This window comes from Xiphophorus couchianus, chromosome 8 (genome assembly GCF_001444195.1).
Source record: "Xiphophorus couchianus chromosome 8, X_couchianus-1.0, whole genome shotgun sequence".
NCBI lineage: Eukaryota > Metazoa > Chordata > Actinopteri > Cyprinodontiformes > Poeciliidae > Xiphophorus > Xiphophorus couchianus.
In genome coordinates this window covers 24,808,184-24,877,900 of record NC_040235.1, presented here as the reverse complement: position 1 = coordinate 24,877,900, position 69,717 = coordinate 24,808,184, and the positions used below count along the sequence as shown (strand labels likewise).

Below are 69,717 nucleotides of genomic sequence, written 5' to 3'. Positions count from 1 at the left end.
GAAGCGTCAAATGCCTTCCCTGCACCGTCTCAGCCATTGTTCCTGCTTCGCCCGAGACTGAAAGGGCTCCGTCTTCGGAAGCTGTAGGGTTTCCACTCTCCTTGGTAATTAAGTCCAAATAAACAGCCACTAAGCCCAGTCGGCTGGGAAATGCCGCCGTCTCCGTCTAATCCGCGGTGTCCGATTACAGAAAGAGAATGGTGGCCTGTTTTGGCTTAGCAGAACCGGTTGAGAATAGGGCTAGCTTCTGTGGGGGTTCTGGGATTACAGTAGTTCTAACCTGCAGAGCTCAGGGAAACACAAAGAGACAGAGAGAGATTCTGGGCTGGTCAGAATTCTACTTACATTCATTTATGACATGAATATGATATTATGTCAGAGATTTAATCATTTATTTGAACTTTGCCCTACTGCTGGACTCACAGAACACAAACTTTAAAGGGGAAGGATCATGAAAAGTTGACCTTTTAGAGCTTTAAATTATGTTACAATGTCATTTCCTCATCCAAAACGCACCTGGAGTGTTGCCTTGATTTGTTCATACATGTTTGAGAAATCCTTTAATCTCCCATGGCAACCATTCAGCTGAGCAAAACGCCTGGTTGGATCTAGCGCCGCCTTTGAGCTCCTCCTCAGAGCTCAAGTTTCCAAGCTTCCGACCTTGCGCCTCATTCAGCCCCTCAGACTAGCCAACAGCAATTAGCAAACATGTGTTGGAACTGCACATATGCTCATCATAGGAGCTACGTCTCAGTGAAATGCAGGTAAAACGTTGTTAAAGTGTTAATAGAGGAGCCATGTTGTGACTTCCTGAAGGCGGAGTTTCAGAAAGAGCAGGTGTGTTTAAAGAGACAGAGGCCCAATTTCAAGGCGTTAAATTACAAAGTCAAATTTCTTTTAATTTATATTTGACAGAGCATTTGTATAGCAACAGAAGTTAACACAGCTACTTGGTGGTGCACCATGTGCCTTGAAAATACATAATAATGCCCCTTTAAATAGTCGGGTGCAAGTCAAAGGGAGTCCCCCTTCAAATAGTTTGGAAATGGACCCACAAACCCTCCTCAGATTAATGGACAACAGTTTCTTTTCAGAGGAATTGCTGATGTCTTCCTTCTTGGCATTGCGTAAACACACACATCTGGACTCTTCGGACCAGCAAACCGCTAAAACCCGAGCCGGTCACACAGCTGCTAATGATCAACTGCATTCGATTAGCAGCCCCATGGTGTACTTAGCCTCCCGAACCCCACGGAATCAGCAAGAGTTGAAGTAGTTTTCCGACGAGTGTGCTGACAGTTTCGAAAACATTTTTTTTCCCCATTAGTCTCCTTGACTGGCACAAAATGTGTCTCCGACTGGACAAAGGTCACAGTGACTGCTGGCGCGTCTGCGTGTGGAGACGCAGCCTGTTTATGATCAGAGGTGCGCAGAGGACGGGGAACAGATTTCTCCTCCTCTCTGTGATCCTGCACTTCAAATGGAAACCTCTGAGATTAAGAGAAGCCACTGCATTTTGCCTAACAGCCATGAAATACCTCAGGAGCTGAACTACAAAGCGAAGCCAAGCAGATGCGGCGATAGCGCCAGGTCCGATTGGTCGAGCTGTGCTGAATCCATCAAAGAAAGTTCATGTGTCCTTTTAAAGCGCTTTAACCCACGGAGTTGTGGCGTTGCTCTCGGATTGGATCCTGAGTTTCTGTTGACCATAAAATTGCGCAAAATGAAATTACGAAAATAAATTAGCACATTGGGGGAAAAAAGGCCGATTAAAAAAAAAACTCCCATCCAAAGCACGAACACTAGCTGCTTTTTCATTACAAATGTGAACAAATCTGCTGCTTTTTCATTACAAATGTGAACAAATCTTTGTCTATATTCTGATAATGTCAAAAAAAAAAAGAAATGAAAATCACACCTGAATCAGCCTGTTCACATGTTCATAATGAGCGCGAGCGTCATGACCGAATGAATGACTTACCTCGTGAACAATATTTTTTCACTGTGTGAATTTCATTTCTCAACTCAGTGGAAACGCTGTAGTTGCAAAACTGGTGGGTTTTAGACGATTAGCATAACCTGGGGTGACACGAGGAGGTCCACACTCCGCGTGCTGAGTGACCGAGGCGGTACAAACACTCTCCCATCCGAACCTGGCGCTGCAGAACAAACAGTCCCAGATGGTGTGGCTGGAGATTCACAGACCCACGGGGGGATTGAAGAGGAAGGGGGTTGGGGGGAGGTGGGGGTATGACAGGCAGGAATGTTGGCCTGGGATGGGAAGGTCACGGCTCCAGCACCTGCTATCAACAGGCCTCTGTCGTGTTAATCCTCACTGCTCTTTCCCACAGCTGAGAGCTCAGAATGAGCTGTTTGCAATCAAGGTCTTGGGAAAAAAAAAAGAATAAAACCCCAAACCTCAACACTGTATGAACCAGGAGGATGTGCGAAGAAAAGCTTCAGCTGTGCCACAGACACACACACGCACGCACGCACACACACACACACACACACACACACACACACACACACAGCTGGAATAATCTGCGAAGCATCACCCAATCTGAAAACTGAACTTCTTTTTTCTTTCCAACATGCGATCCTGAACATCCACCCAAAGAAAATTAGAATTTTAATTTATAAAAGAAAATGTTATTTATAAAATTTAAGAATGGCCCAGTCAAAGTCCAAACCTAAAACCAATTGAAAATCTGTAGCAACCCCTAAAAATTAGTCTGGCCGTTGCCTCCCTACGCAGTTCCTCTTTATTCTCATCTCCCTTAACTGATACATCTAAGTTTTCTCCCTTTGACTTTGATTCCTTCAGTAGAGTTTCTACCAATCAGGGCCATTTCGGGCCAATCAGTAAACAGAAGAAGTTGTGAACGACGACATTGATTTTCTGTGGATTTTTTTTCTTCAGAATGGTAGCCTGCCTGTAGTTTTATCAATAGCAGCGGAGAAAGTGAACGAAGCCGCGCGCTCCATGTTGGCTACGACTCTACGACTTTGTGTTCCTTCGATACTTGTGTGTGTGTGTGTGTGTGCTACAAGCTTATTTAAGGTTTAAGTCCTCTGGATTTGCATGTATCATAATTTGGCTGGAGGGAAAGTCACCTTCAAGGAGTATTTCCTTCCTGCTCTGCTGTCCCCGTCCAGCGCTTCCTGTCAGCTCAGAGAGAGGACAGGTAAGTGGATTACGTGTATGAAGAATCAATAGCCAATCACTTAGGCCACTGGAGTAAAGTCCAGGGCATTTCTCTGTTGTGATGGGGTACGTGTCTGTGCTGCCTCGCTTGGGTAAATGGTACTTTATAACAGCAAGAACATTATTAAGTGCGTCACCAATGAATTATGTCAGGATTTATCCTCCACTGCCCTGTTCGCCTTCGGCTAATAAATGACAACAAGCTAAAGGGGATGGACGATGACAGGACAGTTGTGCTCTCTAGTTGTATTAAATTGCTCACATGTCCTTCCCAGAAGAAAGGAAAAAGGTGAATCTCTTCATAAAATCCGATCAAGCTGTGATCGTCCAGTTGAAATTGTTTTGGCAGCCACCGTGAGGCGAATGTTCTCTGAGATCTATCATTTTTAGTGACCTGTAACCGTCCGTAATCATAGGCTGAAGCGCCAAAAAAAATTACACCGAGTCATCTTTTTTTTTTTTTTTAATAGTAAGTTCTACTGAGTGTTATCGTTCCGCTTTCTCACTGCGGCAAAAAGGAGGCTGTAAAAGATGGAATGATCTGCCTCAGGGCAATTCATTTAATTAAAAGACAAAATCTTTCATTGGATCCAAGTCTTTCAAAGCCCCTGTTCATTTTGTCGATCCGACTTTCAGATGGCGCAGACAAAACTATACGAAGAAGCAGTCAGCGTAAAACTTTAAAGCCTGACTCATAAGGATGTAAGGATGTAAGGAGCATCCTATATGATAGAGAAATCAGCTGAATGGCACAAAAGTTTGCACTGTTTGCCCTACATGGAAAACATCATATGTGGGAGAAAACGCAACTTTGGCCACAGTTGCCATGGTTACCTTTTAAGTAAAAAAGGGCAGGAAACTAGCTGGTTTATCATGCTAACATTGATCCCAATAAGATGCATGGCGGTGTTGTGGAACTGGTGCATTATGTAGAAATGTTGAGGCAACATCTCAAGACACAAACCAGGAAGTTAAAGTTTGGGGACAAATGAGACTTCTGAGTGGCTTACATGGTAACTCTGGCATTCGGCAAATAGGGAATTGATACTCCTACCTGACCGAAAAGGTAAGTCTTTTTGATAAAGAATAATAATAATAATAACAAAAAATAAAGCTGCAAGCAGCGTTGATAACTTTTATTCCGTCATGCCTTATGAGCAAAATGACTAAGTATGAAACTGATCAATCAAAATCTCTGGGAGGAGTTCGACCAAATATGGAGGATGTAAACGGTAAAAATGTGGTAAAAATCAGATGCTTAATCCAAGATGGCTGACTTCCTGTTTGGTGTAGAGCATGGGTACCAGAGCCTTTTCTGTTGGTCCTGTAGAGTTGTACAAGTGTATCAAATGTCATGCCTCTACGATAAAGTAACCTCAATGTGGAGGGTATTTTGAAAGGTGTCGGGGGGGGGGGGCTGTTGAGAAGTTCATTGTGTCACATTTCTGAAACCCTTAGAACATGTACATTTCACGCACGACTGACACATGTGCAAAGTGCACAAAACTGGTGAAATTTTGATTATTTGTTTTTGTTAATACTAATAATAATAATACACATTTGGATTACAATAGACCTTTGCAGCACTTTCGCTGCTCAGCCCAAACAGAATATTTCTGGTTTTAATTATAAATCCAATTGAGAGTTTGAAGAAAAACATAGTCCTGGTCTGTCACTATATATAGCCCAATAAAATACTCTGAAGTTTGTGGCTGTAACGTCACCAGAGGTGTGCCATGTCTGGGAGTTTACTTTTATATTTGGTTTATTCTCTGAGCAACATCAAGACCACACTTCAACACTGCTTAGATCCGTTTTGCCTTTGTGATGGCGAATCTGCATAGTTTAAAGATAAGGAGTCGCAGAGTTGGCAGCAGCTTCTTTGGCTCAGTTCACCAACTCTTGGCTCCTAAATGACACTTTGTTAAGTGCTGCTTCAAGCTTTTATATTTCAGCCAAGTATGGATTAGAGTCTTCCACAAAAATATCTGCTCAACCCTAATTTCTTTATAGTTTGTAATATGTAATCAGATAAAGTGATTTCAATTAATAGTTTTTGGTTTTCCCAAAGTTGCTTTGGACTTTTAAGCTGCTTTTTCTCTGGCCGAATCTGCAGATTGTTCCTGTCCTGAAAAAGAAACAGAAACAATGCTGTAAAGTCATATCTTCACAAAGAGACTTCGCCACTTTAAACTATCCTGTAGCAACAAGCATTAGCACCACATTTGAGCTGGCAGAGAAAAGCTTGGAGTCTTTCCAGAGCCCCGTTCTCTGTTTGCCATCTGGGTTCACCATCTGGACAACCGGGCCCCTGACCCAGGATGGGGTGTTGGTACCTGGACCTGGGGGTATAGAGTGTGTTGGTGTATGGCGTCCAGTCTTGCATGTCCTTATGTTGTGTGTCCTTTCTGACCTTGCAAGACTCATTTTTCCAATAAATACTATGTTGTCAGGCTCCTTACAGGGAGAAACTTTACACAGTGTTTCAAATTATTATGCAAGTGATATTTTCTCAGATTTTCCTAAATGCTCAGTGCAAATGATGGTCAGTATAATTTTCAAGTCATGAACTATTACAGTATAAATCAAATTTTACTGAGCAAAGCTCCCCATGAGAACAGGATTTTTTTTTCAAAAATAAAAAACTCAAAATGAACTGTTCCAAATTATTATGCTCAGCAGATTTTCTAAACATTTTATGGATTATAAAGAACTGCAAACGGTCATTCTGTGAATGTGCAGCATTAAGTGTTCACATGTACTAAAACCAAAAGCTGTTTCAATCAAAAACATCTCAACAGACTGAGTTACATGTTAACATAGGACCTTCTTTGATATCATCTGCACAATTCCTGATCCATTGAACTTGTGAGTTTGTGGAAAGTTTCTGCTTGAATTTCTCTGCAGGATGTCAGAAAATCTTCTACCTTCCCAGAGATAATGTTATCTAATATCTAATGTTTTCATACCTTGTCATACGGCACCAAACTATCTGATGATTTTCGTCAGAAGAGAGACTCTTTCTCTTTCCCATATTGCTTGAAACTTGTGGCCTGCTTAATAATGTGGAACATCCTTCTTAAGTAGATTTCCTTTCATTGAGCTCACCAGACAAACTAATCAACCAGCTCTCTGAAATTAATTAGAGTGATTCAAAGAGCCCTGACACACAAAACCATCTAGAAATTTAATAGCACAACAAAAAATTCAATCTTTATGACACTTAAATCCAATTTGCATTGCCTCTTCTCCCTCTCTCCCTTTCAAGCTTTTACTCCATCTTTCCTCCTCTCTGTTTTCTATTTTTGCCTTTCTTTTCCATTTTATTTAGTGTTTGTTCTTTTTACCCATCATGCTGAAATATTAAAAAACATTTATTCTATGGGTCTAAACGTTGAATATGGTGCGCTTTGAATACTTGGTATACTGGATCATAGGTAAGGTTTTCATCCTACATCAGGATTGGGTATTTTGCTTTTGCCATCCTTTTGTGTTTAATTTCTTTTATATAGGATCAACTGATTGCCTAGGGGTAGATTTCTGGGCAGTCAAAATTAGGTGTAGTCCCTTGAGTTCCTCAATAAGCTCAGACAGATGAAGCCGCCACTGTCACATTCAGTCTCGTGCTTCCAGCATGCAGAGGTGAGTGGAGCTTCATTTTTGCAGACAACATATTAGCTTGAGATCAAGGAATGTTGTCAGTGGGTCTGTGATGCAATAGTTGAGTTGTAGCTGTGCTAAATCTAGATCAGTGGTGAAGATGAATAGACTACATAGTGTGTGAAAGCCACAGTGCTGTTTTTGTGGAAGCTACAGTGTTAAATGTTTCCTACACCACGGAAAGGCAGATACTGTACGGATTAGTGTCACAGGCGTTATAAATGCTGCCTCATTTATTAAAATAGGTGTTTTTTTATGTCCAAATGATTGATAGGTCAGAATTAAGTGGCTTTAATGAAAACTATACAATTCTTGATCTATAATAATAAAATTTGAAGCCATCGTCAATTTTGCTACGAAAACTTTGGCGCATTCGAGTAGAAAACAAAGTCATTGGTTGAAACTGTTTTGTTTTTTTTAAGAAAGGTCACAACAACATTTAAATCTTCAGGACGCATTACTGGGTGAACCACAAACATCTGTGCCACATTCTGCACTCCATCCAGCCGTGGTTTGTCCATTTTAGTTAGACTGGCCAACAAACTGACACCGACATCCCTCACACAGTCACGGTGGCTGGAAACCCAAAACTTACATGATCAAATTTAACCATCAACCGCTGCGTCTGACAAAAGCTAATATCTAAAATACTCCTGCAGCACATGTACTCTGACTGTTTGGCTTTCCAGCTTGCCAAACCATAATATTACAAGCTATGTGATTGTGGGTCTCTTTAAATATCTTTCATGCTTCATACTTACGGTGGATTCCTGGGCTGTGTCTCCTACAATCAGAATAAGATGTTTGCTAGGACTCGTGTAACTCAATGCTAAATAATCCAACCCCAATTCTGGGGTGAAATATTTGTGATGCTTTGGGGGGTTTTTCCTGTTGACGGAGGGGGAGGTGGCAACCTTGGTTTTAGCCACAGCGGTGTTCTTGAACTGCTTTTTGAAGACGAGGCATCGATTCTTGTTCTGTGGCAGACGGTGTTCGGGAACCCCATCCTGGAAGCTTTCGGAGGAACATGTTGCTGTCAACAAACACGCCGTCAACGAAGGGCGCCGCAGCTCGGCCGCTGATTCAACTCATCTCCCTGTAGTCAAACTAGACCGTGTCCTAATTTTAGCTCAGTGCAACACAAGAAACACTTTTTCAGTAGATTTTGAGCTGTGTGGAAGAAAGAAGAAAAAAAAGGTAGGTAGAGTTGGCTTGTATGAATAAAATAAATCTTATGAAGTGGCTGTGAAACTTAAGCAAAGACATGAGGACATTGATCCAAGTGAAGCACAAAAAAGGGGAAGGAGTCCTGGATCTGCTTGTTTGAGAGGACAAACCTGGACACAGCACCCTGCACTTGGAAAACCTTTCTGTTATCTTTCATTATATCTCATTATGAACTGTAATTGCGCAACGTATAAAACCATCTGACCCACACCTGTGGTCATGAGATGTGATCGAAAGAATGAGGTCCTTGAAACAAGTGGCTTCCCAAAGTTTCTCTGGTTCTGCTTTGGGGCCGAGGAATCTCGTCACCCGAGCTTCTCCTCAAAGTCTGGTTCTGCTGGAGGTTTCTTCCTGGTCTCTGTCCAGTTTCCACATGCCTTATCAAGAGGCTGTAAAATGAACAACTCAGTTTTGTCAGGTGGTCTTCTGTAGATAACTAGTTTTAATGTTTTGGAGTCAGCTCAACTTGACTGTAACGTGTTTTCATTTGGCCTGATTTGGACTTTATGTACCTAATGACTATATGGCCAGGATGAACTGGTTTAATTTGTACTAAATTTGGACCAAAACCGGTCTTATGACCTGCTTTTCTTTTCTAAACGCCTTGATTTGATTAAACCAAATTGAATTTGACCTTAAACCATTTACACATTTTAGCTGTTTGAATTAATTTCCATTCATTTTCTTTTTCCCTCAATTGACGACAAAGGAGCTGCTGGCCTTCTCCAGAGCCAGAACCAGCAGAAAGAACACTAACTCAGTGTTTTAGTGCAGTCACACGCATATGTCTGCTGTTACTGCGACCTAGGAAAATTCTGAAAGCTGTCCTTAGAACTGAGGCTCAGACAAAGAGCTGACAGCAGAGACAAATGCAGTGACTGCTCTGTCCTTGGACGTCTGAGACCGAGCAGCCATGATGCATAAAACGCTTCAGTATTAATTGACGGAATCTTTTCTTCGATTTCTCAATGTCGTCACTATTCCTTTGGTTGAACTCGAGTTACCTTATCAAGCAGTCTCAGGTGGACAGGTCAGGAACGGTTTGTCAAACGTACATATGTAGGAAATGGACGAGGCTAGCTAGCAGAAGGTGCTGCAGTCTCCGGGGAGTAATGCCCCGTCCATCTGTTCGCCTCGGAAAACAGAAATAACATCACACCTGAGTTGAGCGACTTGTGGTTGTAACTTGTGCTAATTGCTAGGTTGCTGGTTGTAGGTGCTAACTAGCAATAAAGCTAATATCAGCACACAAAGTGGAATACAGTATAGAGAACATATTTCTTTAGAGTTTAATGGCATACAACCAAGTGAAAGAAAAAGAAAAAGAAAGAAAATGTGTGTCAGGTTGGTTAGTTGTAATAATACTTCTTACCACAATGCAAAGCGAAAATGCATTTTGCTATCGGACAAAAACGTTAAATGTCAAAGGATTTAACTTTAAAGAAAAGGAAAAGAATTTTTTTTTTTTTTTCTGAACATACATTTATAATCTGGTTAAAGGCAACATAATCTCTTTAATACTTTTTATTAGAAATGTCTCAGTAGAATGACAGGCTGATCAATGAAGTAGATTTTTAGTCCTGACCCCAACAATTGGCGAGAAAAGGCAGCAGAGGCGAGTATGTCAGGCGTGCCCATGAAATACTAAAGGCTAATTCTGCTATTGCAGGGCATCCTTAAAAAGTCTTGTATTTATGTATCTAAAATTAAGGTCTTAAAATGGCTTAAATACATGACAGAAATGTAAGTTGGTCTTAAATGCGTTAATCACAGGTCTTAAATTTTGTCCTGGCAGGATTATTTAATCTCATATATTGGATGTAGTAGTTTTCTTTGTTTTTTCTGTCACTCAGATGTTTGAGTTGGTCACAGCCATCTTTATTGCTTTCTGTGACTTGAAGCGGTCACAGCCACCGGTGACTATCTGCCAAAATAGAAACTAGAAGAATAAATGGAAGTCAATGTAAAATCCCCACAAGACTAGAAAACCCAACTGCGTGTGTGTGTGTGATTTTCTTTTGTACTTTTAATACAGTCCTTAAATTTAATTCGTAATGGTCTCATAAAGGTCTTAAAAAGTCTTCAGCTTGAGCTGATGAAACCTGCAAAAACCCTGTGTTGACTTTTGTTTGGTGTCGTTTCTTGGATTGGATGATTTGAATGTCATTTTGACGCCACTTTCTCTTCACGTTGTTCACCGGCTCGTTGGCATAGCGGCGTAGCATCAGACGACCTCAACCTGTTAAAGGATTGAAGGGAGGCCGTTCCGTCCCGTCCACTCCCAGGTTCTGAAGGTAATCTCTGATAATCCCTGCTTTACGGGGTAAACACTCATATCTTGGACGGTAGAGTTCTTGCTCTGAGAATGAAGACACGGGACACCATCTCAATGTTTCTCTACATCGATGTCGCCTTCGACGCCGACGGCGTTTAGCGGAACGTTGTTTTCAGAGTTGGAGTTCATGAGGGGAATCTTATGACGCGTATTCCCAGAGTGAATTAGGCTGTAGGGAATTAGGCCTGACTTGTGCGACTCTGGCTGATAAAAAGGCCAAAGTTCACAGTCTGAGCTCACAGGAAGCAAACAAAAAGATAGAGGAACCCGTGACACTCAAGACCTCAAGACTTGCTGCCGGTAATAAGAGCTCATCTGCTGCGGTACAGTGTGAGATGGCTGGAGAATATTATAACGATCTCGCCTCCTTTAAAGTGACTCTACAAAGTAAAGATGCTCTGAGCTGGGAGCGCCGTCACCATGAAGACGGATTATACTGTCCCGTCCTTCGCTTCGACCATCAATTACCGATTTACGTGTCCTTGTAAAAAAAAAGCAGTCAAAGCTTTCCTGCGCATCTTCAATCAAATAAATACCTCACGGTGGAAATTATTTGACGTTTAAAAGAGTGAAGGACGTGACCACTTGTGCAACAAAACAACTTCTCTTCTTGGAAATAAAAAAACCCCCAAAAACGTAAGGTATCCCCAAAGACGTACCTGTAATGATTTTTTTTTTTTTTACATGCATTAAAATGATTAAAACAAATGAGGAGAATGTATTTTTATCCCTAAAGATGACATTGGCTAAATAAAAGCTCCAGTAAATGGGGAGCTCTTTAGGCTACACGCAGACAGGAAGAGGACTTATCCTGAAAATGCAGAACTCTTTGAACTCAGACTTAAACGCTTCAACTTATTCGTCATCTTTTTTTTTTTTTTTTAATGCTTCTCTAAGTCAACAGTAACACATCTGAACCTGACAAGGGCCCCAGAGGAGAACACGGTTAGAGGATCGGTGTCTCACCTGTTTCACATTTTCACCACCACCACGCCGGCACCGGGCGCTCCCATAATGCAACATTAACTCTGCCTATTATTCCAGACAAAAATGGAAACACAATCCCATTAGCGGAGTAAGAGAAATGGTGTGTTAAGAGCGCACACACACACACACACACCCAGACACACACGTGGCGGTGGCAAATCACTTATCCAAAAACAACTAGAGGTTAAAGCTGCTGCCAAAATATTCAGTCTGCAAACTTTTCCACGTCGTCATGATGCAACTGTGACCTGCGGCGCATTTTACTGTGATTTGATGAGATAAAGTAGAACATTTGTGTAAAGTCAGAATTCAGATTCATTCTGACTTTTGATCTCGGAAGATTAAAGTCAGGATTCTGAGAAAGTCTAAATTCAGTCAATTCCGAGTGAATTTTTTAAAAATTTTATTTCTTTTTCACTGGCCCTAATCTTCTTTTGTCTAAAGCGATAAAATGTGAAGCAGATTAAGAGTATGAATTGCTTTCTGACTCAAACACGAGGTAATTATTGCACAATAATCTGACATTTTTTTTACTCCATGTTTGGACTTTGTTTGTCCAGAAGTAACTAACAGGAAAAAAAAAGAACCATTGATCCAAAATTCACATAAATGTGGTTTATTTGATCTTTCTGGAAATCTTTACAGAGCCCCCCCCCCCCCCCCCCCCCCACACACACACACACACAACGCAAACCAAACAAGTCAGAAGTGAAAAGCATTTCATGTAATAATCATCTACAGTTTGTCCATAACAGCTGTTCAGTCACAGATTAGCTGAGCCCAGATGTTCAAACCTAACAGACTGTTTGGGGGGGAAAAGGCGTTTCCGAAGCGGCGGGAAAGTGGCCGGGCGAGACGGCGCGCGACCCCTGACCTCAGGACTTCACCTCTTGGCCTTCTTCTCCTTCATGATCTTCTTGCTCTCCTCTCTCCGGCGCTTGTTGACGGGGTTGCGCGGGTCGTAGATCTCGAACGTGTCCTCGTCCTGCATGTTGGCGTCCTTGACTTTCCTGCTCTGCTCGTCGAACTGCAGAACGTGGGCCATCCTAAACCAGACGGAGAGAGGCGGGCGGAGTTCAAAGCCTCCACTGAGTCAGTCCTCCAAAGCGCTTCTGCCTACAGGCCAGTCGGCTCAGCTGCCGGCCAACTGGAAAACTAAATTATCGTCATAGAATAAAAAAAAAACTAAATGGGAATAAAGAAAAATTTGAAATCCCGCCCAAGTCTAAAAAGTGGTTGAATCAGCAACAACGACTGTTACAGTTTTGAGGAATTTTGGCCCACTGTTCTTTTTAAAAATATATATATATATATATATATATATATATATATACAGATTTATCTTGCATCAAAGTACAAGATACGTGGTGCGGTACATTACATTAGTGAAAAAAACACAAAACACACCAAGCAAAAGAAACAGAAAATATTGTTTTAATGAATGAATATTATTAACTGTGTGTGTGAGAGAGTATCAGTTCTTCTTTGCAGAATTATTCTAGTTAGGGATGAACAGATGTGAAAATTTGAGCCAATATCGACAGCCGATTTTGAGCCAAATATTCCTGTTATGTCCAATCACCAATACTTACCGACATTGTTTATATATTTCACTGTCCTTTCGATGCTTTGGGGGAAAAACAACCACAAAAAAAAACAACCAAACCGCTGACTTCTCCGCTTCAGTTAAACTTCCCACAATCCTTTGCTGCATCGCTCTCATTAGCTTCGTTTCCATTTATGAATGTGCGTAAATCTTTGTCGATATTCTGCTGTAGTTGGCGAAAAAACACAACTTTGTGATTATTTCCATGAAATAAGAAATTAAAACTAAAATCACATGTGAATGAATTTGTTGATGCGATAAGTCATTTAAAAAATCATGCCAGCGACACATGTGAACAGCTATATATTCATAACTCAGTCATGGCGTTAGCGCTCATCATCTATCAGCTATCAGAGGAGACGATGGCGTCTCATTTAGACGTTGGAGCCACAAGCCCCGCCTACTTGGGAGGGGCTACGTCTGCGGCGCTTTGGGGAAAATTGTAGTCGGCCATTTTGCAGAATAGCTATAAATCAACATGTTAGAATGAGACACAACTTTTTATGGGCTGTGTGATGCTGTGGGCTGCTCATCGCCCCCTCTCCTCCCTCCCACGCCCCCAAAAAAGCAAACAACAAACCACGAAGAAGACTACTTCCTGTTTTCTTCTTCTTGTGATGCGGGAAAAAGTATTTCCATTACGGTTTTGCGAAATACATCTATTTCAATACAGCTGGGAAAACAAAACCCACCTCATCCTAGCGCAAAATCTTTTCATAAAAAACAAACAAAACAAGAAGCGTTTCAAAATTAGCGAGTTTCCGTTTTGCGAATTTATTTTCGTTATTTCAATTTGCGCAATTCTATGATTAATGGAAACGCGGCTACTGTCACATGACCAGCCTTGTTCCCCTTCCCCACCAGAAACAAACAGCAACAAGACGGACCTGAATGTTGGTTTCATTTAAGTCTCGTTAAGTTTGCGAAACATGTACCGCTGTGGTCGTAATTTGGCGCAGAGGCAGACCGGCTAGGGGCTCGGTTTCTCCAGCCGGCCTTCTCTTCTCCACTGTCAGTAAATTCCTCCGAGGAGACGTCAGTGTCAGGCACTTCGCAGATAACAAACCAAAAACATTTCTTCAGCTGTCGGACGACGGAAGCAACAAAGAAGAGAAGACCGTCTGCTGTCAAACAGCTTCGTCTGCGTGAAGGTCTGGGCAAAGTCCAAGCAGATGTTCCACTGAGACGACTCTCCTCCACTCAGCCACAAACAGCAGAATTAACTCGATTATTAATTACTGAAAAATGTACAAGTATGCAACGTCCCAGCGCATTTTTTTGTTTGTTTTTAACAAAGTCCAGCGTTTTCCCTCCTGATTACAAAACAACTATTGATGGAGGATTTAACAGGAACTTGGGGAAAAGAAAAAAAAAATCAGAAACTGGAAGGAAGGAGGGAGTGACAGAAAACGGAAAGAGACGAGGAAGGAAAGAGGAACACAAGTAAGGAAGTAACCTCCTGAAGAAGAAAAGAAAGGAAGAAAAGCCACAAGGAAGGAAAGAGCTCAGGAAAAAGAAGGAAGAAGGGAAGGTAGCAAACAAGGAGGGAAAGAAAGAGGGAAGAACAAGGAAGGAATTAAGGAAGGACAAAAGAAAGGAACAAATGAAGGAAGAACAATGGAACAGGGAATGCAGCCTAGAATTACAAATATTTGTTCATCTTTTTATCTTTATTTTCATACTTTTCCTGACCTGGAAAATCAAATTCCACAACTTTCTAGACTGTGTAACATATTCTGTGCTTTGGGGAAAAACAAATGATTTGCCCACTTGGAAATTTCCTACCCAAACTTTCTTTGTTTTTTTTGTTTTTAAATCAAAGTTATCTGAAGAATAAAATCTACACACAAACCAGATTGAATGTTTAGAACAAACACCAGCTCACGTACAGGAATGTGTTTTAGTGTAAGGAGGCTACAGCGCTGTGGATCCTACCTGAACGGCTGAAATCACACACACACACACACACACACACACACACACACACACACACACACACACACACACACACGTACGTACAGTATATATTTTTGGAATTTTTGCAACTATTAGCATTTTTTCAAGCAAAAAAAACAGTGGGACGCTTCTGGATTGCCCTGGCGACCCCACCACCAGAGGTCAAACACGTCTCTGAAAAACAGCATGAAAGGAAATCAGGACTGACTTCCTGGTGACCATTTCCAGGTTTTCTGGAGGAACTCCTGTTCTCTCTGTGCAACATGTTTGGTATTTTCTAGCTTCCTTTTTGTCGGCTCCTTTGGGTTGGCGAACCGTTTTGGGGTATAGTTCTGTATCAGCCTCTGTGTGTGTGTGTGTGTGTGTTTCCTGTATTCATTTATTGTGACAGCTCATCTAGAATGTCACAGCCAGAGTCTGGCGGACTCCTATGGAGCCCTGCTGTGTGAGCGGGCCTCCTCCGGTAATTCGTCTACCAGCCTCGGCGATGACAGCCTGCCAACCGATCGGCTTCAGCGCGCCGCCGAAACTCCACGTTATATGCGAAGTTTATACGCAAACCGCGCTCTACTGCCGTGACGCAAAAGGTGTTTGGCTTGTTTTTCCTGCGTTTCGTAACAAATAACGGCGAAGCGACGGTGACAGTCGGCCAATCGGGCGTCTCGCAGACTTTGGGAGGATGTGAGCGTTAGCTGTAGGGAAGGAAGGGGTTGAGGAGGGAGAGAGCCAGGAGCCGTAGACACACACAGATGGAATAGTTTACCTCCTCTGGCCCAGACTTGACTTTGAGTCTCTGACCTGTTGTAACCCACATTCTGTTCACAGTTCCTCTAGAGTGGCACAGACTTCCCACTGTTTTTTTCTTCTTCTTCTAGGACTGCTATGCATGCAAACCCCCCCTGCCTCCCCCCGTCCCTCCACCCTACCTGGCATAGTGAGGAGTATCTTTGGCCGAGAGACGCTCCGAGCGCCAGACGACGCTTCTCGCAAATTCATTAGGGCTCCCCCACACACAGCCAGACTACACATCCAGAGAGCGTCTCACGACTAATAGCAAGTACAGATTTTGTTATTCTAAAATCTCTCTCCCCGCGCGCAGACACTTTTCTCAAATTCACACACATGGTATTCATTTCAAACCCCTCGCTCGGTGCCGTTTGAGATCTTTGGTGAAAAACAGAATATGAGAGGAAAACACAGCGTCAGGGCTGATTTCCTGATGGCCAATCTGGTGGCGGTGAGTAAAATTCTGAGCCTGACAAACACACACACACACACACACACACACGCACTTAGAGACACAACGTACACACACATAAGTACAACTTGAACTTTCACATACATCTATAACAAGATAAAGCGAGCTTTAGCTCCGAGAGACGCCGGGTTCGCGGCGGGAACTGTTCGCTGTCTCTTTCCAAAGCTGAAAACTTCCCTTCAGAACTAACTGAAATTTATGGGAATAAACGGCTTTCAACCTGGAATTTAAAACACTGAAGTTGGTCCTTAACAGGGATGAGGGCCCCGAGGAAGCCATTCTCTGAAAAGTTTAAACAAAAACAAATTTAGCAACTAAGTTCTTGGTTAAAACAATTTTTGGTTAAAACATTATTATTCTTCAATCAGTGAAGAAATTTTACTCAAGTAAGAGTAGCAACAGTTCATAATAAACTTAGTTGAGTAAAAGTAAAAGCAAAGCATAGCAAGAGTAATTTTTACTTCCCAACTCTGCTCCGGGATGACATGAGCTAATGCTATTTCTTTAAATGTTATCTCCATGGAGACGAACAGCCCAGTGATGATGTTCTTTTAAATCGCATGCTTCTCTAGACCAGGGCTGAATTGTCCCTCACTTATTGGTTTTGCCTTAGTTGAGGAAGATAAACTAGTCATTTTGTAATCAATCATATTTTTTGCTCTTAATTAGAAAGAAACTTTAAGAATTATTGCTGCGGTATCAAAAAATGGTTGACTATTTTTCCCAGCAGGCATTGAGTTTGAAACTGTTGTATTGTGAAAATCATAAACACTATTCTGAACAAATCTCCCTGTCCAGTTAGAAACAGTGACTATGACAACACCGCTAAGCCAACATGACAGATCTAACTGTGTCCTTATTGGATTTACAAGACTTGGAAAACGTACAGCCACAATTTAAAAAAATTAAATTAAATCAAAAAATACCTGAACACAGAATCAAACTGTGAATCTTACTAACCATCCTTTGTCGTCATCCTCCGCCAACTCCTCCACATCCTCCTCCTCTGCTCCCTCGGTGATGGCTGACGACAGCTTGGACTTGAAGCCGTTGAGCAGGGCCAACGTCTGCGGATTCATTACACATCCATCTTGGCTTTCACGGAATCCCAAACGGAGCGGCTCCAAGGAGGGAAATTGGGTGAGCGAGACGTTACCTGCTCCTCTCTGTTTGAGCCTTTTTTCCGTTTCTGCTGCCGGAGCTCTTCGTACTTCTTCCTTTCCTCCAGGTACTCCGCCACGGCCTCGCTGCTCGGCTTTTTCTCTGTGTCAGAAAGACGACGCGCAAACGCAACACAAGTTAAGCGCATATGTAGACGTTTCCTCTGTGAAATAACATTTGAAACCAAACCAAGAAGCACAAAAACGCAACTTATTGTAGGCATTTATAATAGCCTGAAAAAAGAAATGAAGTTAAAGAATACTTTGAAAACTACTCTACAGATTAGGGCTAAGCGATATGGACTTAATGTTTTATCACGATATTTTATTGTACTATTGTGATAACAATTAATGTGATGATGGGGAATATTTATTACCCATTTCTTTAGGTAACTTTAGGCATAGCAATCATAGCTCCGCAAACACAAATACTGCTCATGGGGGGGAAAAGAAGCTTCTTTTTGGAAACCAGTCACATAAATAAGTCTGATTAATGTCACTGAGTTGCTCACACTAACTGTGATAAAAACAAATATTAGAAAGTTAGAGAAAAAAGAGCAGAAATCCATCCGCAACAACAGTGTCCAAAACCTGGTGGAATAAATGTCTAAATGTGCAACGACCCAACCAATAAATAAATAAATAATGAACAGACGTCAACAAAATGAACAAATCAGAATTAACATAAAGCAATTCTAGAACAAGCATAGAATAAATATTTCCCAAAGTTATGGGGGGAGGAGAGTAGAGAATGGATGTTTCAGCTGCCTGAAATAATCCGTTCCCCCTCCATAACATGGGAACTAATTAATTCTCCAAAAAGTCTTTAACTGTGTTTATTCTTCTCTTCATCAACAACGAATCCTGTGGATTTGGTGACATTTCCTCATTATTTGCCAAAGTCATGAGGGGGAAACCAAATATTTTAGCCACCTGAAATAATCCGTTCCTCCTCCATAACATGGGAACAAATTAATTTACCCGGACAGAAGCCCCATCGCTTCCTACGAAGAGGAGTTTTCTTCTCACACATGTGTTTGTTCTTCCAATTAATAACTGACATATTAATCATATTAATACAAAAATTTTCACATTATGACTATGAACTTCAGTATGCTCTATTTTAGTGCATCATTTAGCATAATTTTTTACATCTTTTGGAAATAAAAATGATTTCCGATTGTTTCCAGCTCCCTCACTGCAAAAACACAAAATCTCACCAAGTCGTTTTGGTTTAGTTTATTATGCAAACATCTTAGTACACTTAAGATAAGACACAACTAACTTATGAGTAACTTTTCAGGTATAGGAGCTTGTTTTAAGTCAGTGATTCCTTAATATTGATGAAAAAATACTAGTTCTATTGGCAGATTATTTCACTTATAACTGGGGAAAATTTTTTTGTTTTAAGTATCATATTCTGTCAATGGAACTAATAATTCTTCAGCAATTTAAAGGAATTATTTACTTAAACAAACTTCTACATCTTGCTTAAAAGTTGCTTATTAGTCAGTTTTGTCTTATTTTAAGTGTACTAAGATATTTTCACTAGAAACTGGACAAAAAAAATACTTGGTAAAATTTTGCCTCCAAAATTCAACTTTACTGATCCCAGAGGGAAATTAAATGTTGTTGTGAGTCATATAGATTTGGTTAATGATAACCATGAATTTCAGTAATTACATTCAAACTAATCAAACTCAATTTCTCAGAAAATAATCCTAAATAATAACTAACTAAAATGGATTTTAAACACAGAAATAGTTGAATTATGGTAAGGATGAAAAAATATTACAATATCATGAAATAAGTGTCTTATACTTGTATCAATAATTTTTTATTAGTTTTTCTATCTTAAATATTTGGAATACTTTCTTGTTTTATTCATAGTTTTCACATCCCAATGTTTTTTTATTTCTTTTTTTTTAATTTCTACACAATTATGAGGGATGGAGGTGAAACCAGAAACTGCTGCTGCGTAAGTGACTCAACAGGCTGTTGCTAGGTAACCAAAGAATGAGTGAGTTGCTAGGTAACCAAAGAGTGAGAACATTATTTGATTCCACCAACCTTGCTTAGCTAGAGAGAGGTTGAGCCATAGACATAATAAAAGAATAAGCAAATCCACTTTCTTATCCAGTGAGCGGACATTGGTCAGAAAGAGAGTCGGAACCGGTGGCTTCCTAGGCATCAGCTGGGTCAACAGGCTTCCCCGTTTCCCCTTTTTCTGTTTTCGGGCACAATGTTTCCTTTTGACCGTTGGTCCTCGCACCCTGCTGTGCCAGTCCATTGTCTCCCAAGCGCGGATTTCGGCCTTGGTGACATATTACCAGCTGAACTGTCTCCAATAGCCATCAGCTAAGCCGAGCTGCATCCAGCCATGAAGTCTGTTTTTATTCAAACTTCGGCAGTTTTCTAGTGGTTCTGCTGAGGTAGTGACATCAGTTTGTGACATCACGCAAAATGATGTCACAAAGAGTGATGCACACTTTGAGCTAGAATGCATCACAAAGCTGCACTCTTGAATTCTACGGTCATAACCACTACAGAAGAGAGAGCGAGAGAGCCAGAGCACGTAGAAGGATTGTTCTTTTAACAAGAAATTGACAACGAAAGCTTTTAAAAAGGCAAATCCTAACAAACAAATAAAGAAAACCATTGAGCAACTTTTGGACTTTTGGAGCAACTTTTGACAAAAAAGATCAACAATGAATCAGAGCAGCAAAGCGTCGTCTTCCGATTCCGACCAACAAACCTTAGTTAGAGAGACTCAGAAGCTCCAAGGCATCTTGAAAGAGGTCAACTTGATGTCCATAGAGAGACATTCTCTGATTAAAACAAACGAGGAGCTAAAGATCCGAGCTATAAAGACAGAACAAGCTACACATGAAAAAGACAAGCAGCTTCGGGAGAAGGATGAGGAATTAAAAAAACTGTTCGACCTAATCAAAACTTTAAAGGAAGACATCAACACACTGGAGCAGAAAACCACCATTTTGGATCTGAAAAACACTGCGCTGGAAAAGGAAAAGACGACCTTAGAAAAGGAGAAAAATACCCTGAAGCAGGAAAAGACCGTCCTGGAGAAGAAAACGACAGCTCTGGAGCAGAAAAACACTGCCTTGGAGATGGAAAAGACTGCTCTGGAGCCGAATACCACTGCCTTGGAGCAAAAGATTGCTGCCTTGCATCTGAAAAACACTGCTCTGGAGAAGGAAAAGAATAACCTGAAGCAGGAAAACACCACCCTGGTGACAGAAAAGACTGCTCTGGAGCAAACAATCACCGCCCTGGTGACAGAAAAGACTGCTCTGGAGCAAACAATCACCGCCCTGGTGACAGAAAAGACTGCTCTGGAGCAAACAATCACCACCCTGGTGACAGAAAAGACTGCTCTGGAGCAAACAATCACCGCCCTGGTGACAGAAAAGACTGCTCTGGAGCAAACAATCACCAGCCTGGTGACAGAAAAGACTGCTCTGGAGCAAAAAATCACCACCCTGGAGGAGGACAACACCACCCTGGGGCAGAAAAACACTGCCATGGCAACGGAAAAATTTACCCTGAAGCAGGAAAACTGCACTTTGAAACAGATAAACTCCATCTTGGAGGAGGAAAGCAACTTCTTCGAGAAGGAAAAAATCTCCCATGAACAGAAAAGCTCCTTCTTGGAGAAGGTAAACACTGCCCTGAAGCAGAAAACCACCGCTCTGGAGCAGAAAAGCATCGCGTTGGAGAATATAATCATTGCCTTGGAGCAGGAACATGCTGCCCTGGAGCAGAAAAGCGCTGCCTTGGAGAATATGACCATTGACCTGGAGCTCGAAGTGGAACAGCTGAACCACAGCCTGAGGAACAGAATGGAACAGCTGAGCCAGCAGGGATCTGAAGAAGAAATCCACGAAGACATTCAGGTTCAGTCAGATTCAGACCAGCCACAGGAGCAGCGGTCTATATTGAGTCGTGTGATCGGAGGCTTCTCCAATAAACTACTGAAAATGTGTATTGACACTATCAGGTATTGGTTTGAAAGATTGAACTTTTAAATAAAGAAGAGTCATGAGGGCTTCAAGCTTCCTGCTTGATTATTGGTGTCAGAAAAGCTAGAGGACAACAGGATTGCGGTGTCAGGGACACATGGGGGCTGATGGCGGAAGAGCTTAATGCTTGAAAGATGTTGGCAGGAGAGTTTGAGGCCCATAGGACTATAGTGCCATGGGAACTTGAGGCCATCAAACTCAGGTCTCCTTCGTCACCAGACGATTCCTTTGTCGCCAGGATCATAGAGTTATATTATAAACTCTAGTTTTGTTTTTATTTTAGTTAGGCGTCGGATGAAGAGCTTGGGGCCAGGGCTTCGTAGCGAGTCCTGTCAGACTCCCGGCCTCCCTCCAGGGCTTTGTAGCAAGTCCCGTTGGTCTCTGGGCTGACCTCCAGGGATTGGTAGTGAGTCCCGTTGGTCTCTGGGCTGACCTCCAGGACTTCGTAACGAGTCCTGTCGGTCTCGCAGCCTGCCTCCAGGACTTCGTGGCGAGCCCTGTTGGTCTCCCGGCTGACCTCCAGGGCTTCATAGTGAGTCTTGTTGGTCTCTGGGCTGACCTCCAGGGCTTTGTAGCGAGTCCCGTTGGTCTCCGGGCTGACCTCCAGGGCTTCGTAGCGAGTCCTGTCAGTCTTAAGGCCTGCCACCAGGGCTTTCATAGTGAGTCCTGTTGGTCTCCGGGCTGACCTCCAGGGCTTCGTAGCGAGTCCTGTCGGTCTTAAGGCCTGCCTCCAGGGCTTCGTGGCGAGTCCTATTGGTCTCGCAGCCTGACACCAGGGCTTCATAGTGAGTCCTGTCGGTCTTACGGCCTGCCTAAAGGACTTCATGGCGAGTCCTGTTGGTCTCCCGGCCTGCCTCCAGGGCTTCATGGCGAGTCCTGTTGGTCTCCGGGCCTGTCTCCAGGGCTTCATGGCGAGTCCTGTTGGTCTCCCGGCCTGCTTCCAGGGCTTCGTGGCGATGTTGGTCTCCCGGCCTGCTTCCAGGTCTTCGTGGCGAGTCCTGTTGGTCTCTGGGCTGACCTCCAGGGCTTCGTAGCGAGTCCTGTCGGTCTTACGGCCTGCCACCAGGGCTTCATAGTGAGTCCCGTTGGTCTCCGGGCTGACCTCCAGGGCTTCGTAGCGAGTCCTGTCGGTCTTACGGCCTGCCACCAGGGCTTCATAGTGAGTCCAGTTGGTCTCTGGGCTGACCTCCAGGGCTTCGTGGCGAGTCCTGTCGGTCTCGCGGCCTGCGTCCAGGGCTTAGTAGCGAGTCCTATTGTTCTCCAGGCTGACCTCCAGGGCTTCGTCATGAGTCCCATCGGCCTCCAGGTTCCTGCTCTGCCGCCGGCATCCTCCTAGGTTTCTGCTCCTCCGCCAGCATCTTCCAAGACTGCTGTTCCGCCAGCGTCCTTCTCAGATTCTTTTGTGGTTCCTTTGTTGTTCCCATTTAATTCTGCCTTATTTTTCACATCTGTTCTTCATTGGTGAGTCTAATTATGTTTATTTTGAGTTTCTTGTTATTTTTGTTTGTTCTATTTAGGTTGATTTAGTCTACTTACTCCTTTGTGTTTGTATTTTGGTTATTTCCCCTTGTGATCCTCCAGCAGTAGAAAACAAGGGAATCTAAAATTATTGATTGTATATTGTAATTGTAAAGACATTTTTCTAAAAAAATGTTTTTAATTTTTGGTTTCTTTCCTAGATCCAGTGTGACATGTGCCTGAGGTGGTTCCATCAGGCATGTGTCGGAAGCCCACCAATTGAAAAAACTTATCAGTGCTTTGTGTGTTTGCCTTAGGTACCAGAGTTTGCTGTGGTGTGCTAGTTTATGTATGTTGTATTATGTTAATAAATTACATTTTGAAAACTATGTTTGATATTTATCCTTACAGGACTTTAATATAAGGTAACTATGGAAAGATAGTTTAAATCCCGAGGCCCCTTACCTTTGTGCAATGACGAGCAAATGTTTCCAAAGCACAGTTAAACACTTCCTGGTAAATTCATTTATTCCCATGTTATAGAGTGGGAACGGATTATATCAGGTGGCTAAAATATTTGGTTCCCCTCCTTTAACTTTGGCAAATAATTTCAGGCAGCTGAAATATCCAATCTCTCCTCTCCTCCCCCCATAACTTTGGGAAATAAAGAGCAACTGTTTCCAAATTCTCAAAAAATGTTATGTGTGATAGCATGTAGTGTACTAGAAATTTCCTTAATCCTGTAATCTGTCATATTTTACATTAAAATGGGATTTACCAGAAAGTCTACACTCTCATCTTTTCAGGCAGTCTTAATTTTTGTGCCCTGCTAGCAGCCAGCTTCCATCCTCAGCAATGAAAAATTAGAAATAAAACACTACGTGTTAGAAAACTGTGTTTGGTGACTTACTTTTATTTGTCAGGCTTAAGTGACAAAAGTTGGGAAAAGACCGATTCTCTTGGCGTTTAAAATAACACAAAATAGCGCAAGAAGACCTCGTTTATTTATTTATTTTATCATTTTGTTATTGCTTCTTTTTTTAAAACAACAGCTGCCGATTAAACTGAATGTTACAACCTTGACGTGATTATATGAGAAATCGATCAGAAGAGCCGTGACAATGGTCAGATCGGCCAGATTCGCCTCTCTGGCTGCAATGCGCGCTCCCGACAGGAGGGGACAGATTTTCACAGGGGAGCAGAATTTCGCACAAGACCGGGCTCTCAGTCGGCTGTTTGGGATTCCCCTCCGTTCTTACGTCACTGCGCTGTCTGATTGGCTGCCTGTCACATTTAACAGGCTGCCTTCTCGCTCACTGTCAGGGAAAACCCCCACAGGCTGTGATAGTCTGGGGGTGCAGGGGGAGGTGTATGGGGATGAGGGGTGCAGTAAAATTGCTTACACCTCCCTCCACCCCCCCAAGCCTTGACCGGTCCGTGGTGGTAATAAACCACTGATGTAAAGCACTTTGAACTGCCTTGTTGCTGAAATGTGCTACATACAAATCAACTTGGAGGTCAAAATAGAACCAAGAACAACATCTTTGCAAATCTCACATTAGGTAGAGACTAGACAAAAACTTGTACGGCCAGAAAACTACTGACCAAAGAAGGAAACCATGAGGATTCATCCTTCATTTGCCAAGAGACATTGTGAGGATCCAAAAGACTTATCCGTCACCCGACAGCCAAGTCAAAGCCATTACATCACTATAAGTCTTTTATTTTGCTAATTTTATTCTGTATTTTTGTGAGAGATGTGCATGGAGACAATTTAACCACACGAATTACCATTGTGTCCCTGCAAATAGATGCTCTCATATCCCCGACCACTGAAACAGCTTCACTGAATTGAAACGGCGTCAGTTCAGTGAAGCTGTTTCGAAACCACCAGCGCTGCTTGTGAACGCTTCACAATCCCGATCGGCTAATCTCTCATCGGCACCAACAGCTGGGAAACGGGAGCTAAACACAGCTTTCGGAGCGAGATTTATGATCGCCACCTGGTGATTTTGAAAGACCAACAGGACTCGAGAACACAGTCAGAAATAAAGTTTATGGATTTGGCGGAAGATCTTCAGCTATAAGCGGCACGTTGACCTACTTAAACTCTGGGAGGGTTTGATTTGAAAAGAAACTGCAGGGAGACGAGAGTTACACGTTCTGACGCTAATCGGACGTTCAGATTTATTTTCAGGGGCGGTTTTACTTTTTCGTGCTTTAAATTCTAACGATCTGAAACAAAATGTTTTGATTGGCTGCTGTTCCCAGCGAGCCCGCCCCTAGCTGCTAACAAAACCACTTCTCTGGTCTAGGACAGAGGCGACCTTATGCTGGGCCTTTGGTGCAAATTCCAAAGTTTGAAGTAAGAGCAGACAGTTGGGTTTTCTTTTTTCACACTAGGATGAATGTTGCTACGTGCAACCCCACAGATAATATGACGAAGTTAAAAGGAAAATTAAGCCCAACTTATGAGTGGAAACACTATTCAGGAGCAACAATCCGCATGCTGGCCCTGGTAGCTCATGCAGTCAAGCAGCATACCGTAAATCTACGCTCCGACACAGCCTGTGAAGTCAGAGTGGCAGACGGTGAGCTCTGTCTGCTGGCTGGAGGAGCTCTTTCTTTCCACAACAAAATGTGATGTCACACCAACGGCGAGCACAAGGAGAGTTTTACCTGACTGGACGCGATGTGCAGACGGTGGCTGGATGCTCTGACGTGTTTGGGGGAAGCCAAATAGACGATGTAACAAAGTAAACACCAGACTGCCGGGTTTTATGAAGGTATGAGTTTCGATGCCACGTGTTTCTGTTTTGTGTGTTGGTATTCGTGAAGTGATTTATTCAGAGGATTTGACTGGGGAGAGATGGCACAAGCGAAACAGACGTCGAAAGTAACAAATGTTGACCAAAGGGCTGTAAAATTCAATGAAATAAAGCAAGATAATCATGATAAAAACAAGAAAATATAAATGAGGGGAAAGTTTAAACATTTTTTACAAATATACTCCATACTTGTCATCATAAAAGACACTCAAACTCTGTTTGAGTCAAATGCCATAGAACAAAAAATGGGTCTTGAAGCAAAGACGCAGCAGACTTGACAGTCTCTGCCGTCTGTATCAAAAAAGGTAAATCGGTCCAATGTGTACAAACTACAAAAGCCTGATCACGTCTGACTTTTAACCTGGATCTCGGAAGGTCTAAGAGAAACTGGTTGGTGGACCGAAGTACTCTTACTGGCCTGTGGACAGAGATATGATTGGGGACAAGCCAAAAAAACCCCCATCTTAAAATCCACCTTAAGGTAAACAGGAAGTCAATGAAGAGGGGCCAGAAATGGAGATACATGTTCTCATATTTTAGCACTTGTTAAAAGAAAGATAAGCTGCTGCGTTTTGGATGGTTTGTGGGCGATGTCAGATGATTTATTTAGTCCAACATGCAAGGAATTACAATAATCAAACAGAGAGGTGATGACGGCATGAATCACTTTTTCAAGGTCTTTGGTTGGGAGGTATGACTTCACCTTGGCAATTTGTCTAAGTTGGAAAGAAGCAGACTTCACAAAAGCATTTGTCTGTTTGTCAACAAGTCAAAGGGCCAAGACTATTGAGGTTTATACACTTCCCAAAAACAGAAAATTGTGTCAGAGTGAATTATATTTTAGTCATGGCTCATTTTGTTATATATCCTATAAAGCTTCATGTTACAAGAGCTGTTTGCAGCTATAAACAATGTACGTTAGTGTTGGTGTTGCATCTTCTTGAGTTTAAGGACGACGGCTTCAAATGAAGGCAAGTCTTTCGTTTAGCTTGGTTCGAAGTTGGTGCTGAGAAATCCAAAGTAGTTTCCAAAGCAGAACTTGAGCTTGAGGATGTGGTACGAAGTAGCACTGTTCACTGGAACTGGTATATTGGAAAATTCTTGCGTCACATTTTAAGTCAGTTATTCATCACAGCATCAGGACACAGATGTTGTGGCAAAGCAACAATACTGTAGTGTGAATGTAAAAGTGTCAGCTGCCAGCACCGCTAAAACCTCTAGTTGATTTCAGATATCATTTAAAAACGATCTAAACACAAAGACACAGCAGTTATGTTTCCTTACAGCTGCATAATCCTTTCTTTTAGTAAGGGGCAAACATTAGTAGAGGAAAGCAACAGTGTTGTCATTTCCTGGAGGCCAACTTTAAGCCCAGCCCACCTCTGCTGCTCACCCAAAAACACCACCACCAGGTGTGCTCAGTTAGCCAGCCAGGGAAGACTTCTGACCTGTCAGCCATGCAATCTAAGGCCATCATAAACCAAAAAAGACAATTTATTATAGAACATCAAGCAAATAAATAAATAAATAAAAATAAACCAATCTCTCCTTTGGAGAGGATGTAGGAAACGTCTGCAGCCATTTAAACTATCAATATTTGAGAGCTTTCTAAAGACTATTTGATTACTTATTTAATTTTTGAAAGTATAATTTCTCCAAGTTAGTAGTTGTTAAGATTAGACAGCGACACTGTGTCATTTTAGGGCTCATGCAAACCGATTTTGGACTTTTTGGCGACCATTTTCATTTTATTCTTGGGTCAGCTGGACCACAGTGTTCCACTCGTTGGCATTCAGTTCTCCCTCCGTCTCTATAAAGGGAAACAATGTCCTCATTTGTCAACTGTCCATTCAAAAGGAAAGAAGAGGAGAAAAATGTTGATTGACTTACAACGCAATGTAGTTGTTTTGTTTTTTTTAGTCTATAATAATATCTGCTGAGGTTGTAGGCAAGTCCAGTGCAGATTGAATGACATGACCTGGGAACACACACTTACTACATGCTGTGATATTTGTTTTGCTACTGCACCTATTCACAGATTTTTTTTGTGCAGCATAACTATCAAATAATTTGAAGAAAATCTGCCTATTTGGAGATACGGCATATCTAAAGTATTAGAAAAAAAAGGCATCTTGAGAAACTGAAATAACTAGGCACAAAGCTCCTTAACATGCTATTGGCTGGCACATTTGTAAAGCAGCCAATCCAGGAGCGCCATTCATTTTTCTTGGTGTTGATTGGATGTAACCCAACAGTGGAGACAAGGAAAACTGTTGACATTACCTTCTGCATTAGTGCTAAGACGATTTCCACTGTGAATACTAATGTATATTGTAATATATTTGGTGCTTAAACTATTAAAATAAGACATTGTAAGCATTTTGAGAAGGGGTCTCACGTATTTGCGCATTGCAGATATTTGCAGGTGGTTGTGGTCGCTGACCTCTGTGAATTCAGGCTGTCCAACTCCACAGTAATGGGTTTTGTTATCTTTGTTAGAGATGAACCGAGAAACGGTCTGGCAACCCGAATGTGACAGCTTTATGCTTGGTGGCGGACATTTTTCGACAACTGAGTGTACCGCACCTAAATTCTAATTGATCAGACCAACTGCAACACTCTTCAGTGTGGAAGTTTTTACTACATGAAGTTACCTGTATTAAAAAAATGACCTTCTAATATCAAAAAGGCACTATCTCTTAAGATAGTGCCTTAAAGATCAATTTTGTGCAGAAACGTCACATGTGATGAAGGGAAAAAAAAAAAAAAGCCTTGAACTTTGGTTTGTCTGCTGCACTGATCTCTACAGTGCTGCTTTAGGGGAAACTTTCTTCAAATTGATTTACGAGGCCAACAAGTGATCTCCTTCCATCCCACCCTCGGTCACCTCTGCTACTGGGCCTTCTCGCTGCAGCTGCCTTCCCGGGACACGCTGGATGCTGACTGATGACGCCCTCGGGTTCCACACGAGAAACACACATCACCGTCTCCAGCTGCTGTCAGCAGCTACTATCTTCACGTTCGATGGCCTTTCTAGCCGCATTCTTGCCCCTCTTCTGTCACCTGGGCTCCGGGGGGCAACAAATCAAGCTGCTAATGTTGTAGCAACCGAAGGCCGTTGTGAATGACAAAACGCTGCTTCTGAGAGATGAAAACGTCCCTTATCTCTTAAAACAATCGACCAATTTTGAAAGGAATTCACAGAGGGCTGAGGTCAAGCTGTGAGGCAACGATATTCTTTATCATCTGTTAAAGAGCGTCCAATTAGAAGCTTAACAATATGCTCATAACGTTCCTGCAAAGACAGGATATAAGGATAAGTCACATTAGAAAACTATTTATAAACTGTACCGATCACTAATGAATTCACAGGAAGAATAACACACTGCATATAAAAGCAGGATTGGAAAAAAAAAGACAATCTGACATTAACAACAGATGAAGGAGAGTTCATCTGTACACAATAATGGACTACAACAAGCGCCCCCTGATGGAAGAATATGAATTGCTATATATATATATATATATATTTTTTTTTTTTTGTTTTTGTTTTTTTGCACATCAGCCCGAAAGACTAAATATTGACTTTGGACCAACTGTTGGAGACTGTGTGGACCAAAGTCATTACAGCTCACTAAAACTAACGAAATAACAAAAACTGAAATTGGGAAAACATTTTCGTTTACTGAAATAAATAAAAACGGTAATTAATGGGGGGAAATTACAGCTAACAGGAACAATAATGTGCATTTATAAAACTAACTAGAACATACTGACATTGTAGATATAATATGTTTTGCTTCCGTGTTTATGAATCTGTTTATTAGCCTTACAAGCAACGAAAATAGTATCCTCTGTTGCATATTCATTACCCAAAGGATGAATATATAATCTCAATACTCTACGTAAACTATAAAAAAATTAACCAAAGTATAAAAGAACAAACTACTACGATAACTAATAAAACATAAACTAATTCTAATCAATATTTAACTAATAACACATAAAAACAAGCAAACACACGTAATAACTATTTAAAACTAGCTGAAGAAACAAAAAGGGAAAAAAAAGAATCTGAATAATGTGGTATGCATTTGTATTCAGGCTCTGTTGAAAAATACTTTGTAGAACCACTTTTTAATGTATTCTAGTTCTAACATTTTTATATTATATGGATTTCTGGGTTTGGACCGGAGGCCACACACAACACGCTAATTCTGCTCTTCGGAAACAACAATTATGAAAATTTGAATGTGAATGCGCGTTACGGCTCGCGCTGACCACAGGAAGAGGTCTTCGCCGAGACGACGGCTGAACTCGGAGAGAGATTTAGGGCTCGAGCGACGGTGGTGTCAATATGAGCCCCGCGACTCAGCTTCGCCGTTTCCCCCAGTGGGACGAGATGAAACAAATCCTCGCCACTGTGCTCGTCTGTGGCTGAGCAGAGCACAGAGATTTACGGCGCTTGGGCAGACACCCGTCTCCCCTGCAGTGGTCATTGGCCCGAGACATCTACGGATTCCTTCTAATGGAATTAACCGTTTCTTCCAGCGCAGAGATGTAATGACAGCCTCTTAAACTCAACTCCTGCCTCAGGCTTAGCTGGTAAGGAGGCACAGAGTGTAGGTTGGATACCTTCTATGACAAAGAACAAGCTTAAAGGTAGGTGAAAAAGTATCTTGCTGGATGCAAGTAAAGGCTGGCCACCGCAACAATTAGGGATGCACCGATCCACTTTTTTTCACTTCCGATACCGATATCTGAGGTTTACCATTGGCCGATACCGATCCGATGCAGGGAAAAGGAGCTGAATTGAATTTTTTTAAACACAGACATAAATTAATTACAAATATATTTGATCACTCTGCACCAGTACAGCACACTTAAATACCCCAATAGCGTCACAAGCTTGGTCAAACATGTAAAAACAACACAACTTTAATTTGTTGAGTCTGTGCAATTAGGAGTAGAACAGTCAGTGTGAAATAAACTATAAAGAAATTGACCAATTACCTTGGTCGAACATGCAAAAATAAACTGCAACAAACAAATGGTTCAGAAAGTGCAACTCGGAATTCTAAATATTACATAAAATAAATAATAAAGCATGTTGTCGCTTAGAGCACAGAATTAGACTGAATAGATCTGCCCTTAAGGATTTGGCACATTATTACGATACTCTATCTATAATTTAATTCAATATCAGGAAAGACACAGATATTAATATCGAATCAGTGCATCCAGGAAAATCATCAAATTACACTGAGACCAACTCTGCTTTCTTTCACCAAATATATTTCATAAAATCACACAAGTTCGGATTGGTCTCAGTTTGTGTACTAAAAAAAACCAAAAAACTAAAACATGAGTGTTTGTGGAGAGAAAAACAACGTTTGAGCAACTAAACGCCTCATCATTGCGTCGTTTCCTCTACATTTTGGCTGACGGTAATCCTACAGTTAGGCTGGTCCCAGAAGAACCCCCTGCAAGCTATTCTGCTGTTGCACAACAGCGCACACACACACACAGAACCTGAGGCTAACCTCTGTGCCTAAGTGGGTTTTGTAATGTTAAAAATATGTTTCAGCACCAACATCAGAAAGAGAAAAAAAAAGGCAACACAAACCTTCCCCCCACCCCCCGCAAAAATTGACAAGAGCATGACGGACTGCGGTGTGGTGAGGAGCCCGAGGAGATTTGGGGTCAGGCTTTTTTTCTTTTTTTTTTTTTACAGAATCGCATTGGCCGAAACTGCAAGCTAACAAAACACGCCATGGTTTTGATGTGCAACTACGGCGGCCACTCAACAATTTCTAACCATGCAATTTTCAGCAACTTTAACACAAAAATGCAACACAACACAAAAATGCAGACCCCTGGGGAGAGGATAAACTTCTGCAGCTAATTGACTAAATCAGAGGGTTGTCTGACTTGGTGTACATTAGCAGAGAATGCAGCACGGACCACCCTCTTAGAGCGTGTGTTCACACTGAAAGCTGGAGTCATGACAGAGTACTTTTTAAGCCATTAAAAACAAGGCACCTAAGTTATTATAGGATGCATGTACAGTTACAGTTTGTCCTGGAACGCCAATAAATTCAACATTTAATGGCTTGCGCTAGTAAACGTTTATATGTACATACAGACAAATAAAAGCTATGCACATACCCTCCTTGACTTCTTCTGCAGGAGGAGGGTTTGAACGCTCTTCTCTCCTTTGCTTTATGGCCTGTAGTTCCTTCTTCAGCTGCCGGACCTCCTTCTTTAATTCATCACTGTGAGCAGAGGAACAAACTTTGAGAAAACAGACACAACATGCAGACTGCAAGTGCTTGCAACCAGTTCTACCAGTTCTGCAATAAAGAGGGAGGGTAAGATTGCAGGTGACACAAAATAACAATTAAAACCAGCGTTTAATTTCATTTTCTCAAATTGTAAATATGGAAATACAATGTTAGGTGATGTACATAAGTCGTCTCAGACATTTATGAGATATTTTGACAATTTGGATATGTTTTTACTGACATGGCAAGGTTTTCCCCAGAAAACTTGGGTCCTAATTTGTATAGAATAGAGCAAAAATATTTCACTTCAAATTTATCTCAGAGAAAAATGTAGCCATTACTGATATACTTAAATTCTATAAAATGTTTGGAATAATTTGAATTCATGTCATTTGAAATGTGAGAAAAGACCATTAAAAACATTCAGTGGAAAAGCCAGTTACCAAAAAGACTAATTGGAGATGATTAAATGAAGGGTAAAGATCGTCAGCTCTAAAGTCAAAACCACTACATCTAAAGTTAAGATCTCCTTGTCTAATGATGGGAGGTCTGAGGATGACTGAAGCTAAAGTTAAGGTTTAAACACTAGATAGTTGAGTCTAAGCTCAAATCCACTGGGTTAGAAGTCAAGATCACTGAGTTTCATATCAAGACCACTACGCCCAGTTAAGGTAACCCAGTCAAGATGACTGACTGAAAGGCCAAGATCACTGGGTCTAAATTCAAGATCTTTGAGTGTAAAGTCAAAACAACTGGGTTAGAGACCAAGATCACTGGGTCTCACGTCAAGATCAATCGGTCTAATTCCAAAATGGTTGAGTCTAAAGTCAAAGCCACTGGGTCTAAAATCAATATTATTGAATCAAATCTCTGGGCCTTATGCCAAGATTACTGGATGTAAAGTCACAAACATTAAGTCTAAAGTCTAGATCAGATCTAAGGTCAAGACCACTGAGTCTCATGTCAACATACTCGATTATTGGGTCTAATGTCAAAATCGTTTGGCTTAAAGCCTTGATTACTAGGTCTGTCAAGATCATTAAGTCTAAACCCACGGCCATTGTTAAAAGTTAAACATACCCTTGAGATAGAAGTCAAGATTAGTAATTGTAGAGTCGAAAACATCAAGTCTCAGATTAAGCCCATCAAGTCGAAAGTCAAAAGCAAATTGGGAGAAAAAGACCATGCAGATATAAAAAACAAAAAGCTTGTGTTTTACATTGTGATGTAAATTTATGAGCACCTCAGTTCTTAAAACATTGGCCAAAGTTTCTGGCTTCTATTTAGCACATAGTTTTATATTTTTGTCCCAATTTTAAAAAAATTCCACACCCCTTCAAAAAACACTGGCAAAAAATCGAATATGCAAGTAAATCTGTACAACAAATTTTGATTGTGTGCAGCAAACCACAAAAATGTTCTCCAGTACAAGAAACGTTCTCCAGTGCTGTTAGTGCCAGAGGTAGTAAACAAACTTTATACTTCATTTGCTCAAATTGGCACCACATTAAGATTTATAGTGACTGGTCATGGCCTCTTTTTCCTTTGAAACCTTTAGCAGGATAGCAGAGGCAGGCAAAGGCACATCCTTGATCCAAGATATTGTCCCTCTCGGCTAAAGACTCCACTCAACTCAACAGGACCGTCAATGCCAGGTATCGTTCCTCTTCATAAGTTAGGGAATAATACTACTGTATGTAGAGAGCAGAAATGTTATGTCAGAAAATAATAATATTTTTGTACTGCCTGACAACTACTGGTGTAATCCCATTGACTTGCCTAAAAGCACAGGTAAGCTGCAGAGTCCTGGCTCTTGGCCCAGCAACATGTGAGGCATCTCCAGAACAAACAATGGAAGCTTTTGTTACCTACATCTGCCTCTCTGGACTGACATTTGCTTCTATTATTTTCTTTGCTTTTATCTTTGGCTTTGATTTGTCTCTTTGTAGCTCATGTTACACTGGTTACATTCTGACTCTGTCAGAGGAAAAGCAATGAGGCATCCTACCAAGAGGTGTCAACTGGTGGGGCCTGGGAAATATTAACAGCTGTGTGTGACTTGATGTCATGTCTCTTCCTCTTTTAGTTTCCTGGGCTTTTCCGAGAAATAAACAAGGAATCAGTCAGAAATAAGGTTGTAACCAAGAAAATAATGTCTAACCAAATCAGGAAATTGCATCCCAAGATCTGTTCAGAGGCGATGAAAACAAATTTTTTTTATGAGACATTGTGTCCACGATAGTAATGCCACAGAGATTTTGGGGACCCCCTTTCTCTTCAGAACTACCTTATTTCTGTATCATAAAGATTAAACAAGGTGTTTAAAACCTTCCTCAGACATTTTGGTCCATATTGACCATGACAGCATCACATCGTTTCTGGAGATTTGTCGGCTTCACATCAATGAGGCAAATGATCCTTTCCACCATACGTTCATGTTGCTAACTCCAAAGTCTAGCTATAGAATTTGGACTTAGCAACTTGTTGAGATTCAACCAACCAAGTAACTTTTTTCCCAATATGTTGTCCAACTTTGCTGAGCAACAGCAAGAAAACATCTACAACATCTAACTTTGGACATGTTTGCTAAGCGGTGGGTGTAACACTATATTTACTTTGTAGATAGGTGCTAACCGGCTAACTTCTTGATGGTTTTGCCAAAAGTAACAAAATAAACACATGGTCGCAGGTTTTCTTTAGATACCAAACACCCTGCCCAACCAGAGTTGGATATGAAGTCCTCTTCAGAAAATAACAAAAATATCAATTAATTATAGAAAATGTTTTAAGAAATTAAAAACCAGGACATGAAAATAAGTAATATTGACATCCGGACCAACGTATTGGCTGTTAATGTTGACTGTGTTGTCACTGTACAATGTTTTCTTTTTTTAAACTCATTTGGTAAAAATGCCTAAGTACTCAGCCAATAGTTGGTCTAATGACTCTGTCATATTTTTATTTTGCTGTCAAACATTAACTTGAGATTGGTGTCATGATTAGAAATTAGAACCAACATGCCTGAAACATGCTAGCAGTTATAAAAAGTGAAGGAAATGTTGCTTGCAACTCAGTTTCAGTTCAGAACTCAATTAAGAATAACATTTCTGTTGTATCAGTTTCAGCAATTACCAAAAAGACTTTCCATCTGTTTACCGATCCCTCTGTCGTCTTCTCATTCCTCACTCATGTTTTGTCATTTGCTTCCAGATAAACAGGCCAAAACTGGCAAAGCCATTCTGAATCCTTTTTGTGACTCCCAACTAGGGCTGGCAGCCAGATTCTAGTTGGCGGCTGCCAGCTACTGTCACTCCTTCAGAAAATGTAAAAAATGTGAAAACCAGAAAGCTGTGGATGATTAACTTTTCATAAAGAAAGCATATAAGGTGACTGGCAGCGGACCAAGAAATCCCTCGTGATCCCGAACCGTGCAGCGTCTGCTCGGAGTCTACAGCTGACACAGGAATTTGACAACCTTAAAAATAGTACAGTGATGACTGTACGGTTCATAAGAAAAATTCAGTAGCTTTTCCAAAATGCAAAAAACAGACACAGTTGTCTGTCAGTAAGAAATGTAAATACTGGCAAAAATCAAGGAACTCAAGCTTTGAACATGGCAGCTACGGCACTCGGATGAGTCAAATATATGTTTAAAAGTAAAGTTTTACCTTTCAAGTCTTGTTTATAGTAAGTATACAGCAGTGTTTGGACTGGGAAAGAGATGCTGATGATTTCTGCATCTAATTCTTTGTCTCTAAATCTGTCCTTTAAATGGAACCTTCATGTGATTGTTGCGCATTGCTGCCTGGACCTATTGAGTAAGTGCCCCACATTTGAGGGTCTGGAGATGTGTACACTTGGCCGTTCCAAAACATACACGACCCAGCTGCCAAGAACTGGATTATCTCAAGTAGTTGTCTGCACAAAAGTGTCACAGAATGCTTTCTTGATCTCTGCGACCTTTCTCTGAGAACTCACTGGGTTATGACCAATGACAAGAGACAGGTGCAGCCAATTTATACGCAGTGAGATGTTGTCTGCGCTATGGCCCCTTGGTCAGGATAATTAGGGCTTTATGTCCCCTTTAAATCACTTTTTCCCAATAAAAGTTTGCTCTCTGAAAGTGCTGTGGATGTTAGAAAGATGTTCTGAAAAGCAAAACACAACTTCGGTGGTGCCCTAGAGGTCAAATGGTTAAAAACGAAAATTACCGGCTTCTAAGGATTTGAGACACCTCAGTTGCTGCAATGCTCCATTTAAGGAGGAGCTGAAATAAGTATAAAAATTACAAGGCAAGCTAAAAACAAAGCCAAGTACTTCAGGAACACCACTAATTGCTAAACATATCAAGAAATAATTTAAACTTAGGTGGATGGGCTGTCTGTTGCTGCTTCAGTAGATATTAGATAGTTCAACAGCTTTTGTTAGACTATTTCTAGGAGGGATGCAGGCTAGCAGGATAGATGCACCAAATTGATTCCCAAGAAGAAGAAAATTTACTGCATGACAAAGTCTTAGGGTGTTTTCACAACTGACAGTCTGGTAGACCCGGCTCGATTGGGGACCAAAATAGCCTCTGCATTGTGTCAAGCCAACTAAACCCTTTGGAAAACCTGCTTCCCTCTTCGCTGCGATGTACTAAGAATTACTGTAGAAAACGACACAAAAACCTCTGAAGAAGACGCTGAGCACCACTTTCTTCTCCACAAAATGAGACACGTTAGATTTTAATGTTTGTAGCATTTCTCTTTTGTCTGTGGCAAAAGGCCACAAGCCAATTCTCCCACTAGCGCAAGAGGCGTGTGTTTGTTTTGCTTCCATTTACCCAGAATCCTCTGCACAACAGTCCACTGCCTACTTTTGGAGCGGTCTCTGGTCTGCTTGACCGAGACCTAGGTTTGTAGGTGGACCAGAGTTAGCTTTTTTGGTTTGCATCAGCCAGAGTTCGATTAAAGCAGACTAAACAGGGCTTTTGTGAATGCACCCTTGATCGCATGGCTCAGTAAAGCCTGCAAGTCTTTTTAACTTTTGATCCCAAATGTTAAAAAATTGAGACAGTTGAGCAACTTGTGTTCCATCAGAGCTGTTGTTCTCGGTGACGAGGTTGGTGAAGGAACGCAGTCATGTCTTTATCAAAGCCATGTTAACTTCGCTCATCATTACAACAGAAAGTTGGAATAGACCTCAAATGTCGCAAGCCATAGAGACACTGAGGTGTTAGCTAGTATCCGAAGTAATTATCAATATTGGCCCAAATTTTCATCCCTACCTGGAAGACATCTTCATTGGTGTTTTTTCATTCCTAATATGTCTTCTAACTTGCCAGAATTCACTCTTTAAGCCTGTCCCCAAACCTGGACCTTAAAGAAAATGCTTTGCCTCAATGAGACAAAAGCCGATTCTCACCCAAGGAGGAAGGACTCCCATAACTGATCTTCTTCTTTATTTCGGAATGTGCCGTAACAGGACTTCGTTTTGACAATGCTCAAAGCTGGATGTCGCCTTGTATTTTATGGCTGCAGCATCCCCCACTTGCATCATTAAAAATGCTATTCTAGATAGTATGAATAACAAGCTCTGCAGCCACATCGCCGTCCTCCGGCTGCAGAAACTGAAAAGCGATTACCAGGTGCGGCAGACGGAGCCGGGCCCTGCCGGGCGCAGCTCACATTGTGTCCCAGAGTCATATGGAAGCGTTTTGCTTCCCCCAGTCATGCCCCGTCGGCTTTAACAAAAGCGCCGACTACCGCATACATCGCTTTTGGGACTCCGTTTCCGTGGTGTCTTTCATAAAGCGCCGCTCTCTCGATTAAAGCGGTCGTCTCCAAACGCAAAACGAAGACTTGATCAGTGGAGGGACAAAAGGTGTGTCAAACCCTGAACCTAAGACCCTTACTGGATTTGACCACATTCCTTATTAAATTGTGTGCATGTATTTTTTTCAGCCCAGGTGAAGTTAACTATAACTTGGCAACATTCTCTCCAAGTATTTTTGTTTCCACAATCATGGCATAATGCAGCGGAATATCACCTGGTGGCTGGAAAGCAAAGCAAAATTGATTTGACCTGATGTGAAAACCATTTGGTATTGAGAGGGACTCCTAAAGTCACGGTGTTCCCCAACTTTGATGAGAAAAATGAGAGAAGCTGGAGCTTTTCTCTAGCTTAGACAGAATTGTGTTTTATTCAATTCTCTCCAATGTAGAGAGAATTTAACTAGCAAGAGGATTGCATCAGAGTGATACAGCTGATTGAAAAACATTTATATGAGGGATGAGGATGAAAATGATGCATGGTTTTCAAGAATGTTTAGAAAAAAAAATCTATCTGAAAAAATGTGACACATAATTGTATCCAGTCATATTTTTTTAAGGGGCAGTATTATGTATTTTCTATAATTTTATAGCACAATAAAGTAACTGTGTTACATTCAGTTGTTATAAAAAAATCTGTATATATTAAATGTCACTTATAAGAAATTTGACCTCATAATTTGACACCTTGAAATTAGGTCTCTGTCTCTTTAAAACCTCCTGGTCTTTCTGAAACTCCGCCTTCAGGAAGTCACAACACGTCTTCTCTGTTAACACTTTAACAATGTTTTCACTAGCATCGTTAAAGTAGCTCATACAATGAGCTCAGTAGATGTGCTATTCCACCAGCTGTTTGCTAATTGCTGCAGGCTAGTCTGAAGGAGCTGAGTTGGGGAGTCACAGGGGACGAGTGGGCTATGAGGCGGAAGCTTGTAAACTGCAGCTCTGAGCAGGGTGCTTTACAAAGCTGAATGGTTGCCATGGGAGATTAAAGGATTTCTCAAACATGCAACACTCCAGGTATGTTTTTATAAAATGATATAAAGCTCAAAAAAGTTGGCTCTTACATAATACTGCCCCTTTAAACCATGGATATTTTTCATCTCTATTTACAGTTCTGGAAAGCTTTGTGTCGGTCCACGTCTGTCACCTCCAAACCAAGTAGAATACATTCAGGTTTTCAGTTGCAACTTGACAAAATGTACAAAGGTTAAAGGGGAATAGTTCTGTACGACTCAATGACATCTTGTTTTCCCTTCTACCTTGACGACCAGACGGCGGTCGTTGTTCGTCCTCGCACGGAGAGTAGCTGAGCGCTCACGGCGGTGGGAGAGCGGAGCTCACCCTGCAACAATGCCCCCTTTGTCTTGGACTAACACCGTACCTACCAGCCTGCTTTTTGATTTCCTGCCAAGACAAACCACTGTGTTGGGTTGCAGTTCTTGTGGCAAAACAATCTGCACTTGTGTTTAATATACTACAGTCTGCCTGCATTGGGCTGGCTGTCAGGACACACACATCACCCAGTGAGGACTGGTTCCTTATCCCTTTAGCGCTAATGAGAGAAGGCTATGTTCATTACGCGTGTTGAGGGCTACCTGCTCAGAGGAGGAATAACTAGAGTGATCCGCAGCATCAAAGAGAGATGAAAGACAAATCGCCATCCGTTCTTCTCGGGTCATTTTCGGACTAACGTTGACCCGCAGACCATCACCTTCTTCTCACACTCGCGCGCGCACACCCCAACACACACACACTGCTGGCTCAGACACATTCGCTGTTTGCTTCAACAGAGTAAGTAATTTGCGTTGCGTGCCAACATTCCTATTTTCCAAAAGCAGGCCGACTGATGTTGGTCCAGTGAGCTACAACTGAGGCGTGCGGTTTTTTTTTTATGTGGATGGAAATGGAGCTCAGGAAAGTGGACGTTGACAGCAAGAGTCAGGAAGATCTGTTGAGACATCTTGGAGTATTTCAGAGTTTTAGACCTTCTTTTATTGAAGTTTGGCCTCCATCCAGCAGTGGGCGCCGCTGGTCATCCTAATGCTGATACAGAGTTAAAGACGGCAGAGCCCATATCGTAACGGGAAAGAGAAACGATCCAAACAGAGTCCGGTGTGGGATGCAAAATGCACTTCTTGTTTTGAAATCTAAACACTCGACAAGCTCCTTAAGTTTTCACCTTTAATAGCGCTCATTCATGACGGAGCGGCGTCAACTTAACAAAAATGTATTCGTGTGCTACAAAAATGGAGGGCATAATTAAGACAAAATTAGTTCCATGATGGAAAAGAAAAGCATGATGGGATAAGCACGGTTGAGTTTGAGGGCTAATGTTAAATACTGCACTTCATGGAGTCAAGTTTTAACTTTGCTCCAAGAACAGCCACACACTGTACTTCTGTGTTTCACATACTTTATTCTTTCCGTCTTTTATATTTTTATTCAGCAACATAAGAGGTTGCTGTTTTGTTACATTTTGCAAACATGTCTAAGTTTAATAACGCGAGAAAACCACAATTTTCTGTTTATTCGGTTAGTATTTAATAAGGAGCTCACCCAAAATAATGTTAAAAGTTAATTATTTTAGAATTCATACATAATATAATTCAGCATACAAGGTTTCCCCACCAGAAAACTTGCTAAACCCGGTGCTTGGGGCGCCAGGGCAGTCATCCACCCGGCCGCCGTGTATAAAGTTGACAGGAAATTTGAAAATATCACTTGATAGTTATGTGTTACTGGAAGACTGAAAGATTAATACCTAAACACCCACTATAAAGTCTTTGAAAAAAAGCCAATGATAAAAAAAAATAAGCAATGCTACGCCTGGTGGGAGCACAAGTAAAGTCTGGTGGCCCACCAGGCTTATAATACACGGTGGGAAACCCTAATGTTGCCCTTTATGCTAGCGAACACGCTCAAATACACAAATGCACACCCATTAATATTTGGATAAATGTCTTTTTGTAATTGGAACTTTGAGAAAATACCATGACATTTTTGTCGCCGTCAACAAGCCACCGGCATAATTCCGGTTGGATATTTGAGGCTTTTTCTTTTGAAATGAATAAAATTCCTGTAAATTATTTCTTTTCTTTTTTTACCCCTCCAGGGGTTTTTTTGTGGGCTCTAGTGTCCCTTATATGATAGTGGGCTGACAGGAAACAGGGAAGGAGAGAGGGAAAGACATGCGGCAAATGTTGTCGGGTCCAGGAGTCGTACCCGCGACGGCCGCGTCGAGGACTGAAGGCCTCCAAATACGGGTCGCACTAACCGCTACGCCGCCACGGCACGCCCCATGTAAGTTATTTCTGATATCACATGTCATAGTAATTGTCTGGAAGTTATTAGAGTAAGTGAGCCTCAACTTTACAAAACCAGGTCTGACATGATTTTTTTTTTTTTAATTGATGTCTAATTTACATCACTTCTAACATACAAAGCCGACACGTCACTCTCTGTGACAGCTGACTTTACAGAATTTCTTTGCCTTGTATTAAGCTTAACTGAGACATTTATCTTAGGTTGACAAATTTACTACCAGCTATCAAACGTCTCTAACATGTGGCTCTCTTAAGAAGTTAAAAAGATGTCGGCTAACATTTCTCTGAGCCAAAACTGACAGGTAAGAAAACCTGTGAAGGAGAACTTGCTTTCATCTTCTACTTCTACTACAAACCAACCACGTCACATTAAATGACAGAGATATTTTCTTTCAAGCTATTTTTAAACTATAAAAGGCGCATCCCTTTGTTCATTGTTTGCACGTCAAAAAACAAAAAAAAAGAACGAATAAAGAAAGCTTTAACAAAATCCACCACAAACCCATTGGAGAAACCGACACACGCAACAAAACTGCTGTTCTGCAGTGATTTCCTGCCACAATGAGACACATTTAATACGACTTCAGGATTGTTTTAGGAGGGCCTCGCCCAGAAGCTGCCAAAGTCCTCCATAAAATCCTTCATGTGGTTGTGAAATTTCAAGGTAGCGCTGAGGGAGTTTACAGACCTTTTTACATCAAATTTGTCAAACAATCCCGGGGTTGAGTTTATGATCGTCTCAAGATGAGACATTTTTAGATGTCTTATTGTAATATAACTCTTTTTTTTTTATCCTTTTTTTTCCTATTTTAATATAGATAAGCAATGTGTTTGAAAACTGAGATGACAATTATGAGAGCAGTCTGATCTGAATAAAATAACTCACGCTTATGGTGGTCTCCCCTGGACTGACCATCTACGTTCCTTTCTAATAAAACAGGTTTTAGTGGCAACGATTTAGCTCGAGCCAGAAGCACTCCAACAGCACCACCTGCAGGTCATCGCCTTACATTACAAGCGAATTAACCGTTTTAATGTTTCGGAACCAAATCCAAGAGCAGACGGGATTATAAATTAGGAAAAGCTGCGTTTAAAATTGTGAAAATAAAAATGACCTGCGGCTGGTCTTCTTCTCTGTCTCCGCCTCGCCGAGTTCAGCCGCTTTCTCTGCATCTTTCTCTTTCTTAAGTTTCTTACTGATGAGCTCTCTCATCCTCTCCTTCTCTTCAGAGTCGGATTCCTCATCGCCATCATCTGCCTCGCTGCCTGACTGGAAGATAATAAAAATATATATATATTTTTTAAACATAAGTGAACACAATCAGAGATACACGACTCGTCTTTCTTTATCCGTTTAGTGTTCCGTCCGACTTACATTAGCCGCATTCCCGGGTCTGGCTTTCTTCTTTCCTCTTTTAAAAGTAGGATAAGCACAGGCATATTTTTAAAATAAGAAATAACAGGTTCAGTAATGATTGTTTCATGGACGTACTTCACAGCTGGAACAGAGCTGAGTCTGGGATCGTCTTTCAGAAGGTCGTGGCTGCTTTTGCTTTTTCCCTTCAATGTCTGATGGAAAAATAATAAAGATGAAGATAAAGGTTAGCGATTAAACGACGTTTGAGAAAAGTGGAAACACTCATTTGGTCTTCACAAAATTCTCTTGAGCTACAAAAACATCACCTATTAAGTGATTTAAATACCAAGCAGCAGTTTATCCATCAATTGTCCCAATTACATGTCTTCTGAAAGTATTCCCACCCATTAAAGGGGCAGTATGATGTATTTTCCAGACACAAAGTGTCATTTTATAGCACAATTAAGTAACTATGTTAACTTCAGTTGTTATAAAATAGCTGAATATATATCAAATATGACTTAAGAATAATTTGACTTCATAATTTAACTTCTTACAATTGGGTCTCTGTCTCTTTTAAAAAAAAAACCCAGCTGAATGGTTGCCACGGGAGATTAAAGGATTTCTCAAACATGCACGAAATAGTCAAGGCAAAACTCCAGGTATATTTTTGATCAGGAAATAACATTATAACATGACATAAAGCTCAAAAACGTAAATTGTACATAAAACTGCTCCTTTAACAGATAAAAATCTGTAGCTGAAGATGGAGCTGAAATGGGGGTAGGAATAAATCTGTACCTGGCTGACTTGAGTCACCATCTCCTCATCCTCCTCAGCTTCTTCTCCAAATGATAAAAGGTTGAAATTTCTACAAAAAAACAAACAAACAAAAAAAACACAACAGTTTAAAAAAAAAAAAAGGTTTTTCACAGAATCGTCGACAACAAACATAACATGACGGAGATAAATATTACTTAAGGTATCCGATTGCAGAGATGCACCGATCCGATATTGACATCTGTACCGGTCATGATATTGGAAAGAAAAAAACTCTAGATTGAGTGCCAGTCAGAATGTGTCTGACCTATAGAGGGAGGATCTATTCAGTCTACTTCTATGCTTTGTGCTCTGAGCAACGTTATGCTTTGTTATTATTCAGAGTGCCTAACTGCGCTTTCCGAACCATTTGAAAGAATGTCTGTTGCAGTTAATTTTTTACATGCTTGACCGAGATAGTGAACCTGTTTTTCTTTCTTTCTTTTTCTTTTTAGGTCATTTTGGCTCCGGTGGCTTTTATTTGAAGGTGCTAAGACAGGTAAGAAGGTAAAGAGAGAGAAAGGGAAGACATGTGGCAAAGGTCACCAGGCCGGGATACGAATCTGTGACGGCCGCGTCGAGGACCAAGGCCTCATTACGTATGTGGGTTATGCTTAACCCCTGCGCCACCACAGAACCCGAACCTGTTGCTTTTGTAAGCTTCAGTTTCTATTATTTATTTTTCGCTGGCTGTCATACTCCGAACTGTACTGACTGAACAAATTCAATTTGTTTTTACATGTTTGACCAATATTGTGAAGCTATTGGGTGTATTTCAGTGTTCTGTACTGGAGCAAAATTATTAAATAAATTTGTAATTCAGTACATTTATGTCTGTGTTTAAAAAGGAAAAAAAGCAATTTAAATCAAATCAGCCCGATTTTTCTGTATTGGATCGGTAATGGCTGCAGATATCGAAATCGGAAGTGAAAAAAGTGAATCGGCGCATCCCTGTCTGATTATCCGAATAACACTATAGAACAATGGCAATATGTGTAAAGAAAGACAAATAAGACACAATGATCAAATTAATATGATCAAAAAGCTATAACTCAAGTATTCCCATCAGGATCAAATAGTTTATTAATGCCTCATTTCACATGGATCAAAATTACGTCCAAAATTATTGATTTTTCAGATCAGTTTTTGTACAATACAGAATATTACGCCATGTTTAGGCAATGTTTGGTATTTATTTTAAAATTAATATCTCTATGATTATTATTCATTTAAAAAAATGTTTCATTAAAGCTTCCAGTGCTATGGGCCTTCATCGGCAGCAAAAAGAGAAAGTCTCAACACTCACTTTGTGGCTTTGGACTGGGATTTTTTCACTTCCTCCTTTTCCTTTTCCTTTCTTGATTTTTTGGTTTCCCGAGGTGTGATGTCATCAAAAGGAGAGTGTAACACCTGGGAGGTATTAGGAACAAACCCTTCAAAACTTACGGGGAAAAAAAAACAAACCGAAAGAAAACAAGACACATTTGTTTCGGTGAAATACCTCGGCCGTTCTTATCTTGTGCGGCTTCAGCGGCCGCTCGTTTGCATCGCATTCGACTTCCGCCAACCGCAGCAGGTTGTAGATCGTGTCTCCGGTGACCTGCAGACGGATGGGAAACAGGGGCCACGACCGTTATCTCCATCTGGAGTCCAACGCGGGGGAAATGCAAGGCTTCGAACGTCACCTTGCCAAATATTGTGTGCTTGTTGTTGAGCTCGTCCGCGCGCGCCAGCGTGAAGAAAAACTGACTGCCGTTGTCGTGCTGCCCGGCGTTCGCCATGGCGACCAACCCCCGCCGAATGAAGCGCAGCCGGGAGTGGAACTCATCCTAAACAGTTTCAGGAGGAAAGAAGTATTTTGACGCCAGTTAAGTTTGGGATGAAGTTTATTTTCTTTACAGTCTTTGGTTTGTAGATGTCTATAAAAAGTGAAGGAATTTTTTTTTTAAAAAAGCATCGCGACCTTGAATGGGCGGCCGTAGATGGACTCTCCACCTGTTCCAGTGCCGGTAGGATCCCCCCCCTGAATGATGAAATCCGGAACCACTCTGTGGAAAATGGTCCCATCATAGTACCCTAGATAAGACAGAACCGCATTACAAAACAACGCAGTAGCACTTTGAGTTTTGACATAGGTGCAGCTGTTTAGAGCTTTAATTTGGCTTAACTTACTATTTACTTTACTATTGGAAGTATGTGTCTGTTTGTAAATTTATATATAATGTATGTACTGAGATCTGAAAAATGCTACGCTGTATAAAAATAGCATTATGTTTTTGGATATTTATTATAGATTTTTTGATTTTAATTTTAGTACTTTTTTTTGTTTTAGATGCACCAGTAACACTTGTATATGTGTTTACAGTCACACTTATAGTTTTTCAGTATTTTTTCTGTGTGCTCTGATAATCAAGAAATGACATTTTGCTCACAATTTTGGGACTAATAATAAATGATTATCTTATCTTATTTTATTCCGCTGTTCCATTTGAGGTACTTATTTAAATAAAATGTCCAATTATTATTATTATTATTGTTATTAATAATATTCCTCCAGAGGTTTACAGAGGAGCAGCAAAGGCAAATGATGAGTGGGTATGTCTTCATGTAAATCCCTTTTTTTTCTATGTAGAATTTGACTGCCACTAAATTAAATGTATAAAATTAAAAGCTGGATTTTTCAATTGTTTTAATGGTTGTTCAGACTTTTGAAAATAAATGTGGAGGGTGCTCAATTTAAGGAAACCTTACCTTGAAAGAAATCTAGTAAAAGTGTGTGCAAAGACAGACATGGTTATTTCTAAATAAAGAACAAATGCTACTCAATTCATAAAACCTGATATTATTTTGCTCCCTACTCATAAATATATATAAAAAAATAATATTAGAGCACATTGGTGAGGACGGCAAGGTGATGCACCGTAGTTATTCATTTAAATGGCAGCTATTTAAATGAATAAAATAGTTTAGTGCTATCTAAATAGTCTATTTAGATAGACTTTAGTGCGTTATTTCTGAGCATAAACACAACAATTTTCTGTCATGTATTCTAGATACCGTATCATTTAGCTGTAAAGTTGTAATTTTTCTGCAATGACTGCAGGTAACTTCTTACCTTCCATGCACAGCTGCACAAAGTTTCTGCATGCTTTAGGAGCCTCTTTGGACCACAGCTCGATATCAATCTCCCCGGCCGTGGTCTTCAACAGGACCTAAAACGCACCACGGCGACAGACATATTAACCTGAAACTCTGCACTCCGCGTTTTCCCCACATTATATTCCGTTGACAAGGACACGGCTATTTGTCAAAACGCAGCAAATGTATAAACTTTGCAGGTTTAATAAGAAAAGCGCCCACCTTTCCACTCGTGGGAGGCTCCTGGATGTAAATGTTGCTCATTCTGCAGCGGAGCTAATACGTTTGTTGTGTAATATAGGGAGAACCGTGTTAGTTCACCTTTAAACGCTTTGCTCATACAAAAAAAATTAGTAGCAAGAAAGTGAATTATACTTAAATCGAGAATTGCTTTTCGTAAATGTGAAAATGATTATGATTCCCTTCCCACAACCATGTTGGCTAGTGTAATGTTTATTTCCGAGTTTAAGGGGAGTTTCAATAAGTATAATTATTATTTTTGTTTTAATTTTATGACTATTAGTTATGATTAAAGTTGAGAATATTTTTCTAATCTTTATTTGTAAACTTGAATGACTATAGAGCAAGAAACCCCACCATACACAAAAATATTTAGTTTAATGTCATACAAGAGCACCCCTCAGTGGATGAGCATTGGTTTAATCTGAATGCTCCGTGATAATTGGCACGCGGAAACAACAACAACGGGTGTTTTTGGTTCCGGATGTCACAGATTAAATTAGAAAATTTATTTAGAATATATTCCAGTTTAAGGGCATGCTTAGAGTCAATATTAGGAAAAGCAAAAATATATATATATGTGCACTATAATGAATTATTTGGAGCTATAAAAGAAATAGACTGGAAACCCGAGCCGACCGGAAGTACCGCAATCAAAGAAGGACCAGACGGAAGCTTTGCAGAAATGGCGGCCACCGAAAACAGTGTGGAGATGAAGCGAAAAGCTGATGATAGTCAGGAGAAGGAGAGAGGTACTGATGGGGATGGAGATGGAGAAGATGCAGACTGGGTCGGACCCATGCCAAGCGAGGCCACGAAAGCAAAAAAGAGAAAAGGTGGCGTTTTCAGGAGCGAATTGACAACAATTATGGCGGCCATGTAAAACTTCTAATGTTTCCTCTAATGAACCCTTCTGTTTATTGCTCCCTTTGCTGGTTGTTTTTCATCAGTCCTCGAATTTGAGCGCGTCTACCTGGACAACCTCCCGTCAGCTGCCATGTATGAGCGGAGCTACATGCACAGAGACGTCATCACACACCTGGTCTGTTCAAAGTAAGTGACGGGCTACAAGAACAGTTCACTCCTGAAGTAGGACTCATCGGACACTTCGAGTAAACAGCGACTGCTTTGATCACGCCTACTTCAAAAGTATTTGAAGTTCTGATCGTAAGCTGATCAAAGGCAGTCCAGATGGAAGAATTGGCTTTTTGTTGTGTTGGATCTGGGACTTTCTTTCTTTCTGGGACTTTTTGGTTTTGTTTTCTTGCATAGAGTCTCTTTAAATAGACTGCACTACTGCTAACCATCTTGTTAAATCATGAACTTTGACCTTACCTGAGATAAATCACACCTGCAGTGCTTTAGATATTGTTTTGGGTTCTTTTGAGTCTCGTTGATGGCTGAGTATTACATCTGTGTGCAAAATGTTCATTTGAAATATGTTTGTCAACAATTACTCCAAAAAGTTCTTTGCCATATTATTATTGCCATATTGTATGGCAATTATAGTGATTATGATGATATAATGACAACTTGTTGTACGCAAGCCTTACAATTGAATCTGTAACCTTTCCCAGACCAATTAAGAAGTTTGTTTTAGGGATGCACATATGAAAATTTGGGCCGATATTGATAACTGATATTTACATAATCTATCTATCTATCTATCTATATGTAGATGTATAGATATATCTACATGTAGATATATCTATATATAGATATATCTATATATCTATATATGTAGACGAGACGGGCAATATCTATATAGATATATGTACATGTAGATATATCTATATATCGATATGTCGATATATAGATATATATTTCACCACCATTTCGACACCTTTGTAGGAGGAAAAAAGGACCAGAAACAGGCAGCGACAAGATAAAAATAAATGTCGGTTGTTCATATCGACTCAGTTGTATTTATTGGACCAAAACTGATATGTTAAAAAATGACTAATATCGTCCGATACCAATGTTAGTACCGATATATCGTGCATCCCTACTTTGTTTCTCGTCTGCTCTTGAATGTCTTCAGATTGGTGCAGGATGTGTTGCTTTTTAAGATAGTTTAGGAATAAAATCATCATTTGAACGCTGCTTTTGGTATTTAATCACATTATTCTTTTGTCTATAATTAACATTTGTTTGACTTGAAAGACCAAGTCAGAAACCTGTAATGGTGTTTTTATCATAAAGACAAATTGAATCCACAAACTGTAAGTGTGAGAGAATAGACACACACAAAAAAAAACCAAACATATAAAACAGACACAGGCTTTGTAAAAATAAACATTATGGTCGTATTTATTTGGTAGATGTTTGAAAAAAAAAATCTATTGAAAAAGTCAACATGTGTTGTGATATTGCCTCCCTGTTTCCAGGACAGACTTCATCATCACCGCCAGCCAGGACGGCCATGTGAAATTCTGGAAGAAGAAAGAGGACGAGGGAATTGAGTTTGTGAAACACTTCCGCAGCCATCTCTGTACGAGCTGAATTGAAACCCAAACCCCGCTCCGCCGTGGCTCCGGCTCCGGTTCTGACCGCTTTCGTTGCTCTGTGTGCAGCTGTGATCGAGAGCATCGCGGTGAGCGCAGAAGGAGCCCTGCTCTGCTCCGTCGGGGACGATCAGGCCATGAAGGTGTTCGACGTGGTCAACTTCGACATGATCAACATGCTGAAGATGGGGTGAGTCCGACACGTCAAAGACACAGAAGATGTTGATTGAATTATTTTTATTTATTTAATTTTTGTTTTTTTTACATGCATTTACAGAGTTGGAGTAAAATTTTCTTTCTTTCATGTTGCAGCCACAAACGTACAATTACTTGGTTGAGATAATGAGTTTATTCTTGTATTACTACGACTTTATTGTTGTCAAGTTAATACGACCTTTTTCTTGAATTCTGACAGCCTTATTTTCATAATATCTCAAATCATTCTGACTTTTTTTCTCGTATTCTTACGACTTCCTTCTCATGACCTATTACTTTTTTTCCTACCTTGGCCTTACTACTCTGTCCTGTAAACCAGCATGAAAAAGAGCTCAAATGTAAACTGGGAGCTTTGTGGCCGTAACGTTTCAAAATGTGCACAAAGTTAAAGACATATTGATGCTTTTGACTGTGCTACAGTTCTTCTCTGTGCCTGCAGGTTTCATCCGGGTCAGTGTGAGTGGATCTACAACCCGGGCGACGCCATCTGCACCGTGGCCTGCTCAGAAAAACCCACAGGAAAGATCTTCGTGTACGACGGCAGGGGGAGCAACGAGCCCCTTCACCTCTTCGACAAGCTGCACTCCTCGCCGCTCACCCAGATCCGCCTGAACCCCAAATTCAGAGTCATCGTGTCGGCCGACAAAGCGGGAATGCTGGAATACTGGACGGGCCTCCCCAACGAGTTCAAATTCCCCAAACACGTGGGCTGGGCGTACAAAACGGACACGGACTTGTACGAATTCGCCAAGCACAAAACCTATCCCGTCAGCCTGGCCTTCTCGCCCGACGGGAAGAAGATGGCCACCATCGCGTCCGACAGGAAAGTCCGGATCTTCCGCTTCCTGACGGGGAAGCTGATGAGAGTGTTCGACGAGTCGCTGACGGTGAGTCGACTTGTAGCTCCTCCGCGCCGAGGAGGCCGCGCCGCACCCGACAGTGACGTCACGCTGGTGTTTTGTGCGCGCTCAGATGTTCACAGAGCTGCAGCAGATGCGGCCGCAGCTGCCCGACATGGAGTTCGGCCGGCGGATGGCCGTGGAGAGAGAGCTGGAGAAGGTGGACGCCGTCCGCCTGACCAACATCATCTTCGACGAGACGGGCCACTTCGTCCTCTATGGGACCATGCTGGGCATCAAGGTCATCAACGTGGAAACTAACCGGTGGGTAATGCATTTAGCTGGACGATAAATTGTCTCAGAAATGATTGCAATAAATGATAATATAGTTATAGAGACTATAATCAAGTAATATAATAATAATAATAATAATAGCTTAACTACACCCATTCAAAGATAAAGTAAAACTTTTAATTTTACCACTGGAAATGGAAGACATTTCAAATATTCAAAATAATTAAAATGGGTTATGAAGTTTTGGTAACCAAGGTTACATTTCAACAAATAACAATCATTCATCTTAGACAGGGAAAAAGTGGCAGGTAGTGCAGACTAACTACTTAGTACTGGGTGTCAAATGTGTGCAGCGTTTCTCAAAATGGCGGCTTTTCAACGGTATTATAGAGGAGGCTCTCTTTGTCCAATTTAAAATTGTTGCGCTGATTTTAATTCATCATGCAGTCGATTTATTGCTGAGCGGTGAGTTTATGTGAGTCGGGGAAACTGCAAACAGAATCACATCTTTTTCAACATGTCTACGTGTCTCTTCCACAATTAGAACCAGAAGTTTACGTACACTTTTGTCTTCACCAAATCTCTCTTGCTTTCGGTCAATTCGAATGACCAAAATTATTTCGATTTGCCACAATAATGAGAGAGAGAATCTGTCAGAGACTGACCTAAAAACCAAGAGATTTTTGGTCTGACTGAACTTCAGAGTGTTGCTGCGTATCCATCACGAAAGTGCGCAGAACTTTGTCAGTTTTCCGCTAACGTTGAAGAAACACAATATCTGAGTTGCGGCGTTTCCATTAAACAAGAAACGCAATTAAAAATCACACGCGATAAGTCATTCAAAAACGTGCCGCGCCACGATCCTCTGACCACCTCCTGTCTCCTCCTTCGTTTTTTTTTTTTTTTTGCGTCAGTGGCAACATCCGGTTGTTGACGGTGTGACTCGGGATGCGAAAAAAAAGCGTTTCCATGGCAGCATTGCAAAATAAACTCAGATTTCAACCGGATGTCAAAACCTTTTATGAAAACGGTTTGTGTTGTTAAATGTTGTGTTTCCAAAAACCACATTTATTTTCAAAATGTCAAATTGGGGAACTTTATGGCCAATGGAAACGGAGCTATGCTTGTCTCTGTATTTGGTGTGTGTAAACTTCTCGTTTTAACTTTTTTTTTTTTAATGGACTGTAAATAATAACATTATCTAAAGAAAGGGGCAGTTTAAACTGCAAAAAAAGCATGTTTTACATTAAATCCACTAGTTTCCATTTAGACAACTTTGCTTCTCATATGTTTTAGTCACATAAATTCAATTATCGTTATTATTATTTCTTAAAAATCACCGACCTGCTGTCTGGCCTCTCGTCCCAGATGTGTGCGTATCCTGGGGAAGCAGGAGAACATCCGGGTGGTGCAGCTGTGCCTGTTCCAGGGCGTGGCCAAGGCCATGGAGGTGGCGCCCACCATAGAGATGAAGGCCTCCGACAACCCCGCCCTGCAGAACGTGGAGCCCGACCCCACCATCTTCTGCACCGCCTTCAAGAAGAACCGATTCTACATGGTGAGACGGCAGGACGGCTCGTTTCAACGGCCAGCTTCTTTTCTTCTTCTTTTTTTTAATCTCTCATTGCGATTTTTTGTTGTTAGTTTACAAAAAGAGAACCAGAGGACACGAAGAGCGCCGACTCGGACAGAGACATCTTCAACGAGAAGCCTTCGAAGGAGGAGGTGATGGCCGCCACTCAGGCCGAGGGGCCCAAGAGAGTGTCGGACAGCGCCATCATCCACACCACCATGGGCGACATCCACCTCAAGCTTTTCCCCGTGGAGTAGGTTCAACTTCTGAGCACGAGGCGTTCTGAGCTGCTTCCTACGTTTCAGGATTTCGAAAGCATCTCTGCTTTTTTTTTGTGTGTGTGTTTAGGTGTCCCAAAACCGTGGAGAACTTCTGCGTTCACAGCAGGAACGGTTACTACAACGGCCACATTTTCCACAGAGTCATTAAGGTAGACTTTTGCCACCAGCGGCGGAACAATTGTTGCTTTTTGGGAGATTGCCGGACTTTAATAAGCCAATTTTGATTCAAAAATCTGAAAGAAAAAAAAAAGAAAAACCTAAGTCGAGCCTCTCGTTTTCCACAGAGCTTCATGATCCAGACCGGAGACCCCACCGGCACAGGCATGGGCGGGGAGAGCATCTGGGGAGGCGAGTTCGAAGACGAGTTCCACTCCACGCTGAGGCACGACCGCCCGTACACGCTCAGTATGGCCAACGCAGGCGCCGGCACCAACGGCTCCCAGTTTTTCGTCACCGTGGTTCCCACAGTAAGTCGCGTTCACGGCCGACTCGCCAAGCACGAATTACTGCCATTTTAAAAAATTTTTTAAAAAGTTTTCAACTTTTACTTCTTTTTTCTTTGGTTACTTGCTGAAGTATTGTCAAGTTTTGAACAAGCAGGCGACTCTCAACTTTGACGTTTGACTACCTGAAAGTGGCCCCCATCCAGGTTCATGGAGATGTTACTTGCATGTTAAATGTGGGCGACGACAGAACGTTGAAAATTTTACAATGAAAAAATAGACAGATATCCACGGTGAGATTTCCCCTAGAAAACTAGCTAAGTGCAGTGGTAGCGGCGCCCCATTGTGTTTTTTTTTAGTTAAATTTTTTTAAAAAGTTGACAGAAAATTTTAATGTGATATAATTAAAAATATATTTTTTTCTTGAGTCACTTTTTAAAGTAAAATAAGTACTTAAGTAATCAACCGATCTGTTGATTATTCTGACGACTAATTGTACAAAATTTTAAAAAGATATTCTATAAATTTTTCATTTAACTCGTGCTTAGTTTTAATAGTTTTTTTTTCTCACAGGACTTTCCTGTCGAGCAACAGTTTGAGTCACACGCAGACATCTGTGACTCATAGTGGTTGAGGATACCGCTAACCACCGTTAGCTAATAAACACTTGATAGCAACCTGGCTAGGCTTTTTTTTTCTTCCCAATTGTCTTGGATAGGTGCAAATTTATCGCCAGTGTGCCGACAACGATTGTTTCGGCATTCTGTGAACAAATATTGGCTCTACAGGGGTAAAGGATGTCGAAAACACAGCAAAATATGCAATTTTCTTGCCATTTCTGTCACGATGCAGGTCTTAAATTTCATCCATAGTGGACTTAAAAAGTCTTAAATTTAATTTGGTGACTCGTCCAGAAACTCTGTTGACTGTAACTATAGTCAACTATAACTCTCCTCGCTTTCTCTTGCGTTTCTGCAGCCGTGGCTCGATAACAAGCACACGGTGTTTGGACGGTGCATCAAAGGGATGGAGGTGGTGCAGAGGATCTCCAATGCTAAAGTCAACCCCAAGACCGACAAACCCTACGAAGACATCAGCATCATCAACATCACCATCAAATGATTCGCTGTCAATTCCCTGTACAGTGACGGCCGTTTTTACAGACTTATTAAAAGAAAACTTTGGATTGTAACTTTTTCTTCTTCTTTTTTTTTTTTAACGCATCAAGTTCTGGGTTACACAACTGTTGAACGGAGGAAACTTCAGCCGTACAAATGATGTCAAACAGTTTAATGTTTTGTTTTTTTTACAGCATCACATTATTTATAATTTACAAAAGCCGTCATCAAGTCCACTTGTAACAAAGGTTTCACTGCGTACTGTGCTTCCACGTCTCGGTTCTCACAAACTACACGAAAAGGCTTTTTCACACGTGCATTGTGATTTTTTTTTTTCTCCTTTTCATACATAGATACAAATAATAAACATTACATAGCAATGAATAAAAGATCCAACTCAAACCGTGGTTCGTCGTTAAGAAGTGTCAGTGTTCGGTTTACGTCATAGATTCACACGGCGGATCGAAACGGTGCGCTGTCTTCTACGCACTTCCATATCAACGCGCAAAGTTTCACATTTTTTATGTTTTCTCTTTAACAACGAGGTTAACGTAACAGGAGGTGGTTCATCTGGCGGAAGTTCGTTTCTGCCGTGAGAGAAAAAAATAAAAGCCCAACAGGAAGTCATATTTATGAGATTCAAAGTCATAATTGTAAGATCCGACGTCAATTTCGACTTCGAACGTAAATGTTTTTCCGTCGATGTCAACTTTTAAAGTCGCGGTGAGATTCAAACTCGGAATTATGAGATGGAACGTTACGCTTCGTCACTTTTAAAAGTCAAAATTGCAATTTAGCATTTCAAGATCCCGACTTGGAAAGTCATGATTGAACCTCAATCATGACTTCCTGTTGGGCTTTTATTTTTCTCCCCCATTCATGGCGGAAATGGATTTCAAAAAAAGAAACTGGAGAAAAAGTTAAATTCTGACATTTCACCTGCTCACAGAAACGCCCCCCTCTACGTCTCTCCCTCCTTTCCTGTCTGTAAATAAATTCAGTAAACAGTTACTCTGTAACAGAAAGCAAGCCATTCAACCGGAAACAAGCAGTGCGACCCCTTCAAGTCCAGTCCGGAAAATCAAACAGGTTCACACACTTGGGAGAAACTAGCTTAAGACGACTAGAAACGAGCCGATTGCACTACAGCAGCTGTTGCTGACATCAGGCGATGAGGCAACATCAACACCGACTAGAAGCCACTGGACTCACTGAAGCGAAAACTGGTTACCAGCTCTGTTGATAATGTCATTTGCAAAGATGTGCTGGATTTACAATACAAGATCACTGTAGTCGCTTACCTGAACTAGCTAACGGTTAGTGAGTTAATCTTACAGAACTGAAGCTGAAAAAAAAATAAAAATCACAACAAGGACTGCTCTGAATGGAAAGAATAGAGTCTAGACTGTCGCAGCACAAGGAGCGTTTCAGAGTAAATAGGCTAGTTACTGAAATAAATGTGATGACCACGAATGATTGGGGGTTCATTCTGAAAGTTCAGAAGGTGTCTGTAGTTTTAATAAAGCCAGGGGAGGCATTTCCGTCTTTACTCAAGAGGAAAGATGAAACGGAGGGACTGGGCTTTCAGCCGCATCCTGGAGGATTGGGGTAAAGTCAGTAAGTGCAGGACGCGTTGGTGGCAGATTAATGATGAAGATGATGATGTTTAAGCTACATCCAGGACTCCGGCGGCCACCAGCTGCCTGGAGAGCCAGTCCAGCCCCTCGTGGAGACCCATCCCGCTGCGGGCGTCGCAGCCCTGGATGTGCCAGCTCCTCCCGCAGCACAGCTTGTGCAGGCTCAGCAGCTCCGTCATCTCCTCCACCGACACGGCGCCCGGAACGTCCTGCGAGGCGAGCGGCGCGTACGGGTGAAGGGGCTCGTTTCCAAGCCGGGACAGGGTCAAATTGAAAGGAACAACAATAAAAACTTTTACATCGTTACCTGCTTGTTTGCGAAGATGAGCAACAAGGCGTCCCGCAGCTCCTTCTCCGTCAGCAGCTTGGCCAGCTCGCTGTGCGCCTCCATCAGTCGGTCTCGGTGGCAGCTGTCGATCACGTACACCACTGCTGTATGAACAAACGGCGGGTTTCACAAACTCAGATTCAAGGTTTTTTTTAAGAACCCTTTTGTAACCATTATGAATAAATCATAAGGCTTGTATCACGACAGAAATGTACAAAAGAAAACTGCACTTTGTATTGTGGCAGTGGAAAGCTGTTTTTTTTTTTTACACAAAATGCAAGCAACGTTGTGGTTTGGCAACAGAAGTAAGCTAGTAGCAAAGACAAACGTCGTCCAACAAACTTCCCATAAATTTACATTTATGGTAAATTAGATAAACGGTAAGATAACATATCGATAATTTTTACGAGATTACGATAAATTAGATAGAGGCAAAATTACAACTGCATATAGGACCATCGCAGATTAAAACAACTTTTTTTGATTAAGTTCAGAAATTAACAAAAAAAGAAAAGGCTGAAAAAGTCGTAAATTTGTTAGAAAAACTTCAAAGTTTGCAATTAATTTCACGTTTTCAAGAAGAAGAAAAAAAAAAAACATGTAAAGTTTTGGAGCTCCAAAAGTTGAAAATCAGACATGCATGAATGGTTTTAGGTGGAAATTTACTGCACTTTTTTTTTTTTTACTCCTACCTACAATGACCCCAAGACGCAGACGTACAAAAAACCAGCAAGCTCGTTAGCTAGTAATATTAGCAGCTAGTTAGTGGTAGCCTCAACCGCCTGAAGTCAGAGAACAGAATGAAGACGTCTGTTTGTGTGTTGGTTCATACACATTTTCTAACTTTTCCCAAAGCCTCCAGCGACGCTCAGACTGGGCCGTGCTTACCACGACAAGTTGAGATGCCAAGAGAAAATCAATTTGTCTGCTTGACTGTTCTGTAGGTTTATTTTCTATTCCCACTTGACAGTAATTTTTTGTTTTGTTTTTACAAGTAAACTTTCTCAATGCTCAACCTGAACCTGAACATACCTTGAGTGTTCAGATAATAGTGTTTCCAGAGAGGTCTCAGTTTATGCTTTCCTCCCACGTCCCAGATCGTGAATTTCAAGTTTTTGTATTCTACTGTCTCCACATTGAAACCTGGGAGAAACAGGAAGGAGAAACATCTTTGATTTAGGTGTTAATCGTTGACATCGCAGCCTGGTATGGCGTGTGTCTTTTTTAAAAAGAGGCAGTACCGATGGTCGGGATGGGCTGCATGAACTCATCCTGCTTCAGCTTAAAAAGGATGGTGGTCTTTCCCGCTCCGTCGAGCCCCAGAGTCACGACTCGGATCTCCATCTTTGGGCCGATGTGGACTCTGTTGTCCTGGGAGGAGAAGACATCCGTCAGCCGTCTGGTGTTTGTTTTTTTAGTGTCTGTAGGTGGGGACAGTGGGTACCTTAGTGAAGGTGACGGGGATGCCGGCGTCCAGCTGGACGTGATCGGCCAGCTCCGTGAACTGGTGCTGCTGCTTCTGAAGAGTCTCCAGCAGACAGTTGATCTCCTGCTTCGCCAGCACCACTCGGCAGTCGTCCTGCGGCGGAAAACGACACGATAACTCCAGGGCGCCTTTGAATCCCTCTGATTGTTCGCATGCGTTTGCTTAAAAAAACGATGGTGCCTGACCTGCTGGAGGGTTTTCTCGCAGTGCAAGCAGGCGGTGGAGACCTGAGACAGCAGGATGGTCATGTCCTCCTGCTGCTGCCTCAGCCAGATGAGCCTCTCCCTGACGTGAGCGTCCACCACGCTCAGGGCCATCTCCTCCTGCCGACACAGTGTCTCGTGGAGGTCGGCGAAGTACGCGCGGACGCAGGAGCGCGCGCTCTCCGCCGTTCCAGGGATCTCACGGGGTAAAAAAAAAAGTTTTAAAAACAAAAAAATTTGCAGGAAAAAGCGCCATAATTCGGGTGGAAAATAGAAGCCTTACGTGTTCCGTGTGCGCCATGCCGACGCCGTCCTCTACTATCTGCTCCCCGCCCTCGATCTGCTGCACGATGCCCACCAGCTTCCTGGAGTACTCGGACACCTCGTCTGTGAACGTTCGGATGCAGTGGGCCATGTCCAGGATGGACGCACGGATCTGGTTGGCTTCCGTTTCCAGAAGCGCGTGCTGCACAGAAGGCATTCAGACGGGATATTTAATGAAGCAGCACCTTTTCACGAGTTGTCGGACGAGGAGCAGCTGTAAATATCAACGTTGACGCCTTGCCACGGATTCTTGTTTGGATTTAGGTCTGGATTTTGATTGGTCGCGCCAATTGTTTTATTTTTAGCTGTTAAAAAGCAGTGGAGGGCAGTGCTAACTAAGTTTCTTTTTTACTAACTTTTCTGATAATTCTTCTGTCTGAAATGAAGCTGAGCGAGATAAACGTTTTCAGGAGTTAGCAAAAGAGCTAAGCTAAAAATTAGCTCATTTGCAGAAGTGTGCAAACCACAGTCAAAAACTTTTGAAAAGCATCAAAATACACAACATGTCTGTCTTTCACTTAATAAAAAACATCGACGTCTGCCGGCGCAACCTGACCCCTCCTACCTTGTGTCCTTGGTGCTTGCCGTATTCCTTGCAGACGCAGCACATGAGAGGCCCTGACTGGCAGGCCTCCTCCAGGCAGACGAACTCGATGGCGTGGACTTGGTGCTGCGGACACAGCATCTTCTCGTGGGGCTTGTCGGCCAGCGGCACCCGGCGGTGTTTGGCCAGCGTGCGGGTGGAGTGGGTGAGCTGGGAGCACTCTGCGCACAGGTGTGTGGCGCATACCGTGCAGTACATGGACGCCGTGTGGCTCTCGTCCTCGTCGCAACGGATTATACACTGAGGAATGGGGGGGCAGAAGGTGATTGGATTTTGTTTTTGGTTTTTCTTTAAAATGTGTGGAGATTTCTCTGTGGTTGTGAATACGGCCGCCTTACTTCTCCCACGCCTTTCAGAGCGTCCTCGGCCATTCCGGACTGGTTGCTTGCTCCGTTCTGGAGGCGCTCCAAGAGTTCCAGCAGAGCAAAGTTCTTCTTTAGACCCCAAACTCCAGAGTCCCCTACACACACACACACACACAGACAGACTGAGTAAAAGATTTTTTACAGCACACTGGAAGAAATGGAGAGAGGGTGCAAACTGTACAATAGATTCTGGATTATTAAGCTTCATTTCCGGAAACTAATTTGTGACCCCAACTGTTGTAGAGGCAGTGGCGCTGAAAGAGAACCGTCTAAAGACCCCAGCTGGACAAGTTGGGCCACATTAAGGTGCGACTTCAATCACGACTGTACAACCCGAATTTTATTTGTCCCTTTTGGAAAAACAGAACAATTTACCTTCCAATGTCATTGTGTAGTGTTCATATTTTGGTTACTCAACCAGTGTTCAAGGGTCTGGTGCAGATCTGCATGGTACCTACTTACGTATACTTAGAGAAATGTAGTTTTAGGAGTATTATTACAACACTGTACTTTTTACTTTTACTAGAGTTATTTTATAATGCAGCATTGCCACTCTTTTTGGAGAAAAATATCTGGACACTTGACCAACTATGAGCAACTTCACTCAATGAAGTACCAACAATTCAGCATCACAGACCTGCCGTTTTTGTTGAAGTCTGATAAGTTTTATATTAAAAGTAACTGATTTGGAAAATGTTGGTTTTGCCTGATTTTGTTATTTGTATGCATCATTTTCATTTATATTTCAGTCCATCTGGCGATGTAATTTAGTAATATTAAATGATTGATGGATTGATCAGTTACTCAAGCAGCCTTTTTACAAAATACTTTTCTACTTTAACTCGAGTAAATTTTTTTTTGTTTATTCTTTTTCCTTTCTACCTGCCTTTGTTAGCCTGACAGTCTTTGAAGCTTTTTCCTCTGTCTAAAGTTTGGCTTTTGACCTTTTGGTTGGTTTCTTCCCTTGTAAAGCATGTTGTGCTCCCTGTGCTGTTGTAAACATGCTATATGAATAAATTTGACTTGGCCTTGATTTCTTGAATGGATACTTTTTGCGCCGTTATTTGAGTACGTACAATTTTTGGGTGCTCTGCCTCTTCTGGGCTGGTGAACCCCACTGTATTTTTTAATGTATGCAATTCTAAACAAACTAAAACTTTTTGCATCAAAATACAACCCCCCCCAAAAAAAAACATATTCAGTTTACTTCAATATAAAGAGCCTGTATGGTTGAGGTTTTCTTTATAACTCCTGTATGGTGTTTGAGTCCGTGGAACCAATTCTCTCTTTGTATTTTAACTGTTAATTAAAACATTAAGAAGAAAACTTTTTGTTTTTCAAATTTGGACTCATGAGTGTTGGGTCATTTTCTGTTAACAACATAATTCTGAGGGGGGGAAAAAATGATGACCACCCGCCATTGGCGCAATGGTCAGATACGCATCTCTAGGCATCGTTTTCAATTTCACCTAGCACAAAATAATTAACGGTAATAAATGCCCCTTTCATTAATATTTTAATTTCCTGAACATGACTTTGTGTCAGTCAGTCTCGCATAGGCCCATTAAGATATACTGAAGTTTGTGGTTGCAACATAACAAAATGTTAGGAACAAAAAAAAAGTCAAGGAGCTCTGTAGTATATGAGACTATTTCCCCCTTTAGTCTTGCTATTTTACTTTTCCAGAAAGTCTGCATCAGTGCTCAGCATGTAGCTGCTCCCGGTCCCTCACCCAGCTCTGTGGCCTGTCTGTCGAAGGGGCAGCGGACCGCTCTGCCATGCAGGGGCAGCCGGGTGAGACAGTCATGGCACACCGTGTGACCGCAGAGCAGCAGGCGTGGGACCTTGTCTCCCTGGAGGGAGAAGACGTCCTCACACACGCCACACTCCAACACCTGCAAGAGGCGAAGCAAAAATGAACTGCCCGTCCTCTAAAGCTTTGACAACTGCAAAGAGGGGGTGATTAATTTGACCCAAAGCGGAAGGATGCTTTCAAGGGATGTAGTTATGAAGTGTCAATCCGAAGGAGAACGTTGCAATTCCCTTTAATCCTCTGTTCTTTTTTCCTGTGAGCTTCATGCAAAATGCAACGCGCATCTTTTCCATAACATCCCCACAACGTGTGAACTTGTGATTGCTGAGCTTTAGTTTCAAACAGCTGCAGGGCTCCTGAACCAGCGCAAACGCCGACTAGCGATGGCTCACGGAGCTCTATTACCGTGCAGCAACGCTTCCCAACAATACCTTACATTCTACATACATCTTCAAGAATAACCAGAAAGCAACCCTTTTATGATAAATTAAATAAATAAATACATATGCATACGCAGTTCCTATAAGAGCTACATTGCCCTTTAGCATCCGTTGCCAACAACGCCAACGCAGCAACCTTAGCTCCTCATTATCATCAAAACTAGCCGATGAAACCCCGCACAGCGACCCGAGTCTGGCCGTTCATGTCCAGTGACATTATTCCAACCTTGACGGCGCCTCCATTCGCTCCCCTCCCGTGCCGGAGACAGGACTCCATCGTCGCCACAGCGCCCTGCTTGTTTATCCCTGCTGCAGCGGCGGCCATTCTCAGACGACAGCGGAGAGGACAGCCCCCCAAGCACTTCCGCTTTCGTTTGCTAGGACTTTTTTAGCATCCGCAGCTAGCCTGTGTAAACTTTATCATTTGAACATTTCCACACTTTATCAGGTCAACGCCATAAAAGCCAACGTATTTTAGCGGGTCTTTATGTGATAGACCGACACAAAGTAGCGCATAATTGTGAAATGTAAAAAGAAATATGAAACGGTCTGATAAACAAAGCAACTATATACGCTTATTTATCTTTTTTATTTAACGTGCTGCCAGGCGACGTTGTAGCTTACACATAACTGTTCAAGGAAGCTACGCTAACTATAAAAATAGACGCTACAGCTAAGTTTGCATAAACTAAGGAGCTCTTACAAGGTCTAAGCGCCTCTGACTACATATCCCATCATCCCGCGCGGCACTATTTTGCATCAGTGACGCATTTTGGGCGCGTCTTGTTTCATCAACTGATGCCGTTACAAGCGGTAAACTACTCCTTTCAGGACAACAATAATCCTATTGAATGAAGCGTTGTGATTTGGTATGTTTGTTAATTTAACGTGTTGTAGTCCTGTATGAGTTAATATCTAAAAAAAAAAAAAAAAAAAAGGAGCACGAACGTGCCATGGTTTTATATCGGGCGGGAGAAACACTTTCTGATCCAGTTGTTATTGTTATCGCCAATAATTCAGGTTTTCACCAGTGATGTCTCAGCAGGCCCAGCAGACGGGGGCCACGGCCCCTGACTCTCCCGTGATGGTCGTCACTAGTAACGTGCAGAAATATGCCATAAAGAAAAAGAAGGTCCTCAGCGCTGAAGAGAGTGAACTCTTTGAATTGACCCAAGCTGCAGGGATCACATTGGATCAGGAAGTGTTCAAGTGAGTGTCCCCGGTCGGCAGAAATGTGAAATCTTTTTGTTTTGCCGGTGGAGAAGTGAACTGATTCGTCGTTGCCCGACCCAGGATTATCGTGGACCTGCTGAAGATGAACGTGGCCCCTCAAGCAGTTTTCCAGACGCTGAAGGCGATGTGTGCGGGCCTGAGAGTCACTGAAAGCTCCGCAGAGTCCTCGCACCCAGCGAGCACGACCGCAGCACCTGCAGAGGTCAAAGGTCAGTGTGCTTGTTAAAGTTAGCACGGACAAGGAAGGAGCTGCTGTCTTAAGACTTCAACTAAAATACCTTGAAGGGCCTGTTTAGATAAACATTACTTTATAGGAATATTGACAGCACTGGAACTGCGTCACAGCTAGTCACCTTACAACCACCTAGACTTTAAATGTCTGAAGAAGTTTGCTTTTATCGTTTTCCATGTTCAGATAAATATGGAAAACAGTTTTTTCTAAACACAGATTGAATTAGAGATTTATTTGATAACTCTGCACCAGTACGACACACTCAGACACACCTATATCTTCACAAGCCTGGTCAAACATGGAAAAACAACAGCACTTTTATTTGTTCATTCAGTGCAATTAGACGTCCCTCACAGCACAGAGCGTAGAACAAAACTGAATAGATCCGCCCTTATGGATCGAGACCAATACAGATATTAACATCGGATCAGTGCGTCTCAACAGAGAGAGCCTAAAAATAATTGGTGTTTTTAAAAATCCTATTTACTGGTTCATACCTCAGCAGTGCCTTGGTGACGTGATGATGCCCTGCAAATATAAGTGCTGTTGTTATTATTACTAGTTTCCTCCCGCAATCTTTTCTTTGCTCCTCACTTTCTGTTTCAGATCTGTAAAACGCACATGTTCCTTAAGTTGTTGTTCAGTTCAAACTCACACCAATTCCTCCCTGTTTACTTCGCCGATAAGGGCTATCCAGCTATATGGTGAAATGAAGACCAAGCATAGCCTCTGTGTTTGCCACTGCTTCTTCGAATTTCTTTCATGTTCTGTGCAAATTGCTTCTTTTCTTTCTGTGCCCCCTGCTTCCTGAAGAGGAAGAATCTCTGGTCTCTGGGAAAAGCCCCAAGCCTGCCGCAGCCCACCATTCAGCGTCAGCCCCCAGATCCGCAAGGGTCAACACTAAGATTGCGGTCTACGGTCCCCAAGATGCTAGCTCAGCTCACTCTCAAGGTCCCCTCTCCTTCACTTCCATCTGGGTTTCTTTCTCAAAAATAGCAGTTCGTGTCATATTTACAATACAAAGCCAGAGACTTCCTCATCCCATTGATTGTTTTGAATGGAAAGAGTTTTGTGTGCGTGTGTCTGTGTGTGTGTCTGTGTGCGCAAGCATGTATAAACTAGAGCGTCCGTGAGTGTTTTCGTATTCACCATGCAGTTCTTTTATTGTGTTTTGTTTTCAAAGTGGCTGAAATGTATGGAGAAACAGTTAAAAATGGAGATTGTTAGATTTACAAAAGCATAAATTCCCTAAAATAACTTAAAAAGACTACATTGCTAACGCATTTATGCTAGCGCCTAAATGTTTTATGCTAACATTTGCATGTTAGCATAAAAATGATATGATAACTTGACATTTAAAAAATATTATCCTGACTTTTCTTATGCTAAAACATTTGTTAGTAAATATTTTATGTTAGCATAAAAAAGTTGAAGAAAAATGGGGGGGAGAAACTGTTTTTATTTATCACCTTTTATCAGATTAAGCAAAGGCAGATAGAAATTATACATCTGGAAAATAAAAAATATATATTTTCATAAATTGAATCTGAATACTTTCAAAGACATACAAAGACTCTGTATATTTTGGATTCATTTAGCATTAATCAAAATTTGGCAACATGCGCCTCATCTCGCTCTGTCAGTCCCTTCCCTGACTCCATAAGTGCCGTGTTGCTTGGAACCAGAGATCAGAAAATCATCTTTATTTTTATTTTAACCTCTAATTTGTTTGTTTGTTTGATTGGTTATGTTTTTGTTGTTTTTCAATCAGTGCGCAATAAACCCGGAGCAAGCCAGAGTGAGAAGAGTCGAGAGCCCTCCAGCCAGAAAGTGCAGCGGCAGCCAAGCGCCACCAGAGGGCAGAAGACCAAGAGCTCAGGCAGCAGCAGCTCTTCGTCACAAATAAACTCGTCATGAGAGCCTCTTCAGTGTGGGACCTTATGTGAATATGTAGGCTTAGTTTCATGTAAATCATTTGTTTTACTCTGTCACTGTTTACGTTTCAAATGGTTAGAATTATTTGCTCTTTGTTTTAGTGTTTTATGTCCGTTTGGCTTGTCAACGACAAAAGAAATGTTACTTTTTTCATCTTGACATTCATTTTGACAAATGATACTAAACATGTAAAACTACCGTTCCTCTTTAGTGAGTATGCTTTCAGCACAAGGGATGATGGATTGTTTTGCCAACAAAAGGTTTCTCCTTATCCGTCCATTAATATAGTTGTTGCTTTACAAATGGAGCTTTTACCTTAAGTGACGTACTAATAGTAATGTCAAATATTTATGTTTTTGTATTTTAAAAACCCAAATGCATTGACGTGTGCATGTTTTTATATCATATAACTCAAATAAATAAAATCTGTGATTAACTTGCCGTGTTTGGTTTCTTTTTTTTTAACAATTTCAGCCAAATGATCCGTTTTGTCAGTTTGACAGATCTCAACACACAGTAGTTCACTTTCCTCTTAATTCTGCTGTAATAATTTAAGCACAATGTGTTGAATATTTACGGTGAAGTCGTAAACAAATTTAGCTGAATAAGCAGAATTTCCTGTGATTGCCCTTTCAAGAACAAAGGGTCTGTTGTGTTGGCAAAACTACTCGTACTTTTTGCAATGTTTCACATTGATTTGTTACCAACTTTGAACATCTATAGACTTGGCTAAATTCAAGCTCAGTCAGGGTGGACAAACAGCATCTGTGAACTTTTTTTAAGTCTTTCCAAAGACTCTGTTGGTTTTTAGTCTAGAGTCTTTAGACTCTGACGAAGACGTTCCAACACATTTTCGTCTAAACAAGGAACGTCCAACAGAGTCCTACTGGTGTTTTAATATGCCTGAACTCAACTGATTCAAATAGTTGAATTACATCTAGAGGCCTACTAATGAACCATTATTTTCATTCAGCTGTCAAGCCTCCAGAAAAACTAAAACATGCATGATGCAGGCATGATCTCAAGCCTTTTGCTGCGTCTAACAGGTTTACTTCCAGAGTCGTCTTCCCACATCTACAATCTGGACAGGAAATGATAATAAAAACAATAAAAAAAGTTTGAATCAAGTGGAACTGTGACAACATTTCCATCATGACAGAGGATGGTAAGGTAGATGACAGAAGAAAAATCTCTACAGACGTCACTGCAGCACATTGTTGCATCACTGGGTCACCAAGTCTCCATAACAACCATTACACGCCAAACAGTTGTTTGACAAATACGTCTGGGAATTTTCTTTTTACATAGCCATGTGGATATTGCTAATCTTTACTGAGAACCAAGAGGTTTGGGCAGACGATACCAAGACTGAGATTTCGGGCAGAAATGCCTCACCACAGGCAATATCAGCCGTCCAGAGTCCACAATGCTAAATCTTAAGAAATGCGGCCCGAAGAAGAGATCTGTGGCTGAAGAGAAGAGAAAATGACAGACTGCTCTGGACAATAATCTCACAAAGACTAATTGCTGGGGTGCTGTGGTGGCACAGAGGTAGAGCACAACCCATGTATGGAGACCCGAGTCCTCGACACGAATGTCGCAGGTTCGAGTCCCGGCCTGATGATCTTTGTTGCATGTCTTCCCACTCACTCATTACTTCTTTCTTGTCTAACCACTATAAAATAAAGACTGCTTGTGTAACATAGTTAATGTTGTATAGAATTCCACTTGTCATTACTTCCAAGTTTGGGTTCATGTGTAATGGGTGAAACAGCACCCCCTCCTGGTGGTTGGCAGTGTTAAATATACTGAACACAGATATCTCGTTGCCAGTTCATGAGAGATGAGCGCGAGGTAGGTTCACTGAGTTTAACGCTCTGGTAAAATGTTATGTTAGCTTAATGCTAACATGAAATACTATTCCTCGCAAGGTGCTGTACCCGCTGTGATGAACCTGATTCCTGATCAGTTGTTATCCTGTTCCATACAGATAAAAATCAATTCATCTCATCCTGTCTCCTGGCCCTTATTCACACAACGCAGAACTGAGTTGAACTGAGCGATCACGATTATCGAGGGTACACTTGATCCAATAAAACATTTTTAAAAAGTCTAATTGCTGTCCTACTGACAAAAGCAGATTTCAGATGCCAAGCTACTGGCTTGGAATAACGGATTGAAAATAAGAAAAAAAACCCCACTAAAATATACTAGAAAAAGAAAAGAAAGGGTAGATTGTAAAGCGTAGAGGTCATAGTCCTCAATATGATTGTCCTGGGTTCAACTCCTGGTCTTGGGCATTTGCTGCATCTCTTTCCCGTCAAATTACTGTTCAATTTCTAGTGCCAGAAAAACCTTTGGAAAAACCAAAGCAGAGAAGTTTTATTATCTCAGCGCACAGCTCTGCTGTCGGGGCCACACTTCCAGGCTACATAACTCCTTCAGGTTATTAAAAAAGAGGTAATTTAATGCTAGCTTTGGATAAAACATTTGGCTCCTTCTTCCTCTTTAATTTTTCCCGGGATCCTCGGCGAGTGACGTTCTCCGTGGGCAACGTGCAGCGACGGCGTGCTGCTAAAACGAAACAACAACAAAGCGTGTTGACGTCACAGATCACAGAGTTTAATCTCATACAAAGCAATGAACAACAAAGCTGCAGAGGAACAGAGATATGCATTTTTCTCAAAATAACAGACACACAAAGGAGACAGACAAAAACAAACACGAAACACACAGACAGACAAAGGCGCCCACGTGGAGAGAAAAAGATGGAAAAAACTCTCTTTTCTTTCTCTTTACATGTCCTCTTAATACAAAGGGGTGTTTCCGTATTTTAATTTATGCAACGAAAGCGTTCCGTAGTTCAACCAATCAGAGAGCCACCTTGGAAAAACGTCAACCTTCCCCTAAGTTTTAATGACCAAACTCAAGAGTCATTTTAGTTGTTAAAGTTATAAGTTAATTTCACAAAACCTATTTTACTCTTTTGGACTCAGCATCTCCCAAGATTTGAATCTTTGCCTTATCACGAACAATATTTAAAAGGTGTATCCGAAATTAAACATAGATGTTTCCCAGATTCGAAATCTGTGATCCACTCCAGATGCAGCTCAGAGCCCCTGGGAAACCCCCAACCTTCGACCTCTCGGCAGGGGAAGATATTCTTTATGGCCTACTAATTTAAAGCCTTTCAAGAGAATAGTGTTTTGTGGCTGCTCTAAGTTACAGCCTTGCCAGAAGAATGTTTATCTCTGCTTAACATTTGTCCAAATAGGAATGTTTATCTCTTAAACGCACATGGCATGAGATTAGCCATATTAAACACTCAACAATATCCATATTTCCTTAACAAGGTCACTCTCCTTGAACTGCAAATCCCTTTGCAAAATTTGACTTGTGCAAATTACAGTCTGACTCCTACCTGAGACAGTGAAAGCGACATGCTTGTGAATTCAATGAACATTCAAATATTTCACTTCTTTTGCAGGCTGTTGCGATGTCGAGAAAGCCAGATACTTGAAATTTCTTCTGTTTAACTTCAAGACTCCAAATCAAGCTTCGGCTGAAGATTCTCCAGCAACAAAACGGCGGAGGAAGAGCCGAATCATTTCTGAGCTGGTTGGGATCTCCGTTTTAACGTCTCTGTGCTCTGCTTCGTCCTTCTCGTCTTGAAGGGCCGATAACTTGGAACATCTCGAGAAATGAATGTTTTCCTCGGCATCGTGGGGAGAGGAAGCGCAGATTTCAAAGTGTTGCTGACAAAGAACGCTCAATGCTACTGCTCTTACTCTGCTATGATCTTATTGATTTAAAAAAAAAAAAAAAAACAGTTTCTTTTTCTTCTTCTTTTGTGGCAACGAGAATAAAAGCAGAGAGTATGAGGAATGGAAGATGATACGTTTTTGTGTGTGTGTGTGTCTGAATTTTGATTCTTATGACCTGAACGGCTTAACTTCTATCACAAGGGGGCAGTAGAGGCACATTTCCAATTAACACCGTCGAATTGTTTTTGGCCCTTTTTTATCTTCTTCTTCTTCTTTACAAATCAGCTCTGTCATGAGTGACAGTGAACTTGAAGCGCGTCAAGTTGTTCTGGTTTTCTTCCTTCTTCTTCTTCTGCTGCTGCTGCTGTTTGCAGGTTGGTCACTGACAGACGAAGTGACACCTCGGAGGTGAAAGGTGCAAGGAGAGAAGGAGAGGAGGAGACACAGAGGAAGGCTGCGGGGCTTTTTTATGTGGCCGTTTGTCCTGTTTATGTGTCCCTGCCTCTCCCTCTCCTCTCCGCGCGCGCTGCGTTGATGGCAGCATGCCTGTAATTGATGGCGCCATATTGCTGTGGTGTAGCAGGTTTAATGGGGCTTGACAGAGCAAGGGAAAGCAGCATGCAACCAGGGATGGGACTTAACCCTTTCACACTCGCGTCACCCTTTCATCTCCTCCTCCTCCCTCCCTGTACATCAGTGCGTGCGAACACAAATGCGAATACAAATATGCCCTGGGTGATTAGCTTGTTTACGATTCCTACTGTTTATCGGCGGTCATGCTAATGGCGGTTTGGTTCATGATCAAGGAAGGCTCAGACGCCCCCCCTCTCTCTCTCTCTCCGACTCCCGCTTCCGAAAATAAACACTCGCCAGCTGTTGGGTGAGCGCTGCAGTTTTCGCTCAGAGGAGCCTAAATGTGTTTGACAAAAGGTAAACGACTGGGAATTTATTCCTTCAAAAGTTAAAAGCCCGGGGAATGCGGTTCCCTGACGCCGCCTGCAGGGGTCAGTGTATACCTGAGCTAGCGCTCTGCGCGGCCTTCCGCTTCCTTGGACTTCCAAAGGCATTCCATGTCCAGATTTTTTAAATTTTTTTATTTTGGGATGTGTTTATTTTGTTATGGGGAGGGAATTTCATAGCCCCGCACTTATTCTTCCATTAAAGCAGCTGGCGCTATCCTCCTCTCGGGGTCTGCTCCTGTACACACTCTTACGCGCCATTAATCAATAGAGAGGATGAAACGATGCCATTGTGCGCGCGAGACGAAGGCAGAGGCGAACCAGCGCGCTGAAGAATGAGCTAGTCAAAGCTGTTGGCAAATCATTAATGGAAGGTGTTGGTCTAAACCAAGTTCTCACACCCTCTCTGAGCAAGCTGTTCCCAGG

At 41.6% G+C, this 69,717-nt stretch overlaps 4 protein-coding genes and 1 long non-coding RNA gene across 8 annotated transcripts; 3 read left to right on the top strand and 2 right to left on the bottom strand.

Annotated features, from left to right (window-relative positions):
- Nucleotides 1–12,017: 12,017 nt before the first annotated feature.
- cwc27 (CWC27 spliceosome associated cyclophilin) lies at nt 12,018–46,917 on the bottom strand. The gene is made up of 14 exons (XM_028024643.1): nt 46,683–46,917; nt 46,438–46,534; nt 45,286–45,398; nt 45,008–45,151; nt 44,824–44,922; nt 44,629–44,732; nt 43,305–43,374; nt 42,639–42,715; nt 42,522–42,558; nt 42,262–42,416; nt 31,892–31,998; nt 17,394–17,500; nt 17,198–17,304; nt 12,018–12,463 (listed from the first exon to the last, which is right to left on the bottom strand). Exons 1-14 carry the CDS (start codon nt 46,722–46,724, stop codon nt 12,301–12,303), a joined length of 1,422 nt encoding a protein of 473 aa, XP_027880444.1. The 5' UTR covers nt 46,725–46,917; the 3' UTR covers nt 12,018–12,300.
- Nucleotides 46,918–47,350: 433 nt separating this feature from the next.
- ppwd1 (peptidylprolyl isomerase domain and WD repeat containing 1) lies at nt 47,351–54,375 on the top strand. The gene is made up of 11 exons (XM_028024639.1): nt 47,351–47,536; nt 47,651–47,753; nt 49,088–49,191; nt 49,274–49,394; nt 49,860–50,307; nt 50,393–50,583; nt 51,922–52,111; nt 52,198–52,379; nt 52,475–52,556; nt 52,692–52,874; nt 53,829–54,375. Exons 1-11 carry the CDS (start codon nt 47,386–47,388, stop codon nt 53,970–53,972), a joined length of 1,899 nt encoding a protein of 632 aa, XP_027880440.1. The 5' UTR covers nt 47,351–47,385; the 3' UTR covers nt 53,973–54,375.
- On the bottom strand, nt 54,223–61,549 carry trim23 (tripartite motif containing 23). 2 transcript variants are annotated; one of them, XM_028024640.1, is made up of 11 exons: nt 61,395–61,549; nt 60,648–60,810; nt 58,889–59,010; nt 58,512–58,790; nt 57,906–58,088; nt 57,605–57,820; nt 57,378–57,512; nt 57,175–57,304; nt 56,966–57,076; nt 55,913–56,037; nt 54,223–55,814 (listed from the first exon to the last, which is right to left on the bottom strand). In XM_028024640.1, the coding sequence occupies exons 1-11, from the start codon at nt 61,491–61,493 to the stop codon at nt 55,635–55,637; spliced, it is 1,743 nt and encodes a 580-aa protein (XP_027880441.1). In that variant the 5' UTR covers nt 61,494–61,549; the 3' UTR covers nt 54,223–55,634. The 2 variants fall into 2 exon arrangements, with proteins under 2 accessions (XP_027880441.1, XP_027880442.1); XM_028024641.1 differs by having other exon boundaries at nt 55,913–56,034.
- A 285-nt stretch (nt 61,550–61,834) lies between these two features.
- On the top strand, nt 61,835–65,009 carry mzt2b (mitotic spindle organizing protein 2B). 3 transcript variants are annotated; one of them, XM_028024645.1, is made up of 5 exons: nt 61,835–61,981; nt 62,189–62,377; nt 62,462–62,610; nt 63,447–63,584; nt 64,405–65,009. In XM_028024645.1, the coding sequence occupies exons 2-5, from the start codon at nt 62,202–62,204 to the stop codon at nt 64,548–64,550; spliced, it is 609 nt and encodes a 202-aa protein (XP_027880446.1). In that variant the 5' UTR covers nt 61,835–61,981; nt 62,189–62,201; the 3' UTR covers nt 64,551–65,009. The 3 variants fall into 3 exon arrangements, with proteins under 3 accessions (XP_027880446.1, XP_027880445.1, XP_027880447.1); XM_028024644.1 differs by having other exon boundaries at nt 61,892–62,037; XM_028024646.1 differs by lacking the exon at nt 63,447–63,584 and having other exon boundaries at nt 61,892–62,037.
- A 978-nt stretch (nt 65,010–65,987) lies between these two features.
- Nucleotides 65,988–66,578, top strand: LOC114149076 (uncharacterized). The gene is made up of 2 exons (XR_003596428.1): nt 65,988–66,422; nt 66,500–66,578. It is a non-coding gene; the product is annotated as an uncharacterized LOC114149076 (long non-coding RNA).
- The last annotated feature ends 3,139 nt before the right edge of the window (nt 66,579–69,717 follow it).

Coding starts and splice junctions, on each gene's coding strand:
- ppwd1 (XM_028024639.1), top strand. CDS start 47,386: ATGGCGGCCACCGAAAACAGTGTGGAGATGAAGCGAAAAGCTGATGAT. Junction 52,380..52,474: donor CTCAAGCTTTTCCCCGTGGA/GTAGGTTCAACT, acceptor GTGTGTGTTTAG/GTGTCCCAAAACCGTGGAGA. Junction 52,875..53,828: donor TCGTCACCGTGGTTCCCACA/GTAAGTCGCGTT, acceptor GCGTTTCTGCAG/CCGTGGCTCGATAACAAGCA.
- mzt2b (XM_028024645.1), top strand. CDS start 62,202: ATGTCTCAGCAGGCCCAGCAGACGGGGGCCACGGCCCCTGACTCTCCC. Junction 62,378..62,461: donor TTGGATCAGGAAGTGTTCAA/GTGAGTGTCCCC, acceptor TGCCCGACCCAG/GATTATCGTGGACCTGCTGA. Junction 62,611..63,446: donor AGCACCTGCAGAGGTCAAAG/GTCAGTGTGCTT, acceptor TGCTTCCTGAAG/AGGAAGAATCTCTGGTCTCT.
- trim23 (XM_028024640.1), bottom strand. CDS start 61,493: ATGGCCGCCGCTGCAGCAGGGATAAACAAGCAGGGCGCTGTGGCGACG. Junction 59,011..60,647: donor CAGACAGGCCACAGAGCTGG/GTGAGGGACCGG, acceptor GTGTGTGTGTAG/GGGACTCTGGAGTTTGGGGT. Junction 57,513..57,604: donor GCGAGAAAACCCTCCAGCAG/GTCAGGCACCAT, acceptor TTTCCGCCGCAG/GACGACTGCCGAGTGGTGCT.
- cwc27 (XM_028024643.1), bottom strand. CDS start 46,724: ATGAGCAACATTTACATCCAGGAGCCTCCCACGAGTGGAAAG. Junction 46,535..46,682: donor AGCCTCCCACGAGTGGAAAG/GTGGGCGCTTTT, acceptor GGTGCGTTTTAG/GTCCTGTTGAAGACCACGGC. Junction 31,999..42,261: donor GAGAAGAAGACCAGCCGCAG/GTCATTTTTATT, acceptor CTCTGCTCACAG/TGATGAATTAAAGAAGGAGG.